The sequence below is a fragment of the Loxodonta africana genome, chromosome 2 (assembly GCF_030014295.1).
Source record: "Loxodonta africana isolate mLoxAfr1 chromosome 2, mLoxAfr1.hap2, whole genome shotgun sequence".
Lineage (NCBI taxonomy): Eukaryota > Metazoa > Chordata > Mammalia > Proboscidea > Elephantidae > Loxodonta > Loxodonta africana.
In genome coordinates this window covers 179,807,714-179,879,802 of record NC_087343.1, presented here as the reverse complement: position 1 = coordinate 179,879,802, position 72,089 = coordinate 179,807,714, and the positions used below count along the sequence as shown (strand labels likewise).

The 72,089-nt window shown below is 38.4% G+C and overlaps 1 pseudogene; it reads left to right on the top strand.

The window, feature by feature from the left end:
- The first annotated feature begins 21,991 nt into the window (after window positions 1–21,991).
- LOC104846267 (zinc finger protein 280A-like) lies at window positions 21,992–52,848 on the top strand (annotated as a pseudogene).
- Window positions 52,849–72,089: the final 19,241 nt, after the last annotated feature.

The following is a 72,089-nucleotide window of genomic DNA, read 5'->3' as shown; positions in this document are numbered from 1 at the left end:
AATCAACACCCATGGAAGCAGCAGTCAAGAAATCAAAAGATACATTGCACTGGTCAAGTCTACTGCAAAAGACCTCTTTAAAGTGTTAAAAAGCAAAGATATCACTATGAGGACTAAGGTGTGCCTGACCAAAACCGTGGTATTTTCAATCACCATGTGAAAGATGGACAATGAATAAGGAAGACTGAAGAAGAATTGATGCCTTTGAATTATGGTGTTGGCAAAGAATATTGAACATACTATGGACTGCCAGAAGAATGAACAAATCTGCCTTGGAAGAAGTACAACCAGAATGCTCATTAGAAGGAAGGATGGTAAGACTTTGTCTCACATACTTTGCATATGTTATCAAGATGGACCAATCCCTGGAGAAGGACATCATGCTTGGTGTCTTAGGCTGGGATCTCTAGAGAAGCAAAACCAGTATAGTGTATAAATGGATATATAGAAAGATTTATATCAAAGAAATGGCTCATGCAACTGTAGAGGCTGGAACATCCCAAGTCTGTGGATTTGGATAGAGGCTTCTTCTGATTCACATAACCACCAGGGCTGGTGAATCCAAGATCGGCAGGTCAGAAAGTAGGCCTCTTGATCACATGTTGTGAATATCGATGAATCCCAAGACTGGCCGGCAAGATTGCAAGGCTTCTCCTGATACATGTAGCTGCAGGGGCTGGTGAACCCAAGACTGGCAGGTCGGTGAGCAGGGCTTTACTCACAGGCTGTGAAGACTGACAAATTTCAAGATCAGCAGACAAGCTGATAGCTCAAGTCCCAAGAACCAGAGGTCAGATGAACAGGAGGCAGCTGCAGGATCCAGAGAGAGCAAAAAGCCAGAATGTATGCTTATATTCAGATGCAGGCCACATCCCCCAAGGAAACTTCATTTCAGCTGATTAGCTACTCACAGTAGATCCCATCATGGCAGTGAGCACATCTAAACCCTGAGAATCATGGCCTAGCCAAGTTGACACACAATCTTAACCATCACACTTGGTAAAGTAGAGGTTCAATGAAAAAGAGAAGACCCTCAGTGAGATGGATTGACACAGTGGCAGCAACAATGGGCTCAGACATAACAATGATTATGAGGATGGTGCAGGATTTGGCAGTGATTCATTCTGTTGTACGTAGGGTTGTTATGGGTCGGAGCTGGCTCCATGGCATCTAACAACAACTATATTCCTTCAACACTCCAGACAAACAAAATTTTGAAGGCCAGTGTAGTTTATATCTGTTGGTATCCTATGCAACCACCCTTTCCTTCATCCCTATTTCAAAAAGTCATAAATTTCCATTTGGACTTCCAGTTGTGGAGCCAAAATCGCAGTCCAAGCTAATTAGAACACTCATTTGTCTAGATTTTACCGAATCCTTGAGAGTATGGTGGGCTTTACACTAAAGTAGTATGTATAACTCAAAATTCACTATAAGAAATCCCTGTTTTCAGGAGTCTTGTTGCTATTTCTGTAAGTTAGATTCCAAGCTCCCTGGTTATGTATCTTGGCCCCCTTGTCCAAGATACACATTTTTGTTCAGGGATTGATATCCCATTCCCACATCACCTAAAACCAAAATTCCCACATCACCTAAATTTGCTTAATCAGAATGAAATTCGTGGTTTTCCTGGGAATTCTGGAGCAAAGATGATCTGTTTTGCTGCTAGATTTGAATGAGGTTGTGTGTAGCCCTAGGATATTAGCAACCACCTTGAGATTACAGAATAAGTCCATTTTAAGAAGACTTAAACATCTTGGAGGAGTCCCTGGTTGGATAAATGGTTAAGTGGTTGACTACAACTACTAGCTGAATGGTTGGAGATTCAAATCCATTCAGAAGCACCTTGGAAGACAGTCCTGGCAATTTGCTTCCAAAAGATTACAGCCTTGAAAAGTCCATGGAGCGGTTCTATTCTGCATACATGGGGTCACCATGAGTCGGAATTGACTCAACAGCCACTGCAACAACAGCATCTTGGAAGGCAGAGTGGCGGTACAGAAAATACATGCTCATGCACAACTTTTTGGTACAGTTGAGCCTTGACTTTTTAGATATGTGAGCTAATAAAGTTATTTTATCTTTTTAGCCAGTTTGAGGTGGGTTTTCTTTTATTGGTGACTAAAACTGGTGTTTAGTTTTTCAGAGCTTGCTAGCTAAAGAAAGTGCACGAGGTTAATCACAATTATAGGATGGTTAAAACAACTATACAGTTGAACACCACCACGAAGCATTTTCAGCTTGATAATGTAATAGAAAATGCATGCACTTTGGAATAAGGTAAATGTCACTTTAAATTACGACTCATTTACTTATAGCAAATATTAGCTAACATTTGTTGATTATTTACTATATGCCAAGTGCTTTAAATTCATTGTCTCATGTAATACTGCTAATGACCACATTATAACCACAAAACCAAACTCATTGCCATCAAATTGATTGCAAGTCATAGTGATTCTATAGAACAGAGTAAAACTGTCCCAAAGGGCTTGCGAGGCTGTAATCTTTACAGAAGCAGACTGCCACATCTTTCTTCCAAGGAGCAGTTGGTGGGTTCAAATCACCAGTCTTTCGGTTAGCAGCTGAGGGCTTAATCACTGCACTGCCAGGGCTCCTTGACCCTATTATAGATACTACTTTTATCTTCATTTTACACGTGAAGAAAATGATAATTAGGGAAACTAAGCCAAATTGGACATAGTATGTGGCACAGCTAGGTTTCAAACCCAGGTATGTACTATCCAGAATCTTCACTTTTACTCACTGTATCATTAAAAAACAGTGATTTACAGGTGTATTATATTTTGCCTATGCATTGTGTTTTTAAAATGCTTGAGTCAGCATTTAAAAATTGGGAGATTGCATGTAAGAATCCAGACTTGCATTTTTCCTTGAAAAATCATGTCTGGACACACTAGGCCTACATTCCCATGGGAACTATCAGCTGGAGAATCACAGTGGCAGCTCCAGTAGCCCAGGCACACCTTCTCTACTTTGCCATAGTTTCTGCCACTCTATATTGTTGCTCTGACTTCAAAACTGTGTCAGTAACCAGTGATCATTTCTTTTACATAGTTGCTTTTCTTATATTTGAGAAATATTCATTTGTGCAAGGAGACTGAACCATTGATCTGGAGGGTGGGAGCTTGAAAAAAAAGGAGTCTACTCTTAATTGTTGAGTCAAAGAACATTTCTTCTTGTTTAATATACAAGTGCCAAACCTTATTTGGAGCCTCTGGATGGTGCAAATGTTTAATGAACTCAGCTGCTAACCAAAAGGTTAGAAGTTCCAGTCTACCCAGAGGTGACTCTGAAGAAAGGCCTGAAGATCTACTTCCCAAAACTCAGCCATTGAAAACCCTGTGGAGCACAGTTCTACTCTGACACACTGGATCACCATGAGTTGGAATCGGCTCCACAGAAATTGGTAGTATAAGCTTTATTTAGAGCCCTGGTGGCATAGTTGTTAAGAACTCAGCTGCTAATGAAAAGGTCGGTAGTTCAAATCCAACAGTCACTCCTTGGAAACACTATGGGGCTATTCTACTCTGCCCTCTAGGGTAGCTATGAGTCAGGATCAACTCAAGGGCAACATTTTTTGGTTTAAGCCTTATTTACACATTTATATTGTATATACTTGGCATTTGTGGGCATTTGAGTTAGTTAATCTTTCACTAAACTATACATTTTTTTCTGTGTAATTTTGTGAAATTTACTTTGATTTTCTTAGGCTCCTTTCTTCCTTTAAAAATGCAGATTTTGGGACTGGGCTGAGATGGCAGAATAGCCAGACACTCCCTGCCATTCCCTCTTACAACAAGGACCCAAAAATAAAAGTGAAACGATTATATTTATGACAACCTAGGAGCTCTGAACTTCAAAGGCAAAGATAGAAAATGGACTGAGGGGCAGGGGAAGGGAGAGATGGTTCAGAAGTGGAGAGGAGTAGTCCAACCTGAATCACTGGGAACCCTCAGGCACCATTCCAGGGAGAGGCTGCAGTGGGCTGGTAGTAGCATTTGGCAACAGTTTCTGCAGGGAGAACTAGCCAGCCACACAGCCTATTCGCACCTCCGAAACCAGAGAAGAACAGTGCTCTTGGCAAAGGCTAAGTACTTGCATATATTTTACCACACCTCAACCCAAGCCGGCTTCAGAGGCTGTTGATTTCCCTGGGCCTGAGATGGACACTGTTGAGAGCCCAGAGCCATCCTCCTGGACTTGGAGAAGGAATAAATTCACAATTCAGGGAAAAGATAATATGCTAGCTCCACTAACCTGGGGAGTTCAGGACAGAAGCAGCTCCTGTCCAGGCGTAAATGGACCATGGACTTTGAATACATTTCCCCACTGCATGGACCAGTGTGGGCCTATTTCAGGAGAATGGGCACTTGTTGGCAGATTACAACTGTTTCAGCTGTGCGTTGGAGAAGTGGGTGTTTGATATTTGATACCACTTTGCCTGGTAAACAGGGTCCTCACCCACATCAGGGGCCTAAGGACTGGTGGCTCAACTCAGGTCACCCAGGCACCTGCAGCAGGGGTCCAAGGATAACTGGTACCTCGTAGTCCATAAAACTAAAAACATTGTGTGCCCATGGTCCAACTGCAGAACCCACCCACCTATACACTCTAGGGAAGAGGGACGTGCTTTCCTAAGAGACACTCTGGAACAATTCTCAGCCCCCTGCCTCATTAAGAGCGTGACCCCTTGCTGCAACCAGATGCGGTACCTACACCAATCACCGCTGCCCCTCTGAGACTGTAGGACAGAGCCTGTACCACACACTTGATGATCAGCTACCTGGACACCTGAGCTGAATTCATATGAGAAGAGTGAATGGACTCCTAGACTGATATGCCATCTGGTGATAGGATGTCAGAGCCCCACTGGTGAAAATAATGAAGCTAGCTCACTCAAGCAACCCATTTGGGCATATCAAAACAAAACAAAACAAAGCAAGAAGCTAGGATACAGTAAGCAAACATAAAATAAACTAATACAATAACTTACAGATAGCTTGGAGACAACAGTCAATATCAAGTCACATAAAGAAACAGACCATGATTACCTCAACAAGCTCTCAAACCAAAGAATCAATGAATCTTCTGGATGAAGGTGCTTTCCTGGAGTTACCAAATGCAGAATTCAAAAGATTAATGTACAGAATTCTTCAAGACATCAGGAATGAAATTAGGAAGTAGATCAGGCAATATGCAGAACAAGCCAAGGAACACACAGATAAAGTAGTTGAAGAAATTAAGAAGGTTATTCAAGAGTGTAATAAAAAATCTAATAAGCTGCAAGAATCCATAGACAGCAATCAGAAATTCAGATTAACAATAAAATTACAGAATTAGACAACTCAAAGCCAGAGGAGCAGAATTGAGCAAGTGGAAGGCAGAATTGGTGAACTTGAAGGTAAAGCACTCGGCACCAATATATTTGAAGAAAAATCAGGTAAAAGAATTAAAAAAAAAAAATGAAGAAACCTTAAGAATCATGTGGGACTCTAGAGAAATAACATATGAGTGGTTGGAGTACCAGAACGGGGAAGGATAACAGAAAATACAGAGAAAATTATTGAAGATTTGTGGGCAGAAAACTCTCCTGATACCGTGAAAGATGAGAAGGTATCTATCCAAGATGCTCATCGAACTCCACATGAGGTAGATTTTAAAAGAAAGACACCAAGACATATTATAACCAAACTTGCCAAAACCAAAGATAAAGAAAGAATTTTAAGAGCAGCTAGGGAAAAATGAAAAGTCACCTACAAAGGAGAGTCAATAAGAATAAGCTTGGATTACTTGGTAGAAACCATGCAGGCAAGAAGGCAATGGGATTACTTATAAAAAGTATTGAAGGAAAAAAAATTGCCAGCCAAGAATCACATATCCAGCAAAACTGTCTCTCAAATATGAAGGTGAAATTAGGACATTTCCAGATAAACAGAAGTTTAGGGAATTTGTAAAAACCAAACCAAACTACAAGAAATACTAAAGGGAGTTCTTTGGTTAGAAAATCAATAATATCAGGTATCAACCCAAGACTAGAACACTGGACAGAGCAATCCGACGTCAGCCCAGTTAGGGAAATCACAGAAGTAAATCAAGATTAAAAAATGCTCAAAACAGGGAAACTGTGATGTTATTATGTAAAAGAAGATAACGTTAAAACAATAAAGAGGGACTAAGAAATGTAGTCATAGATCTTTCATATGGAGAGAAACACAAGGTGATACAAACAAATAAAAGTTAGATTTAAATTTAGAAAAATAGGGGTAAATATTAAGGAAACCACAAAGGAGATAAACTACACATCAAAATAAAATACAAGAAAAAAATACTCAGCAGAAACAGAATCAATAACAATGATTATGAGGAAAAGGTAATATCTAAAGATAAACTAGTCAGCACAAAAAGTTAAATGGGAACAAGAAACTCAACAATACACAAGAAAAGACATCAAAATGGCAGCACTAAATCCATATCTATCCATAATTATGCTGAATGTAAATAGACTAAATGCACCAGTAAAGACACAGCGAGTGGCAGAATGGATTAAAAAACAAGATCGGTCTATATGCTGCCTAAAAGAGGCACACCTTAGACTTAGAGACACAGACAAACTAAAACTCAAAGGATGGAAAAAATATATCAAGCGAACAACAATCAAAAAAGAGCAGGAGTGACAATATTGATTTCTGGCAAAATAGAATTTACAGTTAAATCCACCACAAAGGGTAAGGAAGGACACTATATAATGATTAAAGGGACAATATACCAGGAGGATATAACCTTATTAAATATTTATGTGCCCAATGACAGGGCTGGAAGATACATAAAACAAACTCTAATAGCATTGAAAAGTGAGATAGACACCTCCACAATAATACCAGGAGACTTCAACACACCACATTCAGTGAAGGACAGGACATCCAGAAAGAAGCTCAGTAAAGACATGGAAGATCTAAATGCCTCAGTCAACCAACTTGACCTCATAGACATATACAGAACACTCAACACAACAGCTGTCAAGTATACTTTCTTTTCTAGTGCACGTGGAACATTCTCTAGAATAGACCACATATTAGGTCATAAAGCAAGCCTAAGCAGAATCCAAAACATTGAAATATTACAGAGCATCTTCTCTGATCATAAGGTTATAAAAGTAGAAATCAATAAGAGAAAAAGCAGGGAAAAGAAATCAAACACTTAGAAACTGAATAGTAACCTCTCTCAAAAAAGACTGGGTTATATAAGACATTAAGGATGGAATAAAGAAATTCATAGAATCCAATGAGAATGAAAACACTTCCTTTCAGAACTGTTGGGACACAGTGAAAGTGATCAGAGGTCAATTTATATCAATAAATGTACACATCCAAAAAGAAGAAAGGGCCAAAATCAAAGAATTATCCCTACAACTTGAACAAATAGGAAGAGAGCAACAGAAGAAACTCTCAGGCACCAGAAAAAAAGTGAATAATAAAAATTAGAGGAGAATTAAATGAAATAGAAAACAGAAAAACAATGGAAAGAACTAACAAGACCAAAAGGTGGTGTGTTGAAAAAATTAACAAAATTGATAAACCATTGGCCAAACTGACAGAAGAAAAACAGGAGAGGAAGCAAATAACCTAAATAAGAAATGAGATGGACAATATTAAGACAGATCCAACTGGAATTAAAAGAAACATATCAGATTACTATGAAAAATTGTACTCTAACAAATTTGAAAACCTAGAAGAAATGGATGAATTCCTAGAAAGCGCTACCTACCTTAACTAACACAAACAGAGGTAGAACAACTAAATAGACCCATAACAAATGAAGAGATTGGAAAGGTAATCAAAAAAATCCCAACAACAACAACAAAAAAAAGCCCTGGCTGGATAGCTTCACTGCAGAGTGCTACCAAACTTTCAGAAAAGAGTTAACACCACTATTACTAAAGGTATTTCAGAGCATAGAAAAGGACGGAATACTCCCAAACTCATTCTATGAAGCCACCATATCCCTGATACCGCAAGCAGGTAAAGACACCAAAAAAAAAAAAAAAAGGAAAGGAAAAATTGCAGACCTATATCCCTCATGATGCAAAAATCCTCAAAAAAAATTCTAGCCAATAGAATTCAACAACATATCAAAAAACTAATTCACCATGAACAAGTGCGATTCATACTAGGTGTGCATGGCTGGTTCAACATTAGAAAAATAATTAATGTAATCCAGCACATAAATAAAAGACAAGAATAGCATGATTTTATCAATTGATGCAGAAAAGACATTTGACAAAGTTTAACTCCCATTCATGTTAAAAACTCTCAGCAAAATAGGAATGGAAGGAAAATTCCTCTACATAATAAAGGGCATTCATACAAAGCCAATAGCCAACATCATCCGAAATGGAGAGTCTGAAAGAATTTCCCCTGATATCGTGAACCAGACAAGGATGCCCTCTATCACCACTCTTATTCAACATTGTGCTGGAGGCCCTAGCCCCAGCAATTAGGCTAGATCAAGGAGTAAAGGACATCCAGATTGCTGTGAAAGAAGTAAAATTATCTCTATTTGCAGATGACATGATCTTATACACAGAAAAACGCTAAGGAATCCTCCAGAAAACTACTGAAACTAATAGTATTAAGTTCAGCAGAGTAACAGGATATAAATGTACAAAAATCAGTTGGATTCCTCTACACCAACAAAAAGAGCATTGAAGAGGAAATCACCAAATGAGTACTATTCACAGTAGCCCCCAAGAAGATAAAATGATTAGGAATAAATCTTACCAGAGATGCAAATGACTTACACAAAGAAAACTACAAAACACTACTGCAAAAACCCAAAAGAGACCTATATAAGTGGAAAAACATACCTTGCTCATGGATAGGAAGACTTAATATTGTAAAAATGTCTTTTCTACCAAAAGTGATCAATAGATACAACACAATTCTGATCCAAATTCCAATGGCATTTCTTAATGAGATGGAGAAACAAATCACCAATTTCATATGGAAGGGAAAGAGGCCCCAGGTAAGTAAAGCATTATTGAAAAAGAAGAACAAAGTGGGAGGCCTCACTCTACCTGATTTTAGAACCCATTGTACTGCCACAGTAGTCAAAACAGCCTGGTACTGGTACAACAACAGATACCTGGACCAATGGAACAGAATTGAGAATCCAGACATAAATCCATCCACATATGAGCAGTTAATATTTGACAAAGGCCCAAAGTCAGTCAAATGGGGAAAAGACAGACTTTTAGACAAATAGTGCTGGCCTATCTGGATACCCATTTGCAAAAAAAATGAAGCAAGACCCATACCTCACATCATGCATAAAAACGGACTCAAAATGGATCAAAGACCTAAATATAAAATCTAAACAATAAAGATCATGGAAGAAAAAATAGAGACAATGTTAGGAGCCCTGAAAGATGGCATAAACAGTATACAAAACATTACTAACAATGCAGAAGAAAAACTAGACAACTGGGAGCTCCTAAAAATCAAGCACCTATGCTCATCCAAAGACTTCACCAAAAGAGTAAGAAGATTACCTACAGACTGGGAAAAAGTTTTTAGCTATGACATTTCCAATCAGCTCCTTATCTCTAAAATCTACATGATACTGCAAAAACTCAACTACAAAAAAACAAATAACCCAATTAAAAAATGGGCAAAGGATATGAACAGGCACTTCTCTAAAGAAGACATTCAGGTAGCTAACAGATACATGAGAAAATGCTCAAGATCATAAGCCATTAGAGAAATGTAAATCAAAACTACAATGAGATTCTATCTCACTCCAACAAGGCTGGCATTAATCCAAAAAGCACAAAATAATGTTGGAGAGGTTGTGTAGAGACTGGAACACTTCTACACTGCTTTTGGGAATGTAAAATGGTTCAACCACTTTGGAGATCAAGTCAGTGCTTCTTTAAAAAGCTAGAAGTATAACTAGCATACGATCTAGCAAGCCTACTCCTTGGAATATATCCTAGAGAAATAAGTGCCTTTACATGGACACCCATGTATGCACACCCATGTTCATTGCAGCATTGTTTATAATAGCAAAAAGATGGAAGCAACCAAGGTGCCCATCAACAGATGAATGGATAAATAAATTATGGTATATTCACACAATGGAATAGTACACATCGATAAAGAACAGTGATGAATCTGAAACATTTCATAACATGGAGGAATATGGAAGGCATTATGCTAAGTGATATTAGTTGCAAAAGAACAAATATTGTATAAGACCACTATTATAATAACTGGAGAAGTAGTTTAAACAGACAAGAAAGTATTCTTTGATGGTTAAGAGAGAGGGAGGAAGGGAGGGAGGGAGAGGAGTATTCACTAATCAGATAGTAGATAACTATTTTAGGTGAAGGGACAGACAACACACAGTACAGGGGAGGTCAGCATAACTGGACTAAACGAAAAGCAAAGAAGTTTCTGGAATAAACTGAATGCTTCGAAGCCCAGCGTGGCAGGGGTGGAAGTTTGGGGATCATGGTTTCAGGGGACATCCAAGTCAATTGGCATAATAAAATCTTTTAAGAAAACATTCTGCATCCCACTTTGGAGAGTGGTGTTTGGGGTCTTAAACGTTCCAAGCGAACATCTAAGGTGGATCAATTGGTCTCAACACACCTGGAGCAAAGAAGAATGAAGAACATCAAAGGCACAAGGTAATTATGAGCCCAAGAGACAGAAAGGGCCACATACTAGAGACTACATCAGCCTGAGACCAGAAGAACTAGATGGTGCCTGGTTACAACCAATGACTACCCTGACAGGGAACGCAACAGAGAACCCCTGAGGGAGCAGGAGAACAATGGGATGCAGACCCCAAATTCTCATAAAAAGACCAGACTTAATGCTCTGACTGAGACTAGAAGAACCCCTGTGGTCATGGTCCCCAGAACTTCTGTTTGCCCAAGAAAGGAACCATTCCCAAAGCCAACTCTTCAGACAGGGATTGGACTGTACAATGGGATAGAAAATGATACTGGTGAACAATGAGCTTCTTGGATCAAGTAGACACATGAGACTGTTGGCATCTCCTGCCTGGCAGGGAAATGGGAGGGTGGAGGGGGTCAGAAGCTGGAGCAATGGATGGGAAAATAGAGAGTGGAAGGAAGGAGTATGCTGTCTCATTAGATGGAGAGCAATTTGGAGTATATAGCAAGATGTATATAAATTTTCATATGAGAGACTGACTTGATTTGTAAACTTTCACTTAAAGCGCAATAAAAATTAAAAAAAAAAATGATACTTTTAAAGTTTAACACACACACGCAAATGGAGATTTTATTGCAAGATTAAAGGAGATAGCTTATTTATACAACCTAGCTAAATACCTGGCATCTAGTAGTCTCTCAATAGCCACAACAATGGACTGAGACATAACAATGATCATGAAGAAGGCGCATGACTGGACAGCATTTTGTCCTGTTATACGTAAGATCACCATGAAACAGAGCCAACTCAATGGTAAGTAATAAAAACAATAGTGGTTGCTCAGAAAGAGAAGCCTTAGTTCCCTTCATCATTCCTTTTCTTATATGACTGTGGCGTACGTTCTGTAGTAAAGTTGCGAACACACACTGTTATTCTTTTTACATTAATGGTTTTGTTATCTATGTCATTTGTAAACTATTATCTACTTGGTCTGGTCCTTCATTGGCTGCTGGATATGGCCTTTGAAATTTAAGGGCTGTAAAGGGAAAAGAAATTAGTATCATGTGGATGAGATTCCAGTGGGTTGAAATTTGCCATGGTATTAGGGAATCAAACAGCTGTGTCTTTTTCCTCAAACTGTCATTCAGGGGAGGGGATTTATGACAGAAAAAGGCCAAATTGCGTATCTAGAATAAAATGGGTCCTGACTGTCAGGAAGAAGAGGCACTTTAATTGGTGATGGCATTGTCAAAATTTGCCAGTAGTTGTCACCATGGGAGTGACCGCTCCCAAGGAATGTTAGGTCAGATGATGGAAGAAAAATCTTTCTCAGTACCTTACCCTTTTAGGACGATGTGATATTTCAGGTAAAATGAGAGTTTTGTGATATGGAGGTCAGTCTCGATATCTTAGTTTCTTGTAAAGGAAACAGTGGTGGTGTAGTGGTTAAGTGCTTTGGGAGAAGAAACAGATTCTTTATCTCTAACCAAAGAAATCATGTTTGAACATAGTCCTTCACTGTAGAATGATATAGGTGCAGTATTAGGTAAGGGATCTAGAAAACAAAAAAGCATTTAGATTATTTTGAGAATCCCAGAAAGACAGTTTTAAAAGATGTTCCCTAAGACCATCATCCCCACAGCCCTCAGCCCAGTAATTTGGTCTTTCAGGGAGTTTGGATATGTCTGAAACTTCCATGACCTTGTTTTGGACAAGTTGTACCGGCTTCTGCAGTAGTGTATACTGTCTTACCCTTTGTCAAAGTTACCACTCACCTATTGTCTATTCAGTGTTTTTCTCTCTTAACCCTCCCCTCCTTGGTAACCATCAAAGTTTATTTCTGTGTAAAGCTTTTCATGAGTTTTTATAGTAATGATCTCATACAACATTTGACCTTTTGTGATTGACTTATTTCATTCAACATAATGTCCTCCAGATTCATCTTTGAGATGTGAGATCTTTGCAGATTCATCATTGTTCTTTATTGTTGCATAGTAGCCCGCTGTGTGTAAGTACCATAGTTTGTTTATCCATTCAACTGTTGGTGGGCACTTAGGTTGTTTTCATCTTTTTGCTGTTGTGAACAAAGCTGCAATAAACATGGGTGTGCATATGTCTGTTTCTCTAGAATATATTCCTAGGAATGGGATTGCTAGATCATATGGTATTTCTATTTCTAGCTTTTTAAAGAAGTGTCGTATCATTTTCCAAAATGTTTGTTTCATTTTGCATTCCCACTAGCAGTGTATTAGAGTTCCAGTCTCCCTGCAGCCTCTCCAATATTTGTTATTTTCTGTTTTTATTTATTTATTTATTCATGCCGGTAATGTTGGGGTGAGATTGTATCTCATTGTGGTTTTGATTTGTGTTTCTCTAATGCTTAGTGATCACCAGCATTGCCTCATGTATCTGTTAGCCTCTTAAATGTCTTTTTTGGTGAAGTATTTTTTCATATCCTTCGCCTATTTTTTAAATTGGATTATTTGTCCTTTATGCGTAGAGGTGCTGGATTTTCCTGTAGATTTTAGAGATTAGACCTTTGGTGGATTTGTCATTGCCAAAATTTTTTTTTTTTTTTTTTTTTTACAGTCTGTAGGTTCTCTTTTGGTGAAGTCTTTTGATGAGCATAAGTGTTTAATTTTTAGAAGATTCCAGTTATCTTCTGATGTTTGTTATATTGCTGGTTATGGTTCATAACCTGTTAATGCTGTGTATTAGGGCCTTTAGCATTGACCCTATTTTTTCTTCTATGATCTTTATAGCTTTTGGTGTTATATTTAGGTCTTTGATTCATTTGGAATTAGTTTTTTTACATGGTATGAGTTATGGGTCCTGTTTTATTTTTTTGCAGATGAATGCCCAGTTTTGCCAGAACCATTTGTTAAAAAGACTGCCTTTTCCCCATTTGATGGGCTTTGGGCCCTTGTCAAAGATCAGTTGTCCGTAGGTAGATGAATTTATATCTGGGTTTTCAATTCTGTTACATTGATCAATGTGTCTATCATTGTACCAGTACCAGGCTGTTTTGAATACCTTAGCTGTATGGTAGGTTCTGGGGCCAGGTAGTGTAAGCATTTATTTTTATAAGGGGTATTATAAATGGGGCTATTATTAATGGTCTTGTTTTCCTGATTTCCTTTTTGTCATTCTCTTTAAAAAAAAAAAAAAATTTTTTTTTTTTTTTAATTAGTGTGTAGGAATCCAATTGATTTTTGTATGTTTATCTTGTATCCTGTTGCTCTGCTGAATCCATTATTTCCAGTAATTTTCTCATGGAGTCTTTTGGACTTTCTATGTATAGTATCATATCATCTGCAAATGGGGACAGTTTTACTTCTTTATTATGAATTTGGATGCCATTTATTTCTTTTTATTGCCTTATTGCTCTAGCTAGGACTTACAGCACAATGTTAAATAAGAGTGGTGATAAGGGCCATCCTTGTCTTGTTCCTACTCTCCAGGGGAATATTTTCAGCCTCTCTCCATTAAGAGTGGTGCTGCCCATTGGTTTTGTATAGATGCCCTTTTTTCTGTTGAGGAATTTCCCTTGTATAACTATTTTATTGGGAGTTATTATCAGAAATGGGTGTTGGACCTTGTCGAATGTCCTTTCTGCATCGATTGATATGGTCATGTGATTCTTTAATTTTATTTATGTGGTGGATTATATCGATTGATTTTTCTAATGTTGAAACATCCTTGTATAATGTTGAAACATCCTTGTATACCTGTTATAAATTCCACTTGGTCATGGTGTATTATTATTTTTATGTGATGCTGAATTCTATTGGCTAGAATTTTGATGAGAACTTTTCATCTATATTCACGAGAGATTTTGGTCTGTAGTTTTTTTTGAGGTGCCTTTGCCGAGTTTTGGTATCAGGGTTATGCTGGCTTCATAAAATGAATTTGCAAGTGTCCAGTCCATTTCTATGTTCTGACATAGTTTGAGTAGTACTGGCGTAAGCTGTTCTCCAAATGTTTGGTAGAATTCTCTAGTGAAACCATCAGTTCCAGCGCTTCCTTTTGTTGGGAATTTTTTTTTTTTTTTTTACCTTTTCAATCTCCTCCCTTGTTATGGATATGTTCGGATTTTCAACTTTAGTTTGTGCTAGTTTGGGTAGGAAGTGTGTTTCTAGAAATTTGTCTATTTCCTCTAGGTTTTCAAATTTGTTGGGAGTATAGTTTTTCATAATAATAATAATTATCATGATTGTCCATAATGATCTGTTATGATCATTTTTATTTCAATGGAGTCTGTTGTTATGTCCCTTATTTAATTTCTTTTTTGAGTTATTTTGTCCTCTCCTGTTTTTCTTTGGTCGATTTGACCAAAGGTTTGTCAATTTTGTTGATCCTTTCAAAGAATATAATTTTGGTTTCATTGGTTCTATTGTTTTTCTGTTCTCTATTTCATTTATTTCTGCTCTGGTCTTTATTATTTCCTTTCTTCTGGTGGCCGTGGCCTTCTTTTGCTGTTCTCATACTATTCAAATTGTGTAACTAATGTTTTGATTTTATCCCTTTCTTCTTTTTTGACATGTGTGTCTACTGCTATAAATTGACCTCTTAGCACTGCTTTTGCTGTGTCCCAAATGTTTTGGTTTGATGTATTTTCATTCTTTTTAGGTTCTAGGAATTTTTTTGTTCCATCTTTTATTTAATCTATTACCTAGTGGTTTTTAAGCAGGGAGTTAATTAGTTTCCATTTGATTTTTATTCTTGCTCTTAAAAAAAAAAAAAATTTTTTTTTTTCCTGTTATTAATGTCTACTGCGATTTCGTTGTGATTAGAGAAGATACTTTGCATTATCTCAGTGTTTTGGATTTTGTTGAAGATTGCCCTGTGGCCTAATATTTGGTCTATTCTGAAGAACTTTCTGTGTGCATTGGAAAAGAATGTGTACTTTCCTGCTGTTGAGTGGAGTGTTCTACGTATGTCTATGAGGTGAAGTTGATTGATAGTGGCCTTTATATCTTCTGTAGCTCTGTTGAGTTTCCTTCTAGATGTTTTGTCCTTTACTGACAGTGATGTGTTGAAGTCTCCTACTCTTATTGTGGAACTGCAATTTCTTTTTTCAGTGGTGTTAGTGTTTGACGTATTTTGGAACCCTGTCATTGGGTGCGTAGATATTTATTGTGGTTATGTCTTCTTGGTGGATTGTCCCTTTAATCATTATGTAATGCCCTTCTTTGTCTTTTATGATGGATTTTGTTTTAAAATCTATTTTATCTGAGATTAGTATTGCCACTTCTGCTCTTTTTGGTAGCTGTTTGCTTGATATATTTTTTTCCATTGAGTTTTAATAAATGTATGTCATTGTTTCTAAGATGTGTTTCTTGTAGACAGCATATTGATGGGTCCTGTTTTTTTTTTTTTTAATTTATTTTTTAATCTGTCACTCTCTGTCCTTTATAGGTGCATTTAAACCATTTACATTTAATGTGATTATTGATAGATGTGAGTTTATTGCTGTCATTTCATAGTGCTTTTTTTGTGGTGTTGATGTTTTCTTTGTTCCTCTTACTCTCCTGTGCTGAATTCCTCTTGTTTGTGGATTTTTTTTTGTTTTGTTTTTGTAGATGTTGTGTTTACTCAGACTTTATGTTTTTCTTCTTTATTTTGATGAGTAGGTTTGTTAACTTTCTTTGTGGTTACCTTGAAATTTACCCCTATCTTCCTAAGTTTAAACCAGACTTTTATTACTTGATAACACCTTGACTTTCTCTTGATTTGAAAGTTCTATACCTACACCATTTATTCCCTCTTTTACTGTTCTCATGTTGTTGTCATTTACAGATTGATACCTCTGGTTCTGTGTTGTAAATTTTTTGTTTTGTCCTTGAGAGCTCATTATCTAGGTTGGTATCTGGCTGATGCTGTCTTATGTGCTAGATTCAGGTTGTTGTCTGATGTTGTTGGTTCTCTAGCTGGAGGACTCCTTTTAATAATTCTTGGAAGTTTGATTTGGTTTTTATGTATTCCCTTAATTTCTGTTTAGCTTGAAATGTCCTAATTTTGCCAACATATTTGAATGAGAGTTTTGCAGTGTATGTTATTCTTGTTTGGCACTTTTTTTCTTTTAAGATTTTGTATATGTCATTCCATTATCTTCTTGCCTATATGGTCTTTGCCGAGTAATCAGAGCTTATTCTTATTGCTTCTGCTTTGTAAGAGGCTTTTCATTTTCCTCAGGGTTCTTCGTTTTTGGTTTTGGTAAATGTGATTACAATATGTCTTGTCATTTTTCTTTTGAAGTCTATCTTATATGGGTTTGTTCAGCTTTTTGGAAAGTCAGCTTTGTTTCTTTCATGATACTAGGGAATTTTTCTGCCAGCAAATCATCACTGATCCTCAGTGTGTTTTATGTTTTCTCCCCTTGTTCTGGAACTGTGATCACACAAACATATTTACTTTTGATTGTATCCCACATTATTCTTAGGGTTTCTTCATTTTTCTTCATTCTTTTCTCTGATTTTTCCTCAAAGTGGTATCCAAGGATTTGTCTTCAATTTTGCTGATTGTCTCCCATCATTTCAAATTTGCTCCTAAAACCTTGCACTGTCCATTTCTGAAATCTTGTTGTTTATCTTTTGGATTTCTAATTGCTGTTTTTGTATGATTTCTAGTTGTTTATTTATTTTGACATTTTGTTCCTGTATTATTTTCCTCCTTCCTTCCATTGTTTTGTCTGTATTTTCTAATTTTGTCTATTTTTTCATTATTTTTGTGTGCATTTTCCTTTATCTGTTGCAGAACCCTGAGTCCTGAATGCTCTATCAGGCAGTTCAAGTGCCTTTTCTTCTAGTAGAAGCTCACCTGGTGTTTTATTTTGGTTGCTTTCTGGAGCCATCCTTTCCTATTTTTTTCTTTTCTTTTTTTATATTGTCTGCTGTGTTTGGGACATTCAGAAATTATGTTCTTTGTTTATTGACTGTAGATTTAATTGTTTCATCCTGATTTTTTGTCTTATTTGGTTATTTCTGGGCAAGTATGCTTGCTGTGGTTTTTGCTTGCTTGCCTGTGGGCACAATACTTTTCACCAACTTGTTCAGGTGTGCAGGGCTGGTCACTCAGCTATGGTGCTGCTTAGCAGGTACAGCAGGGGTGGAGGGGTGGGGACGGGCAGTTTGCAGCATGAACTGGGGATGAGGGGCAGGGTAAGGGGCAGTGCAGGGTGGGGTCCAGAGGATTGAATTGGTACCACTAGGCAGCATGGCACTAGCCACATGATGCAGATTGGCAGGATGTGATGTGCAGAGCTAAGTGAGTTGATGAAAGAAGAGAGAGAAACAAAGGAAAAAATTAAAAAAAAAGAAGTAAAATAAATAAAAAGAAAAAATTAAATAAAATGATGATGTGGTACAATTCAGCAGGTGGGGGTGGGTCACACTCTGCTATGCTGTGTGTTGGTAGCTTTCTAGCCAAGCATTGTGGCTTGGGCTGTTGAGAAACATTGTGAGTGGCACATGGGGCTAGGTGAGCTGGTGAAAGGAAAGGGAAAAGGAGAAAGAGAGAGAAGAAACCAACAAATAGACAAATTAAAAAATAATAATAAAAATAAAACAACAACAAAAAGATATGGTGGTCAGGGTGCCAGCCGTTTGGGATCGGGTGGCATTGGGGTGGCAGTGAGGTGATGTCTCTCTTGCTGGGTGGCATGGCACAACCCATCAGGAAGGGGCAGAGGCAGCACAGGGCCTATGGGAGGGGGAGAAGGAAAAGGAAAAGGGGAAACTAATGAAAAAAAATATTGTGCTGAGGGAGCAAGCCTGTGGGGGTGGTTCAGACCTGGGCGGCTGCCAGAGGCTCTCCAGCTGAGTGGTATGGCACATCCCACCAAGAAGTTGGGGGTGGCGAATGGGGCTGGGTGGACAAGAGAAAGGAAAGGGAGGGTGGAAGAGAAAGTGAAGAAACAAACAAACAAAAGCAGTAAGAAAAAAAACAAAACAAAACAAACAATAAATAAAATGGTGCTGAAGGAACTGGTCAGTTATGGCAGTGCAGACCCAGGGAGGCCACGTGCAGTGACTCTCCAGCTGAACTGTGCAGCACGGCTCCTCCAGTAGGGGCAGTGGTACACAGGGCTGGGTGAGTAGGAGAAAGGAAAGGAAGGGAAGGAGAGAGAGAGAAGAAACAGGAAAAAAAAAATCACAGCCTGTCAAGAAGTGAAGGAGATGGCACATGGGGCTAGCTGGGTGAGTAGGAGAAAGGAAAGGAACGAAGGGAAAGAAAGAAAGAGAGAGAACCAACAACAAAAATTTAAAAAACAAACAAAAAAAGCCAAAAAAAAAAAAAAAAGCAAACAAATGAAAAAAATCACAGCCTGTCAAGAAGGGAGGGGGGATCACACACAGGGCTAGCTGAGTGGGAGAAAGAAAAGGAAGGAAGGGAGAGAGAGAAAGCAACAAAAAAAGCAAAAAATAAATAGAAAACCAAACAAAATGAACCACAAAAAAGAAAAGAAAAGAAAGCATACAAACCAAAAACATCACAGCCCATCAAGAAGGGGAGAGGGATGGCACAGGGGGCTAGCTAGGTGGGAGAAAGGAAAGGAAGGAAGGGAGAGAGAGAGAAGCAGCAAAAACAAAACAAAAAGTATCAAAAGCAAACAAAAATACAAACCACAACAAGCAAAAAAATGGCACTGAAGGTGTTGGCCATTAGGGGTGGAATGGACACCAGCGGCAGTGAGCTAGTGTCTCTCAGGCCAAGCAACCATGGCTTGTTGGCAAGCAGTGGAGGTCATGTACGGGGAAAGAGGATGGGAGATGGAGTAGCATGTATCCCTAGTTACCAGGTACTCTCTCTCCTGCCGGGAGCCCCGTAGAATTGCCTTCTCGTATTCCCTGTCCATAGTCTTTGGTGGTTGAGGTCCAAGATGGTGAATACAGGCAGCAGTGAGCTGGTATCTCTCTGTTTGAGTGATCGTTGCCCATTGGCAAGTGATGGATGCCTCACACAGGGAAGAACGGTGTGGGTTGGGAAAGTGTGTATCCCTGGTTACTGGGTGTTCTGTCTCCTGTTGTAAGCTCCACAAATTTTTGCCTTCCCGTACTCCTTGTCTGAGTTCTTTGGTGGCTGTAGCCCACGGTGGTGTATTCAACCATGTTAGCTGGCATGTGACCTCCACTCTGTAGCTCTCCTTGTTCTTTGTTCTCTGTCAGTTTTTTATTACTTTTGGTGCTTGACTGAGTTCTTTATATTCTTTCATTTGATACTTAGGGCTCCAGGATTGACATTTATATCTGTTTTACCTAGTTTTTTGGTTCTTTGCTGCAGAGAGATGGAAAGATGCTTCTATCTATAGTACCATGTTGGCTCTGCCTCCCTAATTGTAATATTTATGATTTAAAAAGGATTAATATCCTGACTGTATAGAAGATTCTTACAAATTGATAAAAAGACTAACCAATAAAAAAGATCAAGATATAAACAAGCATTTCACAGAAAATGAAGTGAGTGTCCAATAAACATTTAAAATAATGCCCTGTATTAATAGTAAGCAGGGGATGCAAATTAAAACCACAATGAGATATCATTTTACATTTACTACACTGACAATTTTTTAAAGGCTTATGAAGTGTTGTTAAGGATGTTGAGAAAAGGAAACTTTTATACTTTACTGTGGGAGTATAAAATTGGTATGATAGATTTGGAAAACAAGTTGCATTACCTAGCAGAAATGGGAGATATCCAGATAAGTACCCTAGAAAAATTCTAACGGATGTCTAAGAGGTAAAATATGAGTATTCATAGCAACATTATTATTAGAGGAACCAAACCAAAGAGGAAATAACCTAAGTGCCCATCATCAGATAATTGGACAATTCAACTTGGTATGTTCATACAGTGGTTTCTTAGTGATGAAAATAATGCATGGATAGATCTCAACATAATACTGAGGAAGAAAAGTAAGTTTCAAAAGTGCTTATTTCTCTAAACTTTCAAAACATACAAAATCAAATTTTGACTAGGAATATATACATTTGTGGGAAAAGTCTAAGAAAAGTCAAATTATTGACAGCAGTTTAGTATACTAGTAACCTCTGGGGAGCAGGGAAGAACTGTAATGACGGAGGAGCATGCAGAGATCTTCAAAAGAGATCTGTAAGGATCTATTCCTTAAGCTGGGTGTTGGCTGCTGGGTGCTGAGTGCTGGTTGCAGGGTACTGGGTGCTGGGTCCTTATTTTGTCATTTTTATATCATACGTTTCACAAACGATAAATATTTCTCATGATATATTGCTATGTATAAAAGATTTCATAACTGAAAAATAAATAATATGAGAAACTTTTTCCTGTTCCGTGGTGGTCCACTTCCAAAATTCATATAGGAGGCACTCTTCCCACAATTCAAGCTGATCTGTTTATTTCTTTCGTTGAGTATCCCCAAAATCCTTTGAAAGGAAAATAATTTTTTTTCATTTACTAAGATTTTGCCACTTGATCATCTTTCTATATACTGTTTTTGAGTTTTACAATTTGATGAAAGAAATACCAATTTCATGTTTGGATATGGGTAATCAAATATGCAGCTAAGTAAGTAAAATGTAAATTGCTGATCCGGGGCCAAGATGGCAGACTAGGTGGACGCTACCGCGGATCCCTCTTGCAACAAAGACTCGGAAAAACAAGGGAATCGATCACATACATAACAATCTACGAACTCTGAACAACAAGCACAGACTTAGAGATGGAAAACGAACAAATACGGGCAGACAGCGACTGTTTTCAGAACCAGGAGCCAGCGTACCAGGCAGGTGACCTTCGGAGCCGGATCTGGGGCAGAGCCCGGGGGGCAGAAGGCACAGAAAGGGGGCCCACCCCTTCCCCCCCGAACCCATCCCGGGAGGAAGTCTAGCAGGTTGGCGCAGCCGGAGGGAGAAGCACCTGGGAGGCGGTGACTGATCTGGGAGTGGGGAGAACAGCGTCCCAGCTGGGGTGCCATCCCGCCGGGAGTTAGGCGAGAAGCTGACGGGGCGCGAGCGGGGGGGGGGTCAACTATATTTCCCTAAAGTGACCCCAGGGCGGGGCCCACACGTTCGTGTGGAAGGACGCACACCCAGTCCGCGCATGTGGCGCGGCACACCAGAGGGAGAAATCCCCGGAAGTGTCTGGTCTCAAAGCAGGGAAAGCAGCATCCCAGACGGGGAGCCATTCTGCTGGGATCTGGGCGCACGCGCGGGCGGGGCGTGAGCGCGGGGTCCATTTTTATTACCCTGAATTGACCCAGGGGGCGGGACCACCTGGTTGTGCGAGTGACGCCCTCCCAGTTTGCGCGAGAGATGTGGCACACCAGAAGGAGAAGTCCCCAGGAGGAAGTGATTGGTCCCGAAGCGGGGAAAGTAGAGTCCCAGATGGGGTGCTGTCCTGCTGGGACTTGGGCGCACACACTAGCGGGGCGTGAGCTCGGGGTCCATTTTTATTACCCTGAATTGACCCAGGGGGCGGGTCCACCTGGCCGTGCAGGTGACGCCAACCCAGTTCGTGCGAGAGGTGTGGCGCACCGGAAGGAGAAGTCCCTGGGAGGAAGTGACTGGTTGCGGAACAGGGAAAGCAGCGTCTCAACCCGGAAGTCATCCCGCTGGGATTTGGGTGCGCGCACGGGCGGGGCGTGACCGTGGGACCCAATTATAATCACCTGAATAGACCCTGGGGGCGGGCCCACCCGTTCATGCGGGAAACGCCCACCCAGTGCCCACGAGCGGTGCCGCGCACCGGAGGAAGTCCCCAGGAGGAAGTGACTGGTTTCCGAGCAAGGAAAGCAGTGTCCTAACCAGGGACCCGTCCAGCCCGGATTTTGGCGAACGGGGGCGGAGCGTGAACGTGGTGTTCGGCTCTATATTCTGTGGTGCTACACTCCTAGCTCTCAGATCCCTCCCCCACGCTCCCCAGGCGGCCCCATTAACATCCGAATATGTGGAGCCAGAGGGAGAATTCAGATAGGGATCTGACTGCATTTTTTTTAGCTGACTACTTGGAAAATCTAGTTTCCCAGTGATGGCTCGGAGACAGCAGTCCATATCAAACCACATAAAGAAACAGACCATGACAGCTTCTCCAACCCCCCAAACAAAAGAATCAAAATCTTTCCCAAATGAAGATACAATCCTGGAATTATCAGATACAGAATATAAAAAACTAATTTACAGAATGCTTAAAGATATCACAAATGAAATTAGGATAAATGCAGAAAAAGCCAAGGAACACACTGATAAAACTGTTGAAGAACTCAAAAAGATTATTCAAGAACATAGTGGAAAAATTAACAAGTTGCAAGAATCCATAGAGAGACAGCATGTAGAAATCCAAAAGATTAACAATAAAATTACAGAATTTGACAACGCAATAGAAAGTCAGAGGAGCAGACTCGAGCAGTTAGAATGTAGACTGGGACTTCTGGAGGACCAGGGAAACAACACCAACATAGCTGAAAAAAAATCAGATAAAAGAATTAAAAAAAATGAAGAAACCCTAAGAATCATGTGGGACTCTATCAAGAAGGATAACTTGCGAGTGATTGGAGTCCCAGAACAGGGAGGGGGGACAGAAAACACAGAGAAAATAGTTGAAGAAATCCTGACACAAAACTTCCCTGACATCATGAAAGACGAAAGGATATCTATCCAAGATGCTCATCGAACCCCATTTAAGATTGATACAAAAAGAAAAACACCAAGACACATTATCATCAAACTTGCCAAAACCAAAGACAAACAGAAAATTTTAAAAGCAGCCAGGGAGAAAAGAAAGGTTTCCTTCAAGGGAGAATCAATAAGAATAAGTTCAGACTACTCAGCAGAAACCATGCAGGCAAGAAGGGAATGGGACGACGTATACAGAGCACTGAACGAGAAAAACTGCCAACCAAGGATCATATATCCAGCAAAACTCTCTCTGAAATATGAAGGAGAAATTAAGATATTTACAGATAAACACAAGTTTAGAGAATTTGCAAAAACTAAACCAAGACTGCAAGAAATGCTAAAGGAGATTGTTTGGCCGGATGACCAATAATATCAGGTACCAGCACAATACAAGGTCACAAAACAGAACGTCCTGATATCAACGCAACTCAAATAGGGAAAGCACAAAAACAAACAAATTAAGACTAATTCTAAAAAATAAATAAATAAACAAAATAATACACACAACAGGAAATCATGGAAATCAATAGATAAATGATCAAAATAATCAAAAAGAGGGACTAAATATAGGAGGCATTGAACTGCCAGATGGAGAGTGATACAAGGCGAAATAGAAGGATACAAGTTAGGTTTTTACTTAGAAAAATAGGGGTAAATAAAAAGGTAACCACAAAAAGGAATATCAATCCCATAACTCAAGAAAAAAGCCAAGAAAAACGTAACGACTCAAAAAACACAAAGTTAAACATTATGAAAATGAGGATCTCACAAGCTACTAAGAAAAACGGCTCAGCACAAAAAAGCATGTGGAAAAATGAAATGGCCAACAACACACATGAAAAGGCATCAAAATGACAGCACTAAAAACTTACTTATCTATAATTACGCTGAATGTAAATGGACTAAATGCACCAATAAAGAGACAGAGAGTCACGGACTGGATGAAAAAACACGATCCATCTATATGCTGCCTACAAGAGACACACCTTAGACTTAGGGACACAAACAAACTAAAACTCAAAGGATGGAAAAAAATATATCAAGCAAACAATAAGCAAAAAAGAAGAGGAGTAGCAATATTAATTTCTGACAAAATAGACTTTAGACTTAAATCTGCCACAAAGGATAAAGAAGGACACTATATAATGATAAAAGGGACAATCGATCAGGAAGACATAACCATATTAAATATTTACGCACCTAATGACAGGGCTGCAAGATACATAAATCAAATTTTAACAGAATTGAAAAGTGAGATAGACACCTCCACATATATAGTAGGAGACTTCAACACACCACTTTCGGAGAAGGACAGGACATCCAGTAAGAAGCTCAATAGAGACACGGAAGACCTACTTACAACAATCAACCAACTTGACCTCACTGACTTATACAGAACTCTCCACCCAACTGCTGCAAAATATACTTTTTTTTTCTAGCGCACATGGAACATTCTCTAGAATAGACCACATATTAGGTCATAAAACAAATCTTTGCAGAATCCAAAACATCGAAATATTACAAAGCATCTTCTCAGACCACAAGGCAATGAAGCTAGAAATCAATAACAGAAAAACTAGGGAAAAGAAATCAAATACTTGGAAAATGAACAATACCCTCCTGAAAAAAGACTGGGTTATAGAAGGCATCAAGGAGGGAATAAGGAAATTCTTAGAAAGCAACGAGAATGAAAACACTTCCTATCAAAACCTCTGGGACACAGCAAAAGCAGTGCTCAGAGGCCAATTTATATCGATAAATGCACACATACAAAAAGAAGAAAGAGCCAAAATCAGAGAACTGTCCCTACAACTTGAACAAATAGAAAGTGAGCAACAAAAGAATCCATCAGGCACCAGAAGAAAACAAATAATAAAAATTAGAGCTGAACTAAATGAATTAGAGAACAGAAAAACAATCGAAAGAATTAACAAAGCTAAAAGCTGGTTCTTTGAAAAAATTAACAAAATTGATAAACCATTGGCTAGACTGACTAAAGAAAAACAGGAAAGGAAACAAATAACCCCAATAAGAAACGAGAAGGACCACATCACAACAGAACCAAATGAAATCAAAAGAATCATATCAGATTACTACATAAAATTGTACTCTAACAAATTTGAAAACCTAGAAGAAATGGATAAATTCTTGGAACAATACTACTTACCTAAACTAACACATTCAGAAGTAGAACAACTAAATAGACCCATAACAAAAAAAGAGATTGAAACGGTAATCAAAAAACTCCCAACAAAAAAAAGTCCTGGCCCAGATGGCTTCACTGCAGAGTTCTACCAAACCTTCAGAGAAGACTTAACACCATTACTATTGAAGGTATTTCAAAGTATAGAAAAAGACGGAATACTACCCAACTCATTCTATGAAGCTACCATCTCCCTGATACCAAAACCAGGTAAAGACATTACAAAAAAGAAAATTTTAGACCTATATCCCTCATGAACATAGATGCAAAAATCCTCAACAAAATTCTAGCCAATAGAATCCAACAACACCTCAAAAAAATAATACACCCTGATCAAGTGGGATTTATACCAGGTATGCAAGGCTGGTTTAATATCAGAAAAACCATTAATGTAATCCATCACATAAATAAAACAAAAGATAAAAACCACATGATCTTATCAATAGATGCAGAAAAGGCATTTGACAAAGTTCAACACCCATTTATGATAAAAACTCTAACCAAAATAGGAATTGAAGGAAAATTCCTCAACATAATAAAGGGCATATATGCAAAGCCAACGGCCAATATCACTCTAAATGGAGAGAACCTGAAAGCATTTCCCTTGAGAACGGGAACCAGACAAGGATGCCCTTTATCACCGCTCTTATTCAACATCGTACTTGAAGTCCTAGCCAGGGCAATTAGGCTAGACAAAGAAATAAAGGATATCCAGATTGGTAAGGAGGAAGTAAAGCTACCACTATTTGCAGATGACATGATCGTATACATGGAAAACCCTAAGAAATCCTCCAGAAAACTACTGAAACTAATAGAAGAGTTTGGAAGAGTCTCAGGATATAAAATAAACATACAAAAATCACTTGGATTCCTCTACATCAACAAAAAGAACACCGAAGAGGAAATAACCAAATCAATACCATTCACAGTAGCCCACAAGAAGATAAAATACTTAGGAATAAATCTTACCAAGGATGTAAAAGACCTATACAAAGAAAACTATAAAACTCTGCTACAAGAAATTCAAAAGGACACATTTAAGTGGAAAAACATACCCTGCTCATGGATAGGAAGACTTAACATAGTAAAAATGTCTATTCTACCAAAAGCCATTTATACATATAACGCACTTCCAATCCAAATACCAATGTCATACTTTAAGGGGATAGAGAAACAAATCACTAATTTCATATGGAAAGGAAAGAACCCCCGGATAAGCAAAACATTACTGAAAAAGAAGAAGAACGTGGGAGGCCTCACCCTACCTGATTTCAGAACCTATTGTATAGCTACAGTAGTCAAAACAGCCTGGTACTGGTACAACAACAGGCACATAGACCAATGGAACAGAATTGAGAACCCAGATATAAATCCATCCACGTATGAGCAGCTGATATTTGACAAAAGACCAGTGTCAGTCAATTGGGGAAATAATAGTCTTTTTAACAAATGGTGCTGGCATACCTGGATATCCATTTGCAAAAGAATGAAACAGGACCCATACCTCACACCATGCACAAAAACTAACTCCAAGTGGATCAAAGACCTAAACATAAAGACTAAAACGATAAAAATCATGGAAGAAAAAATAGGATCTACCCTAGGAGCCCTAATACAGGGCATAAACAGAATACAAAACATTACCAAAAATGATGAAGAGAAACCAGATAACTGGGAGCTCCTAAAAATCAAACACCTATGCTCATCTAAAGACTTCACCAAAAGAGTAAAAAGACCACCTACAGACTGGGAAAGAATATTCAGCTATGACATCTCAGAGCAGCGCCTGATCTCTAAAATCTACATGACTCTGTCAAAACTCAACCACAAAAAGACAAACAACCCAATCAAGAAGTGGGCAAAGGATATGAACACACATTTCACTAAGGAAGATATTCAGGCAGCCAACAGATACATGAGAAAATGCTCTCGATCATTAGCCATTAGAGAAATGCAAATTAAAACTACGATGAGATTCCATCTGACACCATCTAGACTGGCATTAATTCAAAAAACACAAAATAATAAATGTTGGAGAGGCTGCGGAGAGATTGGAACTCTCATACACTGCTGGTGGGATAGTAAAATGGTACAACCACTTTGGAAATCCATCTGGCGTTATCTTAAACAGTTAGAAATAGAACTACCATACAACCCAGAAATCCCACTCCTGGGAATATACCCTAGAGATACAAGAGCCTTCATACAAACAGATATATGCACACCCATGTTTATTGCAGCTCTGTTTACAATAGCAAAAAGCTGGAAGCAACGAAGATGTCCATCAATGGATGAATGGGTAAATAAATTGTGGTATATTCACACAATGGAATACTACACATCGATAAAGAACAGTGACGAATCTCTGAAACATTTCATAACATGGAGGAATCTGGAAGGCATTATGCTGAGCGAAATGAGTCAGCTGCAAAAGGACAAATATTGTATAAAAAATATAAGACCACTATTATAAGATCTTGAGAAATAGAAAAAACGGAGAAGAACACATACTTATGTGGTTACAAAGGGGGGAGGGAGGGAGGGAGGGAGAGGGCTTTTTATTGATCAATCTGTAGATGGGAACTGCTTTGGGTGAAGGGAAAGACAACACTCAAAACAAGGAAGGTCAGCCTAATTGGACTGGATTAAAAGTAAAGAGGTTTCCGAGATAAAATGAATGCTTCAAAGGTCAGCGAAGCAGGGGCTGGGGTCTGGGGAACTTGGTTTGAGGGGACTTCTAAGTCAATGGGCAAAACAATTCTATTATGAAAACACTGCATCCCACTTTGAATTGTGGCGCCTGGGGTCCTAAATGCCAACAAGTGGCCATCTAAAATACATTAATTGGTCTCAACCCACCGGGAGCAAAGGCAAAGGAAGAACACCAAGGTCACACAACAACTAAGAACCCAAGAGACAGAAAGGGCCACATGAACCAGAGACCTACATTATCCTGAGACCAGAAGAACTAGTTGGTGCCCGGCCACAATCGATGTCTGCCCTGTCAGGGAACACAACAGACAACTCCTGAGGGAGCAGGAGACCAATGGGATACAGACCCCAAATTCTCATTAAAAGACCACACCTAATGGTATGATTGCGACGAGAGGAATCCCAGAGACAAGGCTCCCCAGAACTTCTGATGGCACAGGACAGGAACCATCTCCAAAGACAAATCATCAGGCACGAAAAGGACTGGTCAGTGGGGGGGAGAGAGATACTGATGAAGAGTGAGCTAATTAAATCAGGTGGACACGGGAGAGTGTGTTGGCAACTCTTGACTGGAGGGGGGATGGGAAGATAGAGAGAGAGGGAAGATGGCAAAATTGGCACGAAACGAGAGACTGAAAGGGCTGACTCAATAGGGGGAGAGCAAGTGGGAGAAGGGAGTAAGATGTATGTAAACCTACATGTGACAGACTGATTGGAATGGTAAATGTTCACTTGAAGCTTAATAAAAAAAAAAAAAAAAAAGACTTATAACAATTAAAAAAAAATGTAAATTGCTATCATCAAATACGATTACAAACTTCTTTATTTACCAAAGAAACATTTTTGTCTTATCAGAAGCTTTAAAAACCCTTTAGAACACTGAAAATGGCAACCTGTAAAGACCATTTGGAGCTTTTAATTTTTTTCTATAGAGATGATCTAGGGAAAAAATTATTGCAAGTGTATAAAATTAAAAGTTTGGGGAGGAAGTATGGAGTAAGGGAAAACAATAGAAATTACATGCATAACATTCTACTTTTTCCTGTATATTTTCCCCCTGCTTTTTATGGCTGACTGCTTCTTATTCTTTAATAATTATTTGAAATTCCCAAAAAATTTTGATCTATCAAGTAAGAATGAAGAACTTCTAGCTCCATTTACTCAAAGGGAGTGCTTTTATCTTCTCAGTAATTATAATTTTAAGTTGACAGAGGTAGAAGAGCAAAGATGAGGGCCAGTTAGGAAAAGGCTTATTTTTCTCTCTCTCTGCAAAGTGTCAAATGTAATATAAGGAATGGTAAAATTTGAAGCTATTTTAGAACAATATTACTTATACTAAATATCTTTTCTCCCTCTTATTTCTCATTGCGATTCTTAGGTCAGAATATGTAATTCTTTTCAACACTAAAATCCATTATTTAAAAAGAAGAAATTGTAGTTCAGAAACAATGGTAGAAAGATTCTAAGCTTTAAATTTTATTACATATAAAAGACAACTTCCTGGATTAACTCATTCAAGATATCTGTATGCTAAGATAGGAGTTATAAGTGAAGATTTTAGAGATATGTAGCATTTTCTCTGCAGAGACACCCTATATTTTGCTTTCAGGCATCAGAAAGGATTATCTTCCACTACTCAGAGATATAAAGAGACTTTGGAGGATGCCCTTTATCAGCACTCCTATTTAACATTGTGCTGTAAAACCTAGCTGGAGGAATAAGGCAAGAAAAAGAAATAAAGTGCCTCCAAATTGGTAAGGAAGATGTAAAATTATCCGTATTTGTGGATGATATGATACTATACATAGAGAACCCAAAGGACTCCATAAGAAAACTACTGGAACTAGTAGAAAGATTCAGCAGAGGAGCAGGATATGAGATAAACATACAAAAATCAGTTGGATTCCTATACACCAATAAAGAGAATGACAAAAAGGAAGTCAGGAAAATAATACCATTTATAAAAGCCTTTAAAAAAATAACCCCCCACATTTCTGTCAGTTTGTCATACTATGGGGGCTTGTATGTTTCTGTGATGCTAAAAGCTATGCCAGCTGTGTTCAAATACCAGAAGGATCACCCATGGTGGACAGATTTCAGCTGAGCTTCCAGACTAAGACAGATTAGGAAGAAAGACCCGGTGATCTACTTCTGAAAAGAATTAGCCAGTGAAAACCTTATGAATAGCAGCAGAACATTGTCTAATAAAGAGCTAGAAGATGAGCCCCTCAGGTTAGAAGGTACTCAAAATACGTCTGGGGAAGAGTTGCCTCCTCAAAGTGGAGTCAACCTTAATGATGTGGGTGGAGTCAAGCTTTCGGGACCTTCATTTGCTGATTTGGCATGACTCAAACTGAGAAGAAACAGCTGCAAACATCCATTAATAACGGGAATGTACAAAGTATGAATCTAGGAAAATTGGAAATCATCAAAAATGAAATGGAACACATACAGATCAATATCCTAGGCATTAGTGAGTTGAAATAGGCTGGTATTGGCCATTTTGAATTGGACAATCATGTGGACTACTATGCCAGGAATGACAACCTGAAGAGGAATGGCATTGCATTCATCATCAAAAAGAACATTTCAAGATCTGTCCTGAAGTACAATGCTGTCAATGATAGGATAATAGCCATACATCTACAAGGAAGACCAGTTAATATGGCCATTATTCAAATTTACAAACCAACTGCTAAGGCCAAAGATGAAGAAATTGAAGATTTTTACCAACTTCTGTAGTCTGAAATTGATTACCCATGCAAACAGGATGTATTGATGATTACAGTTGATTGGGATGTGAAAGTTGGGAACAAAGAAGGATCAGTAGTTGGAAAATATGGCTTTGGTGACAGAAACTGCCAGAGATCACATGACTGAATTTTGCAAGAGCAACGACTTTTTCATTGCAAATACCTTTTCTCACCAACATAAATGGCAACTATATACATGGACTTCATCAGATGGAATACACTAGAATCAAATCGGCTATACCTGTGGAAAGAGACTATGGAAAAGCTCAATGTCATCAGTCAGAACAAGGCCAGAGGCCGACTTCGGATCAGACCATAAATTGCTCCTATAGAAGTTCAAGTTGAAACTGAAGAAAATTAGAACAAGTCCATAAGGGCCAAAGTATGACCTTCAGTGTATCCCACCTGAATTTAAAGAACATCTCAGGAATAGATTTGATGTGTTGAACACTAAAGACCAGAGAGAAGATGAGTTGTGGAATGACATCAAGAACATCATACATGAAGGAAGCAAGAGGTCATTAAAAAGACAGGAGAGAAAGAAAGACCTAAATGGATGTCAAAAGAGACTCTGAAACTTGTTCTTGATGTCCAGTAGCTAAAGCAAAGGGAAAAAAATGATGAAGTAAAAGAGCTGAACGGAAGATCTCAAAGGGTGGCTCAGTGAGACAAGGTAAAGTATTATGATGACAAGTGCAAAGATCTGAAGGTAGAAAACCAAAAGGGAAGAACACGCTAAGCATTTCTCAATCTGAAAGAACTGAAGAAAACATTCAAATCTTGAGTTACAATACTGAAGTATTCTATGGAGAAAATATTAAATGAGGCAGGAAGCATCAAAAGAAGACGGAAGGAATATACAGAGTCACTATACCAAAAAGAATTGGTCGATGTTCAACCATTTCAGTAGGTAACATATGATCAGGAACTGATCGTACTAAAGGAAGAAGTCCAAGCTGTACTGAAGGCACTGACAAAAAACAAGGCTCCAGGAATTGACGAAATACCAGTTGAGATGTTTCAACAAACGGATGCAGCGCTGGAAGTGATCGCTCGTGTATGCTAAGATATTTGGAAGACAGCTACCTGGCCAAGCTACTGGAAGAGATCCATATTTATGCCTATTCCCAAGAAAGGTGGTCCACCCGAACGCAGATATTATCAAACAATATCAGTAATATCACATGCAAGCAAAATTTTGCTGAAAATCATTCAAATGCAGCTGCAGCAGTATATAGACAGAGAAAAAAAAAAAAAAAAAGGACAGAGAGCAGCTAGAAATTCAAGCCAGATTTAGAAGAGGAAGTGGAACCAGGGATATCATTGCTGATGTCAGATGGATCCTGGCTGAAACCAGAAAATACCAGAAAGATGTTTACCTTTGTTTTTTTGACTGTGCAAAGACATGTAACTGTGTGGACCATAACAAATTATGGATAACATTGCGGAGAACGGGAATTCTGGAACACTTAGTTGTGCTCAAGAGGAAACTTTACATGCATCAAGAGGCAGTTGTTCAAACAGAACAAGGGGATACTGCATGGTTTAAAGTTAGAAAAGATGTGCATCAGGGCTGTAGCCTTTCACTATACTTATTCAATCTGTATGTTCAGCAAACAATCCGAGAAGCTGGATTATATGAAGAAGAGTGGGACAGCAGAATTGGAGGAACACTAGTTAACAACCTGCATTATGCTGATAACACAACCTTCCTTGCTGAAAGTGAAGAGGACTTGAAGCACTTACTGATGAAAATCAAAGGCCACAGCCTTCAGGATGGATTACATCCCAACATAAAAAAAACAAAAATCCTCACAACAGGACCAATAACGAACAATGGGATAAATGGAGAGAAGATTGAGGCTGTCAAGAATTTCATTTTACTGGGATCCACAATCAGCACCCATGGAACCAATAGTTAAGAAATAAAAGATGCATTGCACTGGTCTTATTGGCTGAAAAAGACCTCATTAAAGTGTTGAAAAGCAAAGATGCCACCTTGAGGACTAAGGTGCACCTGACCCAAGCCATGGTTGTTTTCAATTGCCTCATATGCATGCAAAAGCTGTACAATGAATAAGGAAGATCAAAGAAGGATTGACACCTTTGAATTGTGTTCGTGAAGAATATTAAATACACCATGGACTGCCAAAAGAATAAACAAATCTCTCTTGGAAGAAGTACAACCAGAATGCTCCTTAGAAGCAAGGATGGTGAGACTATATCTCACATACTTTAGACATGTCATCAGGAGGGATCAGTCCCTGGAGAAGGGCATCATGCTTGGTTGAATGGAGGGTTAGTGAAAAAGAGGAAGACCCTCCATGAGATGGATTGACACAGTGGCTGCAACAATTGTCTCAAGCATAGCAACAATTGTAAGGATGGTGCAGGACCAGGAAGTGTTTCATTCTGTTGTGCATAGGGTTGCCATGAGTGGGAATCAACTCTGTGGCACCTAACAACAACAACAAAATAAAATACTTAGGAATAAATCTAACTAGGGATGTAAAAGACCTATACAAAAAAAATAAAAAAAAAACTATGAAACCAAAGAAGACCTATGTAAATGGAAAAACATCCCATACTCTGACTAGGTAGACCCACCATTGGGAAAATGTCAATTCTACTCAAAGCAATCTATGAATAAATACAATGCAATCTCGATCCAAATACCATGAAGATTATATGGAAAGATAAGAGGGCCTGGATAAATAAAGTACTATTGAAGAAAAAGAAAAAAGTAGGAAGACTCACTACCTGACCTCTGAACCTGTTATACAGTTATGGTAGTAAAAACAGCCTGGTACTAGTACAAAACAACAGACACATTGACCAATGGAACAGAATTGAAAACCCAGATGTAAATCCATCCACCTATGGTCACCTGATCTTTGACAAAGCCCCAAAGCCCATCAACTGCGGAAGAGACAGTCTTGTTAACAAATAGTGCTGGCAAAACTGGGTGTCCATCTGTAAAAAAAATCACACAGGACTCACACCTCACACCATACACAAAAACTAATTCAAAGTGGATCAAAGACCTTAATATAAAACTAAAAACTGTAAAGATCATAGGAGAAAAAATAAGGTCAATGCTATAGGACCTAATATTGACATAAATAGAATACAAAACATAACTAATAATACACAAACATTTGAAGATAAGCTAGTAACTGGAATCTTCTAAAAATTAAACACTTATGCTCATCAAAAGACTTCACCAAAAGAGTAAAAAGAGAACCTACAGCCTGGGAAAAAATTTTTTGGCTATGACAAATCTGACAATGGTCTAATCTCTAAAATCTATAGGAAAACCTCTCACCTCTATAACAAAAAGACAAATAATCTAATTAAAAAATAGTCAAACATTATGAACAGACACTTTACCAAAGAGGACATTCAGGTGGCTAAGAGACACATGAAGAAATGCTCATGATCATTAACCATTAGAGAAAGGCAAATCAAAACCACAATTTGATACCATTTTACCCCAACGTTACTGGCACAAATCAAAGAAAACAGGAAATAACAAATGTTGGAGAGGCTACAGGGAGCTTAGAACTCTTATGCACTGCTCATGGGAATGTAAAATGGTACAACCATTTTGGAAAATGATATAGCACTCCCTTAAAAAGCTGGAAATAGAAATATCATATGATCCAGCAATGCCACTCATAGGTATATATCCCAGAGAAATAAGAGCTGTCACATGAATAGATATATGTTCATTGAAGCATTTTTCACAATAGCAAAATGATGGAAACAACCTAAGTGCCCGTCAACAGATAAATGGATAAACAAATTATGGCACATGCACACAATGCAATACTATGCAACAATAAAGAACAATGGTGAATCTGCAAAACATAGCATGGATGAATCTGGAGGGAATTATGCTGAGTGAAGTGAGTCAATCATAAGAGGACAAATACCGTATGAGACCACTATCAAAACTCATGAAAATATTTGCCCTCTGAAGGAAACAATCTTTGATGGTTGCTAGGGAGAGAAGGGGTGGGAGGGAAAAATGCTAAATAGATAAGTGGTAACTTTGGTGAAGGGTAAGATAGTCCACAATATTGGGGTAGTCAGCACAACTTGACCAAGGCAAGGTCATGGAGTCTTCATGGATGCATCCAAACTCCCTGAGGGGCCAAATTACTGGGCTGAGGGCTGGGAACCATGATCTTGGGAGCTATCTAGCTCTATTGGCATAACATAGTTTATAAACAAAAAGTTTAACATGCTACTTTGGTGAGTAGCATCTGGGGTCTTAAAAGCTTGTGAGTGGTCATCTAAGATACTTCACTGGTCCCGCCCCATCTGGAACAAGGGAGAATGAAGAAAACCAAAGATTCAAAGGAAAGATTAATCCAAAGGACTAATGGACCACAACTACCATAGCCTCCACCAGACTAAGTCCAGCACAACTAGATGATGTCTAGCTACCACCACCGACTGCTCTGACAGGGATCACAATAGAGGGACTTGGGCAGAGCTGGAGGTAAATGTAGAACAAAATTCTAACTCCCAAAAAAAGACTAGACTTACTGGTCTGATAGAGGCTGGAGAAACCCTGAAAGTATGGTTCTCAGTCATCCTTTTAACTCAGTACTGAAGTCACTCCTGAGGTTCACCCTTCAGCCTAAGATTAGATGGGCCCATAAAACAAAACAAGACTAAATGGGCACACCAGCCCAGGAGCATGGACAAGAAGGCAGGAGGGGACAGGAAAGCTAGTAATGGGGAGCCCAGGGTCAATAAGGGGAGATTGTTGACAAGTACTGGAATTGGCAACCAATGTCACAAAACAGTATGTATATTGTTTACACTGGGCAAATGTGCTTTAAAAGACCTCTCCAAAATCTTAAAAAGCAAAGGTATCACTTTGAGGACTAAGGTGCGCCTGACCCAAGACGTGGTATTTTCAATCGCCTCATATGCATGTGAAAGATGGTCAGTGAATAAGGAAGACAAGAGAAGAATTGATGCCTTTGAATTATGGTGTTGGTGAAGAATATTGAAAATACCACGGACTGCCAGAAGGATGAACAAATCTTTCTTGGAAGAAATACAGCCAGAATTCTCCTTAGCAGTGAGGATGGTGAGACTTTGTCTCATATGCTTTGAACATGTTATCAGAAGAGATCAGTCCCTGGAGAAGGACGTTATGCTTGGTAAAGTACAGGGTCAGTGAAAAAGAGCAAGACAGACAGCAAGATAGATTAACACAGTGACAACGACAGTATCTCAAACATATCGATGTTTGTGAGAATGGTGCAGGACTGGGCAGTGTTTTGTTCTGTTGTACATAGGTTTGCTATGAATCATTACCAACTTGACAATGCCTAACTACAACAAGCTGTTGGATAAGTGAACTTGAACCCCTTTTAATCTGCGGGTCCTTCTGTTCAAGATTCAAATTCCAGGAAGAGAGTATCTGACCTCTTGCTGTACCTTGGCCAGGGGTTGAGGGAGACCTTGATTTACTGTCCCATTGAATCTGTATACAAAACAAGATTAGGCTCCTGTGACTCAAAACTGAAGGAATTGATGCTGGGATGGCAATAAACAACATACTACAAACAAACAGATGAAGCATATATTTCCACAGCACTTTTATTATGGGAGTGAATTGCATAGCAGAACTATTCAGAAGCGAATGTTCTCCTGATGCTTTCTTATTTTTAAAATGTCAATATTTCTGTAGACATCCCATTAAAAATTAAGTATGGGGAATGTTGGTAACGTTCCAATTAAAATAGGCTAAAAAGAATGCAAAAGTAGAAGAACCGTGGTGGATCTGCAAAGCATTAGTGAATACAGCAGTCTGGAGTAGAGGGATTCTTAGAATGAAATAAATGAGGCTATGGTTTGTTCTTTATTAAATGGATTCTTCTGCCCAGGAAATGGCTGCTTCACCATATTTTATTTTGCTCCACTCTTCACTCAAATTAATAAGAAGTTCCTTTGTCTCTGTCGAACACTAAACGCACAAGTAAATTGATGGACTCAGGCAAAGAAAGCATCCTAAGATTCAGTGGGGTAAAATTAATAGCAGGTTAGGGAACTGAGGTAGACATATTATTGTGTAATAAATGGCTTCCTCACATTTCTCATCTAGTAGCAGAGACCTAAGTTTCATAGTTTCCAATAATAAGACAACATTGCCTCTCTGTAGGGGACTTGGGCTAAGAAACCTTTCCCCTCCAGAAATTGAGAATGTGTGTTATGCATTTGCTGTTCAGTGGCTTTATTTTTTTGGTACCATTATCTTCTAAAATATTGGTACTTTTATTCATTAAATTATTTCCTAATGTTTATTATCTAATCAAAGCTGGATGAGATTACAACCAAATTGATCTTCATTTTAATTTGTGGGTGGCTTATTAAGCTTTTTCCTGGAAAGTTCCTTAAAGGGAAAATGAATTGTCCTAGGGTTTGAGTTTTAACTTTGTAGAATCTTGAGAATCCATGGGTAATATAACAGGTGAGTCTCATCATTTAGGCATTTAATTTATGCAAATCCAACTGGAGCAAGAGAATGAGAGAGTGAAGGAGTGAGAAAAAGATGGGGAGGGGAAGAGAGAAATGCCACTGTTGGAAGAAAAATTGGCTTATTGGACTTTTTAAGAGAAGATATTTTCATCTACAATTTACCTAGAGAATGAAAAGTTTTGCTTCATGTGCAGATTTTACACAGCAATATAATTTATATGAAAAGATCAAATAACCTTCTCTGTGTCCCCTTAAGTTTTTAAGAATTGGAAGATACCTTAGAAGTGTTTTAAACATGTAACCTCCTGACAAGTATCAAAATCACCTGCGGATCCTTGGTAAAATGCAAATTCTTTAGCCCACTGCAGACTTGCTGCATTGAAACCTTTGAGGATGAGACTCAGGAATCTCATTTTTAGCAGGTTTTCCAGGGGAGTGTGATATATTTAAATTTAAGAAGTGTTGTCTGGTCTTTAATCCAAAACACCCTTATATAAGTTTCCTGGGTCTACCATACCAAAATACTAGAAATTCGGTGGCTTATAAGAACACAAATGTATTGACTCACAGATCTGGTGTCAAGAAGTCTGAAGTCAGAGTATTGACATGTGGATTCCTTATGAGGACTTTGAGGGAGAATCTGTTTCATACCTCTCTCCTAGCTTCTGGTGACAGCCAGCAAGACTTGGCTTGTAGATCACTTTAATCTCTGCCTCTATCTATGTGTAACCTTCTTCCCTCTGTATATGTTTGCATCACTTTTCCTCTTTTATAAGGACACAATTTATGTTGGATTAGGACTCATGCTACTCTAGTGTGACCTCATGTTAACTGATAACATCTTCAAAAACCCTATTTCCAAACAAGGTCATATTCACAACTACCAGAGTGTTAGAATTTCAGCATATCTTTTTGAGGGAAAGAAATCAATCCATAACATTCCCTTTTATTCTTTAAAGAGAGTCTCTGGAGGACAGAAAGGTGAAGCGACTTCCTCAGGGTAGCACAGTCTGTTAATGGATATTTATTTGTGTAGTAATTTCAAAACTTGTGCTTTTTTCCTACACATGATTTAAACTCTCATGTGTCACCCCTAAATAAGGAAAATCATATGTTTGTTATACACTATTTAATCACTATAATGAATAATGAAACAATTGAGGTAAATGTGGTTTTCAGCGGGCATTGTAGAACCAAGAAGAGTTAACGTATGAAGGTGATATAACCTGGATTCTAACTCTGTGGTTACCCTCTTGTATGACTTAACCAAATCACTCACCCTCATATATTTCATGGGTTCTCTGTGTTTGTTTTTTCATGTTTATCAAAATAACATAAGCTTGTTGCAAAATTCAAACATCGAAGAAATATAGAGCGTAGGAAATGTCTTTTGTAATCCCACTCCTTAGATCACCTCTTGCAGTAGAAATTATAAGTTGTCTACCCAATACCCATTCTGGTTTTCTCCCTTAATAACATACCCCTGAATTGTAGAGGTGGGGAAGGGAAGCAGTGTGCGCTGCTAAATACAGGCAGTCCTCCACTTTCACTGGGGTTCCATTCTGAGGACTCCATTGTAAGTCAGTTCTGACATAAGTTGAATACCTCATTTTTTTTTTTTTTTTTAGTTTTTATTATTATTACCTTTTATTATCAGTATCTTTATAAATCTAATCGTTATTTGTCTTTGGGGGTTGGAAGCATTACATATAAACTTAGATATATTTGAAAACATTCAGTTAAAAAAACCTATTGCTGTTGAGTTGATTCTAACTCATAGCTACGCTATATACATACATTAAAAAAATTTACAAATCATAAAAAAGGCAGTCATAAATATGTTTCTTTGTAACTTGAATACGTTGTAAGTTGGGGACTACCTGTGTCTACAATTTTCAGCCTCTTGTAGATAATAATGACTAATGAAATGTAAGCAGAAGTCATTTGGTAGTGATACTAGGAAGACTTTTTAAAGAGGGATGCTCCCTTCCCCTTCTTCCCTTCTTCCTGCCTAGAGGATATGATGACTAAAGCAGCAGCTCCCATATTGTGATTGAGACAACCTTGAGAAGGGAAGCCACATGTTAAAGAGGGTGAAACAGAAAGATGGAAGAAGTGTAGAGTAACAATAATAATACCATAGATCTTCCATATGAGCCTTGGTCTCCCTACCTCTACTGGACTCCCATAATGAGAGAAAATACACCTCTAACTTGCTTAAGCAACTGCTTTATCGGGTCTGTGTCTTAGCAGCCGAGTGCAATTTCAAATGTAAATGACACTCTTCATTCTTCATTGTATATATGCATTCAGATTTTGACTCAATCATCCTAAGCCCTTGGGAAGATGTGGAAAGGTCAGACTATATAGGGCAAAAAAAAAAAAAAAAGAGTTGGTGTGGTGTAGAAATAAATGAGATAAAGAAATGCAGAGCAATGATGAAATTGTAAGAACAATTAAGAATTTTGAGAGTACTTCCTGTGAGCTTCTACTTTCATTCGTATAAGTAAATGAACATATATAGAATATTTTGTAAAAGCCATTTCTTGTTTTTGTCTGGTTGGTATCCATTTTTCATCTCCTAGGTTGCCATGAACTGGACCTATAAGCAACATCATGATATTCAGCGAAAATATTGAAATGTCAAGGATTTCATTTTACTTGCATCAATGCACATGGAAGCAGCAGTCAAGAAATCAAACTACACATTGCATTGGGCAAATGAGCTGCAAAAGACCTCTTTAAAGCATTGAAAAGCAAACATGTTACTTTGAGGAATAAGGTTCACCTGGCCCAAGCCATGGTATTTTCAATTGCCTTATACACATAAGAAAGCTGGCCAATGAATAAGACATAAGAATTGATGCCTTTAAACTACTGTGTTGGCAAAGAATATCGAATACACCGTGGGTTGCCCAGAAGAATGAACAAGTCTGTCTTAGAAGAAGTACACAGTCAGAGTGTTCCTTGGAAGCAAGGATGGCGAGACTTTGTCTCGTGTACTTTGGACATGTTATCAGGAGGGACCAGTCCCTGGAGAAAGACATCATGCTTGGTAAAGTAGAGAGCAAAAAAGAGGAAGACCCTGGGTGAGATGAATTGACACAGTGGCTGCAACAATGGGCTCAAACATAGCAACGATTGTGAGAATGGTGCACAACTGGGCACTGTTTCGTTTTGTTGTACATAGTGTTGCCGTGAGTCACGGTGGACTTGATGGCACCTAACAACATCAGCAAGGTTGTCATAAGTCAAAACTGACTTGAGAGCAAAAGGAGTTTTTGTTTTGCTTTGTTGTGGGGTGGGAGGAAACCTCTCCCATACTCTCAGTTCCAACAGTTTGGATGGGACTGACATCATTCTCTAGCACAACAGTTAGGCAAATGACTCAGGCTGGTCCAACCAGCATATTCCATCCCCTTCACATGTGTGGTCTAGGAATCAGCAATGTGGCACAAGCCAGACTGATAGAGCCTCAGTAAAGATGGGGAAAGAAGAGCTCACATTCTTCTAGTTGTGAGGAGCATGAAAACTGGAACCTGCCTGTGGGTGCTTCAGGAGAAAGTCAGCTTGAAAAAGATGCAGGGAAAACAGATTTGAGAGACAAAGAGGAATAGATTTCTGACAACATAATTTTAAACAATTTCCCTAAGTGATTTTGTGTAGGTGGTTCAAGGCTCTACTTTGAAAATCATTGTTTTATATTTCAACTTTAGTAAAGAGGCTGAAATACCCTAAAAGGATCAGACCTATTGTATTAACTCCTCTTGTAATATTTGCTTATTTCTTGTGTATTTTAAGCTTCTATTCCCATTGATTGAGGTTTTTTTTGTGCTTAGACACCCTCTATTTCACACTATTTGAGATGTTTAATAACCTCATTTGTCTTCTCCTTCTACCTGTGAGGAAAGGGCCCATACTGGTAAGACTGGGATCTGGTGCTAGTGATTGGGTAAGAAAGTCTAAGGGTTCACCCTTCCATCCAATCTGTTTCCTTGATTACTGCATCTAAAAGTAAGCTTTTGTTCCTAGAAGTCACAGAAAAAGCTTTTGCCACATTCATAGAAGCTTCAAATTCCAAAACGCCATTCAGCAATTCCCCAAAGTATTATAACCAATATGTTCAACTAACATGCAAAAACAATCTCTTTTTTCTCTAGCTGAACCTTCTGCAGCAATATTTTCTCAAAAACTGTACCTTGGGGGGCCATTCTGCTCTGCTATTGAGCCTGCAATATGACTTTATTAGAGCCAAAATACATCTTTATATCACAATCATTGCTGTAATAAATGGGATAACAGAGAATATTTATTGAGTAAGGCTATGAGTTACTCAAGAGAGTTGTACATTATATTAAAAAAAAACAAAAATAAATTTAAGACTGAAAAAAAAAATCCTTCCCAGCAGCGATACGCCAGCCTGTAGAACACAATCTTAGATGTTTCCACAATCAAAAGGCTAATACTAGTCCCTGTCATTATTTCAACTTGCTAAGTAAAAGTGTTTGTTCTGTTTAGGTTGATTGCAAAAGATAACGGCTTGTCTTGTAGGGGAATATCAATATCTCATGCTTTCTGTAGCAGAGAATGAAACTTATTCTTTAAGATAACTTATTTGAAGTATGAAATGTGTACCTTGTTTTATGTCCTTATTTTAAAGGACACATATGGCTTTCTTTAAGATGCCCTCATTTTTTAAGAGTATATATTTTACTAAGTTATTTTGCATTCTGCTTGAGCAGGCTGGTAAAGTATTGGGGACTTAACTGCCACTTGTTTTTAATTTACCCAACTCTGAAAAACAGCAGCATTTGCTATTACCTTCTATAAAATGACATATAAGGCAAAATTTAATATTTCTACATAAAATTATTTGAACTTCTTCAGATGTGTTTTATTAGGAAAAGCAACATGATAAGTTAAGAGAATGGGTAAATTCAACCACAAACATTCTTCTTTCTGCCTTCTTTCTTAGATTCAAGGAAATGCTCAGAGTACAGGATAACTCCCGAACCACTGCCTAAGACTCCTTTATCTCCTGTTTATTCAGTCAGTCAATCCTCCAGTTAGGCAGCAAAAACTTGGAGATTACTTAAGAGTGCTTCAGAATAACCCAAAATGCATGTTATGAATGCAGATTCTCAGGTCTCACTATCTCGGTAGATTAAGGATAAACCAAATCAAACCCATTGACACTGAGTCAATTCTGACGCATAGCAACTGTATAGGACAGAGTAGAATTTCCCCAAAGTGTTTCCAAGGAGCAGCTGGTGGATTCAAACTGCCGAACTTTTGGTTAGCAGCTATAGCTCTTAACCACTATGCCACCAAGGATAGTATATATAAATCACTATTTTACCAGGTTTTTGCAGGTAGTTCTGATTTAGGTGGACTAAAGTTAGGAAAATACTCTCTATGTGCTGTGAATTCTAATATTAAATGTGATTGAAATTAACAGAACACTTCAAATAGGTTGTGTGCAGCAAGTGTGGCACTCAAGGTGCAAAATTTAAGGAGGCGCTCACCGTCAGTAATTAGCCCTGCTCTTCCAGAAGTCTTGGAGAACTGTATTACTTTTGTTGTTGTTGTTAGGTACCTTCGAGGTGGTTCTGACTTATAGAGACCCTACGTACAACAGAAGTAAGCACTGCCCATACTGTGCCATTCTCACAATCATTGTTATGCTTGAGCCCATTGTTCAACCACTGTGTCAATACATCTCCTTGAGGGCCTTCCTCTTTTTCGATGACCCTCTACTTTTTCAAGCATGATGTCCTTCTCCAGGGACTGATCCCTCCTGATAACATGTCCAAAGTATGTGAGACGTAGTCTCGTCATCCTTGCTTCTAAGGAGCGTTCTGGTTGTACTTCTTCCAAGACAAATTTGTTCATTCTTTTGGCAGTCCATGGTATATTCAGTATTCTTCACCAGCACCGCAATTCAAAGGTGTCAATTCTTCTTTGGTCTTTGTTACCCATTGTCAAGCTTTCTAATGTATATAAGGCAATCGAAAACACCATGGCTTGGGTCAGGTGCTCCTTAGTCTTCAAGGTGACATCTTTGCTTTTCAACACTTTAAAGAGATCTTTTGCAGCAGATTTGCCCAATGCCATGTGTCTTTTGATTACTCGATTGCTGTTTCTGTGGGTGTTGACAGCGAATCCAAATTCAACGAAATCCTTTACGATTTCAGCCTTTTCTCGGTTTATTGCCTTATGTCTGAGATACCTATGATGTCAGCCAACCCGACCGTTTTGTGAAATTTTTTAGCTTCTCCCTACTCCCCACCTTTCAAGGCCTGTAGTTCATCATGGCTTTGGCTTCCTGGGTTCTCAGAGACTGGGAAGACAGCTCAGCTGTTTGTCGCATGGGTGAATGTAATGTAAGTTTCTCTCCTTAATACCAGCATTACTTTCAGATCATCAGTGAGTTAATTGAACAAATGGCAGAGATCTTGCCAAAATCTGAGAGCTCGTCCTCTGAACCTGCAAGTCACTTTAAGTGTAAGCTCATTTAAATAGCCCAAAAGCTTTTAGATAAATAGAATTTGGCAGATAAGTAGCACTTAGGGAGGGTAAGAACAGATACAATGAAAGAGCCAAGTGAAGTGAATAATTTCTTTTTCCTCTCGTAGAAGTAAATTACATTACAGTCGTGCATTGTTTTACATCCATGACACATTTTGCGAAATAGGGCATTATGTGATTTGGACATTGTGTGAACCTAGTATTATCTGCAGGCATTCCCCATGTTACCAACATCTGAGATGTATAACGTGTAATTACAAACCAACCCCAGTAAAGCCTATTATATTAAAAATGCAAGGTACTTAACAATGGTTCATAATAACAAACAGGGGTTGCTTTGCATTATTGTTATTATTACTTTATTATTACGTTAAAGATGTTTTAATGTGTCTACGTCTCATTCTCTGATTGGGTTTCTGAACTTAGGGGACCAAATGTATATGTGATTGGACATTGCCCAAATGAATGTTAAATGGTACATGACTGTATAAGAAATAAGCCAGTGACAATGGAAAGAGTTTTATTAAAGCAGCTTCACTCACATTTTTGACCTCTTCTGATTATATGCCAAAAATCAAAAGGATTATTATCTGATTATTAGAAGCTTTCACGTTGTCACCACCATTTTAAATTGTTCCATTCAGAGCAATCTGAACAAGGTAAAAGGAACTTCTCCTGCCAAGTGGGAGGTGAGAAGAGGATTTTACACCACGACCATAGACTTCTTCCACGTGGAGGGCACATAGTTATTTTTGTTGTTGTTGTTGTGTGCTGTCAAGTCAATTCTGACTTATTGCTATCCTATATGACAGAGTAGAACTGCTCCATAGGGTTTCTTAGGCTATAATCTTTAAAGAAGCAGATCACCAGGTCTTTTCTCCAGTAGAGTGACTGGTGGTTATAATCTCCAAGCTTTTGGTTAGCAGCCAAGTGTATAACCATTGCATCACCAGGGCTCCTTGAGGATCTGGAGAAGATATTTCCCTAAATTCTGAATTAATTGGCAAGGGATGGGGCTGGGCATTGGTTCTTCTACAAGCTCCCCAGTCAATCCTTATGTGCAAGCAGACTGAAAACCAGAGACCTAAGCCTTATAGATTAGATGGGTGGGAAAGTCATAAACAGGTATTCCCAGACTTATGACGCATTTGAGTTATGATGAACCTCACTTTTTTTAAAATTAATTTTCATCGTGCTTTATGTGAAAGTTTACAAATCAAGTCATTCTCTCATACAAAAATTTATATGCACCTTGCTATATACTCCTAATTGCTCCCCCCCCAATGAGACAGCACACTCCTTCCCTCCACTTTCTTTCCTGGTATCCATTCGGGCAGCATCTGATCCCCTCTGCCTTCTCATCTCCCCTTCAGATGGGAGATGCCAACATAGTCTTATGTGCCTACTTGATCCAAGAAGCTTGTTCTTCACCAGTATCATTTTCCATCCCATATTCCAGTCCAATCTCTGTCTGAAGAGTTGGCTTTGGGAATGGTTCCTGTCTTGGGCTAACAGAAGGTCTGGGGACTGTGACCTCTGGGGTTCTTTTAGTCCCAGTCTGACAATTAAGTCTGGTCTTTTCAAGAGAATTTGGGGTCTGCATCCCACTGCTCTCCTGCCCCCTCAGGGATTCTTTGTTTTGTTCCCTGTCAGGGCAGTCATCGGTTGTGGCCAGGCACCATCTAGCTGTTCTGGTCTCAGGCTAATGTCATCTCTGGTTTCTGTGGTCCTTTCTGTCTCTTAGACTCATAATTACCTTGTGTCTTTGGTGTTCTTATTCTTCCTTGCTCCAGGTGGGTTGAGACCAATTGATTCATCTTAGATGGCCACTTGCTAGCATTTAAGACACCAGACGCCGCTTTCCAAAGTGGGATGCAGAATGTTTTCTTAATAGATTTTATTATGCCAATTGACTTAGATGTCCCCTGAAACCATGGTCCCAAAGCCCCCGCCCCTGCTATGCTGGCCTTGGAAGCATTCAGTTTATTCAGGAAACTTCTTTGATTTTGGTTTAGCCCAGCTGTGTTGACCTCTCCTGTATTGTGTGTTGTCTTTCCCTTCACCTAAAATAAAACTTATCTACTACCTAATTAGTGAAAACCCCTCTCTCCCCGTCCCACTTAGCATAATGTCTTCCAGATTTCTCCATGTTATGAAATGTTTCGTGGATTCATCACTGTTCTTTATCAATGTGTAGTATTCCATTGTGTGAATATACCATAATTTATTTATCCATTCATCTGTTGATGGGCACCTTGGTTGCTTCCATCTTTTTGCTATTATAAACAATGCTGCAAAGAACATGGGTGTGCATATATCTGTTTGTGTAAAGGCCCTTATTTCTCTAGGATATATTTCAAGGAGTGGGATTGCTGGATCGTATGGTAGTTCTATTTCTAGTTTTTTAAGGAAGCTCCAAATCGATTTCCAGAGTGTTTGTACCATTTTACATTCCCACCAGCAGTGTATAAGTGCTCCAGTCTCTCCACAACCTCTCTAACATTTATTATTTTGTGTTTTTTGGATTAATGCCAGGCTTGTTGGAGTGAGATAGAATCTCATTGTAATTTTGATTTGCATTTCTCTAATGGCTAATGATGGTGAGCATTTCCTCATGTGTCTGTTAGCTACCTTAATGTCTTCTTTAGTGAAGTGCCTGTTCATATCCTTTGCCCAGTTTTTAATTAGCTTATTTGTCTTTTTGTAGTTGAGTTTTTGCACTCTCATGTAGATTTTAGAGATCAGGTGCTGATTGGAAATGTCATAGATAAAAACTTTTTCCCAGCCTGTAGGTAGTCTTTTTACTCTTTTGGTGAAGTCTTTGGATGAGCATAGGTGTATGATTTTTAGGAGCTTCCAGTTATCTAGTTTTTCTTCTGCATTGTTAGTAGTGTTTTGTATTCTGTTTATGCCATGTATTAGGGCTCCTAATGTTGTCCTTATTTTTTCTTCCACGGTCTTTATCATTTTAGATTTTATATTTAGGTCTTTGATCCATTTTGAGTTAATTTTTGTGCTTGGTGTGAGGTATGGGTCTTGTTTCATTTTTTTGCAGATGTATATGCAGTTATGCCAATGCCGTTTTGAACCTCACTTATGACGGTCCATTTTTGTTGTTGTTTTTGGTACGTTTTATTGTTAGTAATATGCACTACATACAATGCTGCAGCACACAATTTGCTGATGTTATCATTCTCATGCCAACCGCCAAAGACAAATATTGGATTTATAAAGATATTGATAATAAAAGGCAATAATAAAGAGAATTAAATGAGTAAATAACAAGGTATTCAGCTAAAGTCAGAACCAATTTACAATGGACTCATCAGAATGGAACCCTGTCATAAGCTGGGGACTACCGACACTAAAACATTTTGTATGGGAAGCAGGAGTTGGGCTAACTCTTTGAGACTGAACTAATACAATCACTAGAGGTATTATATGGAGGGTGAGAGTCTGCATCATTCTACATCATTCTACCTCACATGGTGTCACTGACCATGAGTTCAGAAACCAGTGAATTACAGGTAGTCCTTGACTTACAAACTATTTGAGTTACAAGTTACGATGAACCACACTTAGGACTGTTTTTTAGTACAGTGTTGCAACACATATTTGCTGATGTTATATTCTCAGATGTTGGCTTGCAGACATTTATATGCAAAGTTTCCAACCCCAAAAGACAAAGATTGGATTTATAAAGATATTGGTAATAAAAGGCAATACTAATGAAAAAAATAAAAGAGATATTCAACTGAAATATCAGAATTGACTTATGATGGAATTGTCACAATGGAGCCTTATAAATTGTAAGTAGGGGATTGCCTCTATAAAACTGATATCTCCATTAAACCAGAGGTTTGCTAAGTGGCAATGCACAGGTCAGATTCACATATCAAAAATCAAACCAAACCTGTTGCTGTCCAGCTGATCCCTACTCATGGCAACACCATGTGTTACACAGCTGAACTGCTACATAGGGTTTTCTTGACTGTAAACTTTACAGAAGTAGATTGTCAGGCCTGTTTTCTGTGGCATCACTGGGTGGGTTCCAAACATCAACCTTGAAATTAGTGGTTGAGCTCAAGTCATTTGTCCCACCTATGGACACACAGATGTGTCTTATTTGACTTCATCATGCTTTAAAACTTTAAAAGTTACTTACTAATGATTTAAATGAATGACAGTGATATCAGTGATAGGATAATATGCATACACCTACAAGGAAGACCAGTTAATATGGCTATTATTCAAACTTATGCATCAACCACTAAAGACATAGATGAGGAAACTGAAGTTTTTACTAACCTTTGCAGTCTGAAATTGATCAAACATTCGATCAAGATGCATTGATAGTTACTGGTGATGGGAATATAAAAGGTGGAAACAAAGAAGAAGGATCAGAAGTTGGAAAATATGGCTTTGGTGATAGAAACAATGCTGGAGATCACATGACAGAATTTTGCAAGACCAATGACTTATTTGTTGCAAATACCGTTTTTCAACAACAAAAACAGTGACTATCCACGTGGACCTCACTACATGGAACACACAAGAATTAAAGTGAATACATCTGTGGAAAGAGAAGATGAAGGTGCTCAATATCATCAGTTAGAATAAGCCAGGGGCTAACTGCAGAGCAGACCATCAATTGCTAATATGCAAGTTCAAGTTGAAGCTGAAGGAAATTAAAATAAGTCCACTACAGACAAAGTACTGTGTTGAGTACATCCCACCTGATTTTACAGACCATCACCAGAAAGATTTGACTCATTGAACACTAATGAATGAAGACCAGATGAGTTGTGGGATGACAACAAGGACATCGTATATGAAGAAAGCAAAGGGTCATTAAAAAGACAGGAAACAATGAAAAGACCAAAATGAATGTCAGAGAGACTCTGAAAGTTGGTCTTGAATGTAGATCAGCTAAAGTGAACAGAAGAAATGATGAAGTAAAAGAATTGAACAGAAGATTTTGAAAGGGCAGCATGAGAAGACAAAGTAAAATATTATAATGAAATGTACAAAGACCTGGAGTTAGGGAATCGAAAGGGAAGAACACACTTGGCATTTCTCAAGCTGAAAACCTGAAGAAAATATTTAAGCCTCGAGTTGCAATATGGAAAGATTCTATGGACAAAATATTGAAAGACATAGGAAGCATAAAAAGAAGATGGAAAGAACACAGAGAGTCACTGTACCAAAAAGAATTGGTCAATGTTCAACCATTTCATGAGGTAGCATACGGTTAAGAACAGATGGTATTGAAGGAAGAAGTCCAAGCAGCACTAAAGACATTGGCAAAAAACAAGTCTCCAGGAGTTAAGGAATACCAATTGAGATGTTTCAACAAATGGATGCAACTCTGAAAGCTCTCACTCATCTATGCCAAGAAATTTTGAAGACAGCTACTTGGCCAAACAACTAGAAGAAATCCATATGTGTGCCCATTCCTAAGAAATATGATCCAACAGAATGAGGAAATTATCAAACAATATCATTAATATCACACTCAAGTAAATTTTTGCTGAAGATAATTCAAATGTGATTGCAGCAGTAGACTGATGGGGAATTGCCAGTAATTCAAGCCAGATTCAGAAGAAGATGTGTAGTGAGGGATATCATTGCTGATTTCAGATGGACCGTGGCTGAAAGCAGAGAATACCAGAAAGATGTTTACCTGTGTTTTACTGACTATACAAAAGCATTCGACTGTGTGGATCATAACAAATTAGGGATGATATTGAAAAGAATGGTAATTGCAGAACACTTAATTGTGGTCATGTAGAACCTGTACATAGGCCAAGAGGCAGTAATTTGAACAGCCTAAGAGTCCATACAGAAAGTGCTGAGAAGGAAGTAAAGGGGAGCTCTGAGGGGGAAGGGAGAGTGTGAGAGGAGATAAGAGCAAGCCAGGATGTGACTTTAGGTTAGGGAATTGGTGTAAGAAGGGAATGGGCTGCTGCCTAGGAAAAGCAGATGGGTTTAAGTGTGAAGACCCACAGTGAGAGCCTTGTTTGAGCACCAGGAATCCCTTGGGAGGGGAGTCTTCAAGGGCAAACCCACTGCCATCTTGGGAGAGAGACCCACTTCTTCCTGCCTGGGGGACATGGGCAGGTTGTCATTTTCTAAGCTGGAGTGATCTGTGAGTGCTTCCCTGCATCTGGGAAGATTTCTGTTACATGGTGCGGTGTTTAAGCACACAACTGCTAACTGAAAGGTCAGCAATTCAAACCCACCAGCCGCTCTGTGGTAGAAAGCTGTGGCTGTGTGCTTTCTTAAAGATTACAGCCTAGGAAACCCTACAGGATAGTTCTGCTCTGTGCTATAGGGTCCCTATGAGTTGGAATCGACTCAACGGCAATGAATTTGATTTTTTTGGAGGGGGTGGGGTATATTTTAGAAGCAAATCTTACTGTCTTAAAGAGTGTGTGTGATATTAAGAGGAGGTGGATGAGACGCGTAGGTGCAAAATTTAGGGAGGCACTTACTCTGAGTTGTACACCTGTGCCTCCTCAAATCTTGCTTTCTGGGTGCCTCACTTACCACACTCTAGTCTGGGCTCTGCAACAGCACCTGTTCAACAGTTAGTTTGCATTCAGAGACTGCAAGCTGGAGAGAGAAATTCAGAATCATCAGTGAATAGATGCTGAAGACACAGAGCTGGATGAGAATCTAAGAGAGTGAGAGCCTGTGCTGTAGCAGACATGGTATGTGTAATTTACAAGTGTTCCTTTCTTGGTGACTTCCTCTTAACAATATTAGTGTTTTGAAGAGCAGAGACCACAATCTGTAACTCATAGCTACAGCTCTGGAATCAGATACACTGAGGTCTTAACCCTGACTCAACTTCCTGCTTTACCAGTTGTCATCGTCACGTTGACCCCAACTTATGGAGACCCCATGTGTGTTGCAGAGAACAGTGCTTCATATAGTTTTCATTCGTTGAATTTTTGAAAATTGATTGCCAGAACTTTCTTCCCAAGATGTCTCTGTGTGACTTGGAAAATGGCAGCTCTCTTCTTGCATGAGGAAGAACAAGAGCCGGAACCACAGAAGAGCGTAAAAGAATCCAACATGGGGGCTGTTATGATAAAGACGCTCAACAAATTTTCATTGAGGTGGATCATGTAAGCAAAGATAATGAAATTCACTTTTTCAGGGTGGTTTCAAATACAAAACCAGTCATTTTGAAAAGAGCCACCCAGGGTCCTCACTAAAAAAGAAAGGCCACCTCAGTCAAGGTATTGCTCATGCATTGCTGACTGAAAATTATGGACTTTTATATCAAAAGAGGTGGCCATCTGGCCAGTTTCTCAACCTGAATCAAGATCTACAGATGATCCCATTACTGATTGTTCCTCCACACCTGGTTACAAAAGGAAATCACCTAACATTTTGTCTCATAATTCCTCAGATTGGCTCTCATCATGGACTCAGCGTGTAGTTGGTGCCATTCATTCTTTCTGCAGGTGGTACAGATAAAAGTCCTCATGACTCAAAGAAACTTTCCACTTACGATATGAACACTAGAAATCCCAAAAGGCTTAAACTCAATCCCAGGGGGATATTCTTCAGGTACTCCTTCGGGTATCTCCTCTACAGTGGACACATAGTACACCCTCAAAAGGTCGAGTCATGGTCAAAATGAAGCACTGTTTCCTCGGGCTTGTGCAAATGATGAAACACATTTTAATCTTAGGAATCCAGTTATAAAAAATAGCTTTGAAGAATTAGTGGAAACAGACTTTCAAGAATAGCAAATCAAGGTAAGACCTTTGATTCCAAGAAAGGAATCCTTATTGTGTTTCTTCATGACTGCTACTATGGAAATTTGGAACATGAAGGAGATTGACAGCCCGAACAGAAGACTCACACAACCTTCAAATGCCTCAGCTGCCAGAAAGTACTAAAGAATGTAAAGTTTATGAACTACATGAAACACCATTTGGAACTCTAGAGGCAGAGGGGTGACAGTTGGGATAGCCACACCACCTGCCAACACTGCCATCAGCAGTTTCCCACTCCCTTCCAGATGCAGGATCACATTGAAAATGTGCACATTGCCCAGGAACCCTCCACTATTTGTAAAATTTGTGAGTTGTTGTTCAAAACAGACCAGGTTCTCTTACAATACATGAAGGAAACGCGTAAGTATGTTGAAATACCCTATGTGTGTCAGGTTTGCAATTACAAATCGCTGGCCTTCACTGATGTGGAAACCCATTTTAGAACCTGCCATGAAAACACTAAGAATTTGCTTTGTCCATTTTGTCCCAAAATTTTCAAAACTTCAACACCATACATGAATCATTGTTGGAAGCATTGGGACAATATAGTCTTTCAGTGTTCCAAATGTAGCCTGCAGTTTTTGACCTCAAAGGAAAATACTGAACACAAAACCAAGAACCATCAAACATTAAAAAGTCAGAGCAACTGGAAGGGTTGCTTCCTGAAATGAAGGTTATTATTCAAACTTCATTTCAATGAGGATCAAGAGGCTCAGCATCAATTGCAACACTGACGCTTGGCTGTCACCTGCAAGAACTAAAAAGAGAGTAGCTGTGACTCATTTGCAGCTAGAGTCCTGGCTGAAAATTATGTTCTATATGCTTCCGGGAACTCTAAAAATCAGAAGTGAGCTAGGCAATCTGTACATCTTGGCTGTAGATTCTGACAAGCAATATCATCCAGTGTGGGGTTTTCCAGTGACAATTTTCAGCTCCCTAGTGTCAAGAAGTAGCCCAAAATTCTCCTTTATGCCCCCTCCTAGTCAAGCCCCCTTACTATCCTGACTTACATGAGGATAGAACACTTTTGCCTGTTTTTGAACTTTAAATAAATGGAATCACAGCATAGATTCTTTTTTCTGACTTCTTTTAAATAATGTCTGTGAGATGAATCCTTGTGCGTAGGAGCCGAGCATTCTTTTTCATTGTTGGATAGAATCCCTTTAAATAAATATGGCACCATTTTATACATCCGTTTTAAGTTGAGGCTGATTCTTTTTCTATTTTGAATAAAACTGCTATGGACATTTTTGTACGTCTTTTGATGGATGTATGTACTAATTTCTCTTGGATATATATAGCTATGGGGAGAAGCGCTAGAACTGAACATATTTAACTTTAGTGTTTATACCGCCTATCACTTTTACAAAGTGAAACAATTTGTGTTCTCACCAGCAATATTGATAGTTCCATTGCTACAGATCATTTCCAGCACTTAGTACTGTCTAATTAAAGGGTTACTTAGAACCATTCTGTTGAAGTTGTAGTGGTATCTCTTGATGGTTTTAATTTATTTCCCTAATGAGGAACATAAGTCTTTTCATATGGTTATTAGCCATTTGGATATTATTCTCTCTCATGAATTGTCTGTTCAAATTTGATATATGTAACGGTTAAATACTCAACTACTAGCCTAAATGTTGGCCGTTTGACCCGCCCAAAAAGTGCCTCAGAAGACAGGCCTGGCAATCTGCTTCCAAAAGGTTACATTCTTGAAAACCCTATGCAACAGTTCTACTCTGCACACATGGGGTCGGCCTGCATCAGAATCGACTCAACAGTAACAAACAACAGCAGTGCTTAGCACAGTTTCTGGCTCATAAAAAGTATTCAATAAATGGTTGCTACCATGGGTTTCCATATATATATATATATATATATTTTTTTTACACTGGGTTTTCTGTTAATTGAAAGGGGCACGAGGGAACTGTCGGGCACTGAAAATGTCCCGTATCTTGATGTGCATTGTAGTTTCATGTGTATGTACATTAAGGTTAGTGTTTCATGTGTCTTATTTAAGAAACCTTTGGTGGTACCTCAAAAGAATGGCCTGACAATCTACTTCCAAAAAATCAGCTGTTGATCACCCTGTGGAGGGTAGTGTATCTAAGTCAATGGTGGTATAACAATATGGGTAGAGATAGATAATGGTGATACAACATGAATAATGTAACCAATGTCATTGAATTGTATGTGTAAAAATTGTTGGATGGGTGTATGTTCTGCTGTGTAAATTTTCACCAAAAATAAAATAAAACTGAAAAAAAAAAGTAAATCCTGTGGAGCACAGTTCTACCATGACACACACGGTTTTCTGGACCCCAGATGGTGGTGATGGTGGTGTCTACCAAAGACAGAAATATATTTCTCATATTTTCTACTAGAACCTTTACTGTTTAACCTTTCAAACTTTGGTCTCTGAGCCACCTGAAATTGATTTTTTGTTTATGTATGAGAGGAATCAAGGTTAATTTTTTCCATATGCATATCCAAATACATCAGCACTATTTACTAGTAAGAGCAATCTTTACCTCACGGTATTGTGTAAATCAGGTGGGTGACTTTATATGTATTTCTGGGCTCTATTCTCTTCTATTTGTCCGGTGCCATGCATCTTAATTATTGTAGCTTTAAATAAGTCTGTATATTTAGAAGTTTAAGTGATCCAACTTTGGTCTTCAAAATTACCTTGATCATTCAGGGTGCTTTGTTGAATTGAAGCAGTTATAGTAGGCATACTTCTGTTGTTCTCAAACTCATGCTTAATTGAAATGTGGCCTTCATCTCAAGAAGTAAAGAGGAGCAACAGAGCAAACTCAGGAACTAAAGAAATTCCTAAAGAATGGAAGACATAAATGAAATCATAATTCATTATTAATTATGATATTAGTTGTACAGCTTTTTATAGTCCCCAGTGACTGCAGTGCAGTTTAACTAGAAGTCAGTAATAGAAAGATAGTTGAGAAAAATTCCAAAATTTAGAAATTAAGCTGTACAGTTCTAAACAGGTCTGGGACTAGGGAGAGGCAAGCAACGAGTCTAAATAGTAAAAGTGGTATCTGCATTTTCACCAACTGAGAGTGAGTACTTCCTTAATTTTGTGCCCTAGGCTCCTTGCTTGCCTCACCCTAGTCCTGGTCCTGGTTCTAAATCACCCATAGGTCCAGTAAGAAATCACTGTGGAAATAAATATTTGGAACTGAATGATATTGAAAACAACAAAATATATGAGTGAGAGTTTAAGTAGTTCTTGGAAACCTGTATCTTTAAATTCATATACAGTCAGTTATGTACCGCATAATGCCTATTTGGGCAACATCTGACCGCATACACATCTGTGGTCCCAACAGCCCTTGGCCAGCATTCCCCGGCACTACTGCCACCGCCATGTTGCCACCACCACTGCAAAAGTGTCATTGCTCTGCTGTGCTCCTGTGTTTCGCACTGCCAGCAACTTGGGAGACTGAGCCCCTGGCAGAGGAGTGGGGCACAGGTACATGAGCCATGGAGAGGGAGCTGAGAAGGCGGTAGGGGCCAGAGGAGGGAGGATCAGGGAGAGAGAAAAAGGGGAAGGGAGGGAGGAGAGTGAGGAAGAGCTTAGCTGTGGTCCCATAAGGTCCAATAAGATATATAATATGGTGTTCATACAACATCCAAATCACATAATGCCCTATTTCACAGAATGTATCGTGGATGTTACATGTACTGTCATGCGTCACATGATGTCCACAATATGTTCTGTGAAATTGGACATTATGTGATCTGGATGTTGTCATAGATTCAGTTGTGCCCCCCCCCCAAAAATATGTGTCAACTTGGATAGGCCATGAGTCCCAACATAGTGTGGTTGTCCTCCGTTTTGTGATCTGATATAATTACCCTCCATTTTGTGCTATGTTGTAAATCCTAACCTCTATTCGTTAATGAGTCCAGATTAGGTTATGTAAATGAGGATTAGGTTATATTTGCTATGTTAATGAGGCAGGATTAAGGTATATCTTGAGTAAATCTCTTCTGAGATATAAAAGAGATTAAACAAGCAAGCAAGCATGCAGAGATGGGGAAAGAGAGACACCAAGCCCCATGAAGATCACCCAGGAGAAGTTGCTCAAAGACAAAGACCTGTTTCCTCCAGACCCGACAGAGAACGAAAGCCTTCCCCTAGAGCCAGCATCCTGAATTCAGACTTCTAGCCTCCTAAACTCTCAGAAAATAAATTTCAATTTGTTAAAACCACCTACTTGTGGTATTTCTGTTATAGTAGCACTAAATAACTAAGGCAGACACTGTGCGGGCACCATATTACGTATAGGCAGTCCCTACGTTATGAATGTTCTTACAATCTGTAGTAATGAACCAATCCCTGTAAACCCTATTATATTAAAAATTTGTGGTACATACAATAGTTTGTAATAATAAACGGGCACTACTTTGTTGCGAATCAAAACATTAGTGTTACTACTGTATTATTATGTTAAAGATGTTTTAGTGTATCTACATTCCATTCACCAATCAGGATTATTGACTTTATGGGACCACAGACCTATATACTGTAGGACATTGCCCAAATGAATGTTATGTGGTACATAACTGTAAATTGTATTTTTCAAAGGTGTTATCTTTCATACCAGCTTTTAAATATCTGTGAAGTTGTTTAAATTTATCTGAAGTTGTTTAAATTTATCTGATTTAGAAACCCTGGTGGCATAGTGGTTAAGAGCTACGGCTGCTAACAAAAAAGGTCCACCAGGCGCTCCTTGGAAACCCTATGGGGCAGTTCTACTCTGTCTTATAGGGTTGCTATGCATCAAAATCTACTTGACAGCAGCGGGTTTGGTTTGGTTTTATGCTCTTCTTCACGGTATGTTGGTCCTCATCGTCATAGTCTTTGTGTGCTGTCAAACTGATTCTGACTTGTAGCAACCCTACATGACAGAGTAGAATTGTCCCATAGTGTTTCTTAGGCTGTACACTTCACTGGAGCAGACCACTAGGTCTTTTCTTCCAAGGAGGCAATGGTGAGTTTGAACCACTGAACTTTCTGTTAGCAGCCAAGTGCTTTAACCATTGTGCCACCTGGGCTCCTTATGTTGGTCCTAGATCTATGCAAAACTTCACAGTGAGGGGACTTATAAGGAGAGGAGCCCTGAATGTGACATAAATGGAATAGTGACGTATTCTTTCTACAGGTGACATTGTTATATAAATTATTGAGTATATTAAGATATGTGTGAACCTTGCCCCTCAGAGGTGCTTGTTTTTTACCCTTAAAGTTTCTCAGTTAAAACAAGGGTTAAAGATCTATACTTTAACAGTGAGAGTCAACCACCTTCAGGTTTTCTCTCTAGCATGTACTAAATTTTAATTTTCCTGTTTTAATAAGCTCATTCAGAAGAGAGTTAGAATCTTAAATTTCTGATGCCAAGACTTTCCTTAACCCTGTTTTTGCTGTTGTCTACTTCTTTACATTTTTCTTACCAGGCTTATTCTGGCATCCCACATAATTAGAATTGCTACAAATTCTAACTGTTCCATCATCTCCTCCTTCTTTGTATGAAATGTTCTAACAGCATGTGAAATGAAGGTAGGCTCCCTGTGTTCTTGCTTTGAGTCTAAAGGAAATTAAATATAAAACTCAGGAAATGTCTGAATACACCTCCATTTCAATGTGATCGTCAGTATATTTTCCTTGAGGTAAGCAGAGAAATGTGAATAGAGTTTTTGTAGAGGGATGGAGAGTTTAAAAAAAAAAAAAAAAACTTGGTTGAATCATTTGCTGTCTTGTCACATTTCATATCACGTGATGCTAGTCTCACCAGAAATACATGTAAATTCAAATATCCTAATTAAAGAAGGGGGTCATGAAATGGTACCAACTAAATTAGTTTGAAAGCATATACAGTTATGTTGAACTTTGGAACGCATCTGGACTTTGAAATATTGCCCCAAATAGCCTGCTTCCAGAGGTATGATGAAGAAAATTCCACAGGTGTGATAAAGAAAAATTTTCTTGTGATTTTCATTATTTCAAATTCAGAAAGGAATAGAGTTCATTGCCCAGTCTAACTTAAACCTGGGCATTTGGCTCTAAAATGTAGCCCAACTGCAGAACACTTAACAGTGCTCATGTGCAACCTGTACATGGATCATTAGGCAGTCTTTCAAACAGGAAAAGGGGGTGCCGAGTGGTTCAAAATTAGAAAATGTGTGTGGCAGGGTTGTATTTTTTTTACCTTACTTATTCAATCTGTATGATGAAGAAATAATCTGAGAAAGCAGACTTTATGAGGAGGAAACAGCATTAGAGTTGGAAGGAGACTCATAGACAACCTTTGATATGCAGATGACACAACTCTGCTTGCTGAAAATGAAGAGCCTTGAAGCATTTATTGATGAAGGTCAAAGACTACAGCCTTCAGCATGGACTACACCTGAATGTGAAAATATATATACATCTCACAACCTGACTGATAAAAAAATCATCAGGCTAAATCGAGAAAAAAATTGAAGTTGTTAGCAATTTTATTTTACTTGGCTCAAAAATCAATCTCTATGGAAGCAGCAGTCAAGACATCAAACAACATATTGCATTGGGAAAATCTGCTGCAAAAAACCTCTTTAAAGTTTTAATAAGCAAAGATAACACTTTGATGACTAAGGTGCACCTGACCCGTCATGATCTTTTCAGTCACCTCATATACACATGGAAGTTGGACATTGTAAAAGGAAGACCAAAGATGAATTGATGCCTTTGAAATGTGATGTCGGCAAAGAATACTGAACATACTGTGGATTGACAAAAGAACAAACAAATTGGTCTAAGAAGAAATACAAGAAGAATATTGCTTAGAAGTGAGGATGATGAGACTTCAACTCACTTATTTTGGACATGATAGTCAGTAGGAAAGATCAATCATTGAAAAAGGACACCATGTTTGGTAGAGGGCCAACAAAAATGAGGGAAACCCTCAATGAGATGGGCTGACAGAATAGCCATGGTAATAGACTCAGACATACCAATGATCATGAAGATGGCACAGGACCTGGCAACCTTTGCTTCTGTTACACACAGGTCCTCATACGTTGGACTCAACTCCACAGCAACTAACAACAACACGAACTTGATCTTTTCTAGGTTCTTTGGGAGCACAGGTAAACAGAAAAGCTTGAGTTGCTGGACTCCCGGTTGTAAATGGTTTCTTCTTTACGTAACTCACACACTTTTTGTAATCAGTTGAGATGCTGCATAAAGTTTTTGTGCAAATGCAAATCACTTTCTAGTGAGGCATTGAACATCAAAATAATTATCAACTCTCTGTCCTTTTATCAGAAACCTGGTTCTAATAGAGTATTAGTATAAGTCTTAACATTTGAGAACTGCCAAGGAGGAGAATTGCTGTCTAGTGGAATCCTGGGTAACTTAACCACAAGGCAGAATAAAAGCATCTAGCTCAGAAGAGGAGAACTGCTTCAACGGTGTCTATTTCAGTTTTTCTTAGGGCTGCCCAAGGAAAGTTTTCAGCCAGTGACTTATCAAATTCCTTTCTCCTAAATGTGACGCTGTTTTTGTCCATCTTATGAAGTTAAACAAGACTTTTTGCCACTGAATATATTTCCTGTGAGCAGAGGTTTTCAAAACTTTTTGTACTGTGGACCTCTGTGTCATCTGATGAAGCTTAAAGACCGCTTCTCTGAATAATGTTATTTTTTTGCATAAAGTGAAATACCTGAGATTAAATGAAACTTTTGTTTAAATGCAATTCTCAAGAATTATAAAAACAAATTTGTGATACAGTAGTAGGTACACTTTTTCTGCACATTTAATAATAGAACCTATTATTTCCTAATTATTACCATAATTTTGAAGTAGTGGTGAATATAAATGATATTTCAAACTATTCACAGTAACTGCAACATGGTATGAAAATATCTGTCATTTCTCCTGGGGATAGAATCACAGATTCTGCTAGCTATACTGAAGCATTTTGCCTATGTTCATAAATGAAGAAAAAAAAAGAATTTTTTTTTTTTTTTAGGGAAACACTAAATCAGTTACAGGTTAGTGGAGGAAAAAGGATATATTTATCCAAGTTCATGGATCTCCTGAATTCTATCCATGATCTCCTTGGTGACCTGTTACCCAAGTTAAAAATTCCTGTTATATAAATTAAGTTAGATACAATTAGATTTCTTTTTTAAATGACAAAGAATGGTTTTGATATATTTCTTATGACGGGAGTTATAACGTATGAAAAATTATCTTTGAGATGACATTTTTGGAGAGAAATTAGGACCAGATTTATTATTTTTTTCTTTTTTTGCTATCTTTATGAAACAAAGTGTTCCCTTGGCATGCTTACTTCAGTTAAATGCATTTAATAAAATCCCTATTGTATTGGTATACTCTGACATTGCTGGGAAAGGTATCTATTTAGGAAAGGAATATTGTTAGACTGAAAAACTGAATAAGGCCATATGATGAGTCAGAAACACCAAATTTCTATAGGAATAGAGCTTTTTCTTTCTTTTTTTAAGAGTAGATTGATCAAAGTATTTTGCCTTAGATGTCACTGACCACAATCAGTCATGACCCAAAACAGCAAGCCATTTGAAGTTGATCACAGGACAAAAAGTGGCACTAAGTTCCCTTGGCTTCATCTTGAGCATGCTATAACAATTCATTTCAGGAGTAATGACGATAATGATGGTAATGACGACTGTGAGAATACTGGCTCTTACTTGTAGTAATTTCCAAAGTAGAGAAAGAAATCAAACGTGGGGAAATGATCAAAATTATTACTAGTATTGTGTTTAAAATCTTAGAATTTAGAATCTCATAGTTGCAAAAAAGCCATTTTCAATAGCAAACAAGGCATAACATCCAAGTCATTTTCTTTTTTATCTTCTACAAAGTTACTTCTCTAAGGAACATGATGAGAGGAAACCAGTGGAAGTCACAACTCCAGACCAGGGTTTCTGACTTAAATGTTCACACCGATTGGGCCAGAAACATATAGGCTTTAAGTAGGTCAGGTGTAAAACAGGACTAGAGACTTGTAAGGTGACTGCTGGTCACAAGGAGTGAGTATAAGTAAAAAATAAAATTGTGTATCCAATAAGAATATCACAAAGCCCATCTAACTGTGAGAAAAATGACAACGTTTGGATTCATATCCACCTTGTACTTGCCAGTTGCCACGAGTCAGCTCTGAACTGTTCTCCATAGGATTTTTAGTGGTTGATTTTTCAGAAGTAGATTGCCAGGCCATTCTTCTGAGGCACTTCTGAGTGGACTCAAACCTTCAACCTTTCAGTTAGTAGCTGGACATGTTAACCGTTTGCACAACCCAGGGACTCTTGGGAATTAACATAGATAAAAAGCAATGCCCTTGGTTCTTTGTTTCTTGGGATAATTCTTGGAAGGAGCCAAACACACTGGTCATTATTTGATTTTTTTTTCCCCCAAAAAAACCAAAATTCAGTTTTGCCATTCCCATTCTACTGATTTGTCCCCTGTCATCTGCCAATATTGACCTAATTATCTTTCTTTTAGTACATTCTTACCACTGTAACTTCTACCTTGAATTATCATTTAACAGCAGGATTTCATGTAATTATTTCCTATACACCCCCAAGCAACTGTCAGTTTTTTGTACTATTGGGGCTAGTGTGTTGTTGTGATGCTGGAAGTTATGACACTGGTGTTCAAATACCAACAGGGTCACCCATAGCTGAAAGGTTTCAGCTGAGCTTCCACACTAAGACGGACTAAGAAGAAGGACCTGATAGTCAACTTCTGAAAAAAATTAGCCAGTGAAAACCTTATGAATAGCAGTGGAACACTGTCGGATATAGTGCCAGAAGATGAGCCCCTCAGGTTGGAAGGCACTCAAAAGATGACTGAGGAAGAGCTGCCTCCTCAAAGCAGAGGCGACCTTAACTATGTGGATGGAGTCAAGTTTTTGGAATCTTCATTTGCTAACGTGGCATGACTCAAACTGAGTAGAAACAGCTGCAAACATCTATTAATAATTGGAATGTGAAATTTATGAAGTATGACTACGAAAATTGAAATCGTCAAAAAGGAATGGCATGCATAAACATCAATAATCCTAGGCATTAGTGAGCTGAGGTGGACGGTATTGGCCATTTTGAATTGGAAAATCATATGGCCTACTACGTTGGGAATGACAAATTGAAGAGGAATGGCATTGCATTCATTGTCAAAATGAACATTTCAAGATCTATCCTGAAGTATGACACTGTCAATGATAGGATAATATCCATACACCTACAAGGAAGACCAATTAATATGACTATTATTCAGATTTATACACCAACTTCCAAGGCTAAAGATGAAGAAATTGAAGATTTTTACCAACTTTTGCAATCTGAAATTATTCAAACATGCAATCACGGTGCATTGATAATTACTAGTGATTGGACTGTAAAAGTTGGAAACAGAAGAATTGGCAGTTGGAAAATATGGCCTTGGTGATAGAAATAATGCCAGAGATTGCATGATAGAATCCTGCAAGACCATATGATAAGGAACCAGTGATAACTCAAGCGGGAGGTCCAAGGTACACTGAAGGTATTGGCAAAAAACAAAGATCCAGGAATTGATGAAATACAAATTGAGATGTTTCAAAAAATGGATGCAGCAAGGGAAGTGCTCAGTCATCTATGCCAAGAATTTTGGAAGACAGCTACCTAGCTGGAAGAGATCCATATTTATGCCTATCCCAAAGAGAAATGATCCAACCAAATGTGGAAATTATTGAATAATATCATTAACATCACAAACAAGTAAAATTTTCTTGAAGATCATTCAAAAGTTGTTGCAGCAGTACATCAACAGGGAACTGCCAAAAATTCAAGCCCAATTCAGAAGAGTTGGAATGAGGGATGTCATTGCTGATGTCAGATGGATCCTGGCTGAAAGCGGAGAATACCAGAAAGATTTTTCCTGTGTTTTATTGACTATGCAATGGGCATTTGACTGTGTGGATCATAACAAATTATGTATAACAATTCAAAGAATGAGAATTGCAGAACACTTAATTGTGCTCATGAGGAAACTGTACATAGATCAAGAGGCAGTCGTTCAAACAGAACAAGAGGATACTGCATGATTTCAAGTCAGGAAAGGTGTGTGTGAGGGTTATATCTTTCACCATACTTATTCAATCTGTATGCTGAGCAAATTAGCCAAGAAGTGAGACAATACGTGGCATCAGGATTAGAGCAAGACTCATTGACAACCTGCATTATGCAGATGACACAACCTTGCTTGCTGAAAGTGAAGAGGACTTGAAGCACTTACTGAAGAAGATCAAAGACTCCAGGCTTCAGTGTGGATTGCACCTCAACATAAATAAAACAAAAAGTCCTCACAACTGGACCAAAGGCACCATCATGATAAACAGAGAGAAGATTGAAGTTGCAAGGGTTTCATTTTGCTTAGATCTACAATCAATGTCCTTGGAAGCAGCAGTCAATAAATTAAATGACATATTACATTAGGCAAATCTGCTGCAAAAGACCTCTTTAAAGTGTTAAAAAGCAAAGATGTCACTTTAAGGACTAAGGGGCACCTGACCTAAACCAAGGTGCTTTCATGCACCTCATATGCATGCTAAAGCTGGGGAATGAATAAAAAAGACCAGACAAAAATTGATGCCTTTGAATTATGGTGTTGGCAAAGAATATTGAATATACTATGGACTGCCAAAAGAACTAGCAAATCTGCCTTAGAAGGAGTATGGTCAGAATGCTCCTTAGAAGCAAGGATGGTGAGATTTTGTCCCGTATTCTTTGGAGATGTTATCAGGAGGGATCAGTTCCTGGAGAAGGACATCATGCTTGGTAAAGTAGAGGGCCTGCAAAAAAGAGGAAGACCCTCAAGGAGATGGGTTGACACAGCGGCTGTAACAATGGGCTCAAGCATAACAATGGTCATGAGGACAGCACAGGACCAGGCAGTGTTTTGTTCTATTGTAATTAGGGTCAGTATGAGTTGGAACACAACAACTTTTAATGTTTGGACTTCCCTCAACATATTGTATATTTGTTATCCATTTTTCATAATAATGCTGCCAAAAAAATGAAAAATAACTATTTAGCTTTGAATCAGTGGAGTTTAGCTGATTTTATCTGGGCTTGTCTGATTTGGCTAAATTTGCTTTATCTCAGCTAAGCTCACTCGTGCATCTGCTGTCAGTGTGGATCCACTTGGCGGCTCTGCTCATCTGGGCTGACCTCAGTCACATGTTTGAAGCTCACCTGCTTGTGTCCCAGTCTAGGATAACCTTATCTGGGACAACTTGGCAAACTTGGTTCAGCTCCTCATGTCTCCTCCTCTGATAGGCAAGCCTGAGCATTTTCTTTTCATGGAATTGGCAGAGGACAAAAAATGAATACAAGCTCTTTTTCAGAAGCATTCTTGTGTTACTTTGCTATTATTACATTGACCCAATTTAGTCACAAAGCCCACCAACTTCAAAGGTAAGGGCATAGACTCCATTATTAGAAAATGTGTCCCTGAGCAGTGCAAATGATTACCACACTTGGCTGCTAACCAGAAGATTGGAAGTTCAGTATACCCCAAAGTGCCTAGGGAGGAAGGCCTGGCAATCTACTTCCACTGGACCGTGACTGGTGTTAGTAAATATTACTGCAAAGACTGTTGGCAAAATAGTCATGGGTACATGGAGAGGCAAATAATTGGGGATGTTAATGCAATCAGCCTACCACAAAGGGTATCTTCAAAGGCAGTAACATTTTTTTGCAAAGCATAATGAATCCTTGGAAAGTTTTTCAAAATCATTTTGAATTATACAATGAAATTTATAATAGATTGAAAAATTGTGGTGAATTGTTAAACCATTCATAGCATAGCACTCTGTATGTGATAGGGGCTTGCATTTTGGAAGTGAGTTCAAGAATACCAGGGACAGCACACCTAACCCCTTTACCACACAAAGTACCAGTTAGCATGACAAACTTGAGAAATACGGAAAAAGGTGAACTCCATTTATTAGATTTTGCTTGGAAGCAATGATGCATATAGTAAAGAATTAGTCTTCTGTTTCAACATTAAAAAATCTGGAAAAACCTAGTGCTGAATATTTTATTCAATTATTTGACTTATTTTCAGTCTTAGTAAAAGAAATACAGAGTTGCTGCTGTAGCATTATTACATGTTACTGTGATTTAAACTTACAGAGTACTTCAATACTAATAAAATTCTGAACGGTTTTTATAACTTCCTTCTTAATCTGTGCTGTGTCAATTCTTGTGGTACTCGTACCCAAGGCATGTGCCCAATATTTATACAAAATCATCATTAAATATTTCTAATAGTAAAAATTTCTGTGCATGTTCCTTTTGAAATATCAGCTAAAGATTCCATTCATAAGGAAACTTCTGTGAGTACTGATTTCACTTTAAAGAAAATTTAACATCACACAGTAAATTTTTTGAAGCCATCATAATGGAACTCATCGTACTAATAGTTGTTGTTGTTTGTTGTTAATTGCCTTCGAGTCAGTTCTGACACATAATGACCCTACGTACAACAGAAGGGAATACTGCCCATTCCTGTGCCATCCTCACAATCCTTGTTATGCTTGAGCCCATTGTTGCTGCCACTGTTTCAAGCCATTTCATTGAGGGTCTTCTTCTTGTTAGCTGATCTTCTACTTTACTAAGTGTGATGTCCTTCTCCAGGGACTGGTCCCTCCTAATGTCCAAAGTGCGTGAAATGAATTCTCGCCATCTTCCCTTCTAAGGAACATTCTGGCTGTACTTCTTCCGAGATAGTTTTATTTGTTCTTCTGACTGTCGATGGTATATTCAATATTCTTTGCCAGCACCATAATTCAAATGCTTCAATTTTTCTTTGGCCTTCCTTACTTGTTGTTCAGCTTTTGCAAGGCAATTGAAAATACCATGGCTTGAGTCAGGTGCACCTTAGCCCTCAAAGTGACACCTTTTCTTTTTAACACTTTAAAAGGGTCTTTTGAAGCAGGTTTGCCCAATGCAATATGTTGTTTGATTTCTTGACTGCTGCTTCCATGGGCATTGATTGTGGATCCAAGTAAAATGAAATCCTTGACAACTTTTATTCTTTCTCTATTTATCATGATGTTGTGTATTTGCCCAGTTATGAGGACCTCTGTTTTCTTTGTGTTAAGGTGCAATCCATACTGAAGGGTGTGGTCTTTGATCTTCATTAATAAGTGCTTCAAGTCCTCTTCACTTTCAGCAAGCAAGGTTTCAGTGGAGCTTCGAGTTTAAGATGGACTAGAAAGAAAGGACTGACAATCTACTTCTGAAAATCAGGCAATGAAAACCGTATGGATCACAACAGTCCAATCAACGACTGATCATGGGGCATGGTGCAGGACCAGGAAGCATTTGGCCCTGTTGTGCATGGGGTTGCCATGAGTTGGGGGCCTGCCCAACAGCAGCTAACAACAACAATGTAAGTAAAACTCTGTTTCAAATATGCTGTGGCTCTGCTCAATACTTTGACTATTTGGCCCGTTCCTAACTTTCCATGGTCATTTTCAAATGTTGGCTCTATATGAACTGATGCACTTTGCCATCCCTCCAATATCATGCTCTTCCTGAAGCTTGCACTATGTTTTTCTCTACTTATTATTTTTTTCTTCTCTTACTCACAACTGGAAATACTGTCATACTTTATGTCCTTGTGCACATCATGTGTTCTCTCCCAAATTTTGTCATTCTCTCTACTATCATAAGTGATCAGTGGGGTGTAATGGCTGGAGTTGCTGCCAGCATTTGAACACATAATAAACTCCCCTCAGCGTGTCCTCATCTGCAAAATAGGCTTAACAATAACTGCTTTATAGAGTTGCATTGTATGTATTCAATAAGACCTGTAAAACATTTAGCATTCTTGTGTAGCAAGAAATACTATGATTTTTTTTTCTCTTTTGAACTCAAAAGCTACATTGATTGTTTCTTATATGATTTTGTGTACATATTCTTGTATTCTGAATGCATTTTTAGAACCTTGGCAACAGGGACCATGCTTTCCAACTTTTCTAGAGCATCTGCCACATGCCTTGCAAATAGGAAGTGATGGAAAAAATAGCTGATAAAAAATAAAATTGAAGAAACACTCATTTGGGCATTGAGAAAACAGTCCTTGTCTCAGTTCTGCCAACATTTTGTGTCATATTAGTTAGCTTTTTTGAGCTTCACTGTCCTCATTCCAAACAGAGATGGGACTATTAGGTAATACCAAAGGCTTTTTCTAACATCAGTATATAATTATCTAGCATGTGATTTAAGTCCACTGATGTAAATTTAGCTCATTTGTTATGACTGACTTTTTAAAAAAAATTATGTTTTAGGTAAAAGTTTACAGGTCAAGTTAGTTTCTCATTAAAAAATTTATATGCATATTGTTTTGTGACATCAGTTACAATCCCCACAATGTGACAGCACTCTCCCCCTTTCCAGTTTTTGGGATCTCCATGTCCATTTGTCCAGTTTTCCCACCCCTCCCTACCTTCTTATCTTGCTTTTGGGCGAGTGTTGCCCATTGGTCTCATATATCTGATTGAACTGAGAAGCATGTTCCTCCGGTATGTTGTTTGTTTTCTAGGACTGTCTAAGCCTTGTCTGAAAAGTGGGCTTCGGAAATGGCTTTAGCTATGAATTAGCAGGGTGTCCAGGGGCCCCAGTCTCGGGCGTCTCTCCAGTGTCTGTCAGGCCAGTAAGTCTGGTCTTTTTTTGTGAACTTGAATTTTGTTTTACATTTTTCTCCCTCTCTGTTGTGATCCCTATCTGAGTGGTCAGTGTTGGTAGCCGGGCACTGTCTAGTTCATTTGGGCTTAGGCTGGTGGAGGCTGTGGTTCATGTGATCTTTTGGCCCTTTCGGCTAACATTTTCCTTATGTCTTCAGTTTTCTTCATTCTCATTTGCTCCGGATGGGATGGGACCAATAAACGTATCTTAGATTGCTGTTCATAAGATTTTAAGACCCCAGACACTATTCACCAAAGTAGAATGTAGAACATTTTCTTTATGGACTATGTTATGGCAGTTGACCTGGATGTCCCCCAAGACTATGGCCCCAGCCCTCAGCCGCAGCAAATTTGTCCTTTCTATTCCTACTTTGCTGAGAGTTTTTTTTTTTTTTTTTTAATTAAGGAAGGGTATTGGACTTTGTCAAATGCCTTTTCTGGGACAATTGAGATGATCATATGATTCTTTTATTTGTTTATGTGGTGGATTGTGTTGATTAATTTTCTAATGTTGAACCACACTTGCATACCGGGTATGAATCTCAATTAGTCATGATGTATTATTTTTTTTATATGCTGTTGAATTCTATTGTCTAGAATTTCGTTGAGAATTTTTGTGTCTGTATTCGGGGATATTGGTCTGTAGTTTTCTGTTTTTGTGATGTCTTGCCTGGCTTTGGAATCAGGGTTATGCTGGCTTCATTGAATGAATTTGGGAGTATTCTTTCCTTTTCTGTGTTTTGAATAGCTTGGGTAGTACGGGTGGGTGTAAGCTCTCCTCTGAAATTTTGTTAGAATTCTCCAGTGAAGCTGGAGTCCTGGCCGGGGCTTTTTGTTGTTGGGACTTTTCATTACTACCTCTTCAATCTCTTCTTTTGTTATGGAGCTGTGAAGTTTTTCTACCTCAGTTTGTGTTAGCTTAGGTATGTATTTTCTGGAAATATGTCCTTTTCTAATTTGATGGAGTACAATTGTTCGTGGTATTCTGTTATGATACTTTTTATTTCAGCTGACTCTGTTGTCACATCACCTATCTCACTTCTTATTCATGTTATTTATTTCCTCTCCTGTTTTTCTTTTGTCAATTTGGCCAATGGTTTGCCAATTTTGTTGATCCTTTGGAAGAACCAACTTTTGGTCTTGTTGATTCTTTCTACTGTTTTTCTGTTCTCTATTTCATTTTTATCTGCTCTTATCTTTATTATTTCTTTTCTTCTGGTGACCATGGGCTTCTTTTGCTGCTCTCTTTCTCTTTGTTCAAGTTTAGGGTAAATGTTTTGATTTTGGCCCTTTCTTCTTTTTTGGAGTGTCCATTTATTGCCATAAGTTAACCTCTGTGCACTGTTTCTGCTGTGTCCCAACAGTTTTGGTAAGATGTGTTTTCATTCTCATTTGACTCTCTGAATTTTTTATTCCATCCTTGACTTCTATTACCCAGTAGTTTTTAAGCAAGTGTTGTTCAGCTTCCATGTATTTGATTGTTTTTCCTTACTAGTGCTGTTATTTATATCTACTTTTATGGCATTCTAACCATATTTTTCTATGTATTATTTCTGTGTTTTGGATTTTGTTGAGATTGCTTTGTTGCCTTAAATGTGGTCTCTTCTGGAGAATGTTTCACGTGCATTGGAAAAGAATGTATACTTTGCTGTTGTTGGGCGAAGTGTTCTATGTATGTCTGTGAGGTCGAGTTGGTTGATTGTGGCATTTAGATCTTCTATTTGTTTATTGTTTATTGGAAACCCTGGTTGCATAGTGGTTAAGAGCTACCGCTGCTAACCAAAGGGTCGGCAGTTCAAATCTACCAGGTGCTCCTTGGAAACTCTATGGGACAGTTCTACTCTCTCCTATAGGGCCGCTATGAGTTGAAATCAACTCGACGGCACTGGGTTTGGTTTTTGGTTTGGTATTTGTTTATTGAGTTTCTTTCTAGATGTTTTGTCATTCTTCGGAAGTGGTGTGTTGAAGTCTCCTACTATTATTGTGGAACTGTCTATTTCTCTTTTCAATGATGTAAGGGTTGGTTCTATGTATTCTGGAGCCCTGTCTTTCAGTTCATAGATGTTTATTATAGTTATGTCCTCCTGGTGTATTGGCCCTTTATTCATTGTATAGTGTCGTTCCTTATCCTTTATCATGGATTTTCTTTAAAGTCTATTTTATTGGAGATTAATATTGCCACTCCTTATGTTTTTTGGTTATTGTGTGCTTGATATATATATTTTTTTCCATCCTTTGAGTTTTAGTTTGTTTACATCTTTGTGTCTAATGTGTGTTTCTTGTAGACAAAGCATAGATGGATTGTGTTTTTTATCCATTCTACCACCCTCTGTCTCTTTACTGGTACGTTTAAGGCATTTACATTCTGTGTAATTAATAATAGGTTTAAGTTTACTGCCATCTTTTTTTTGTGTGTGTGGTGTTGACAGTTTCTTTGCTCCATTTAATTTTCTGTGCTGAGTTCTTTTTGTGTAAGGATTTTCTTTTCATTTCTTTCACTATTGTTGATTTTGTGTTTATTGAGTATTTTTTCTTCTTTTATATTTTGATGGGTAGATTTGTTAGTTTCTTTTTTGGTTACCTTGAAGTTTATCTTTATTTTCCTAAGTTTAAACCAATTTTTATTTCTGTATGTTGCCTTGGCTTCCTCTCCATATGGAAGGTTTGACATTGTCATTTACATATTTGATGTCTCTGGTTCCCTATTTTCAGGCTTTTAGTTTTGTTTTATTTTTGAGAATTCCCTATCTGTGTTGGTATCTGGTTGGTCTGTCCTGCGTGTATTACTCTTGAATTGTCTGATATTTTTGGTTTTCTAACTGGAGGATTCCGTTTAATATTTCTTGTAATTTTAGTCTGGTTTTTACATATTCCCTTTATTTCTGTTTATCTAATTTTACCATCATATTTGAGAGACAATTTTCCTGGATATATAATTCTTGACTGGCAGTTTTTTTTTTTTTCTTAATACCTTTATATATGTCATCCTATTGTCTTTTTTCCAGCATGGTTTCTGCTGAATATTCAGAACTTAGTATACTTGTTCTCTTTTGTAGGTGACTTTTTGTTTTTCCCTAGATGCTCTCAAGATTCTTTCTTTGTCCTTGGTTTTGGCAAGTTTAATTATATGTCTTGATGACTTTCTTTTGGGGGTCTGTCCTTTATGGGGTTCATTGAGTTTCTTGGATGGATATCTTCTTTCATGATATTAGGGAAGTTTTTTGCTAACAAATTTTCAACAATTCTCCTTATGTTTTCCATTATTCCTCCCTGTTCCAGAGCTCTGATCACATGTAAGATTTTCCTCTTGATAGTGACCACATATTCTTAGGCTTTCTTCATTTTTTTCATTTTTTTTTCTGATTTTTCCTCAAAAAATTGGTGTCAAGGGATTTGTCTTCATTCTCACTAATACTGTCTTCCATTGTCTCCATACTGCTCCTATGCCCTTCTATTGAGTTGTCTAATTCTGAAATATTTACTGTTAATCTTTTGGATTTCTAGTTGCTGTTTTTGTGTGGTTTCTAGTGGCCTATTTATTATGTTGTTTTGTTCTTGTATTGTTTTCCTGAATTCTTCTATTGCTTTGTGTTTTCCTTGTTTTCTTTTTTTTTTCTGTGTTTGCCTTGATCTCTTTCTTAATATCTTGGAGTGCCCTGTGTATTAGTCTTTTGAATTCTTTATCAGGTAGTTCCATTACCTCATCTTCCTCCAAAATGTTTTCTGATTCTTAATTTTGATCACTTGCTGGAACCCTCTTATCCTACTTCTTTATGTGATTTGATATTGTCTGTTGTCTCTGAGGCATCAGGGATTTATTATATTTATTTATTATATATTTGTTTCCTGCATCCTGAATTTTTTTTTTTTTTTTTTAAGTATCTGAGTAGGCTGGACATATGTGTTACTCTGGTTGGCAGTCTGACCATGTTGAAGCTCTTACATCCTATCTTGGGGAGGGGGAGAAGCAGTGACTAGGTATGTGAGCACAGGTCCTTGTTTGGTGTTCTTGAGGGGTTGCTGAGGATGTAGGTGGTGTTTTGATGTGGCGGTGTATCTGTTCTGCTGGTCTCCTGGTCATGGGTGCAAGGGGTATTCTCTCTGGTCATCGGGTTGGGTGTTGTGTGTGTCCTCTGCCAATTGCTGGGATAGTTAGGGCAACGGTGCCTGGGTTGTCGATCACTGGGTGGTTGTTGCAGAGACTCTCATTGACAGTCCTGGGTGGACAGGGCTGTATGGGAATATTCAGAGCAGGCATAGGCCTCCAGTTGCACTGGGGCATGGTGTGGAGGATGAGGCAGAGGAGTGTTGGCTGCCAACAGGTGCTTGGTTGGACTGCTACAGTGCTTCATGGGGTAGGTTGTGCAGATGGTCCTCAAGTGCCTGGTGCTTTTGGCTTTAGGGATTGGGGAGCACCACCATTCCCCAGACCCCCATTATGGGTTGCTGGATGGAGTGGGC